The 59418-nt window shown below is 41.3% G+C and overlaps 1 protein-coding gene across 1 annotated transcript; it reads left to right on the top strand.

Moving 5' to 3' along the window:
- Positions 1 to 2898: 2898 nt before the first annotated feature.
- Positions 2899 to 58363, top strand: LOC139480449 (angiopoietin-1 receptor-like). The gene is made up of 17 exons (XM_071263525.1): positions 2899 to 3218; positions 29452 to 29592; positions 34944 to 35081; positions 38143 to 38280; positions 38887 to 39024; positions 41147 to 41281; positions 41543 to 41680; positions 42144 to 42281; positions 43563 to 43726; positions 44764 to 44950; positions 46033 to 46143; positions 48037 to 48221; positions 48878 to 48991; positions 49911 to 49981; positions 52607 to 52744; positions 53543 to 53642; positions 54861 to 58363. Exons 1-17 carry the CDS (start codon positions 3140 to 3142, stop codon positions 54942 to 54944), a joined length of 2199 nt encoding a protein of 732 aa, XP_071119626.1. The 5' UTR covers positions 2899 to 3139; the 3' UTR covers positions 54945 to 58363.
- The last annotated feature ends 1055 nt before the right edge of the window (positions 58364 to 59418 follow it).

The raw sequence follows: 59418 nt of genomic DNA, 5'->3' as shown, positions 1-59418 counted from the left end.
AAAAAGTGAAATATCAAGTGGATAATCGTATACCTCCACAGGCAAGACCTCCATCAATGTAGATTTAATGTCACAACAAAAAATACTGGTACTGGTGATGGTGGTGGTGTCGTTAAAGGGCGACGAGGGGAAACAGAGGGGGTATTTGCGCCCAACACATTGACTTAACGTAATAAGAATCACAAAGTATTATACATTTTTTTTAATCGTTTAGAATATAGAAAAGAGACGTTAGCATAAGGAATGTTCATTTGGATACACGTTTACATTGCACATCAAATTAAAGAAGGGAAATGAAAAGAAAAAAACCGAAAGAAAAACCTCTGCTTCATGCTATGGATTAAAACCTTAGGCAGACACTTTCTTTTCTGAAACATGACATATTCTTTCAATAAGAACGCAGACCAACATGATAGAATGTTAAAATTATTTATCATCATAGAACTAAATTTGTTTAAGCCATTTGAGAGTTTATCTAAATTACATAAAAAGTAACTGCCGCTGTGCAGAGTTGCGTCCCTTGTACTCGTGTCAGGATCTGCTGGTCGTGCGTTCGAACCACAGTTCATGAACCTTGATTGGTCAAAATTGTAAATGTGTATGACTTGTATCACTTGATCTTTCCTCCAACAGTAAGTTGAACTATAACTATTTTGAAAGCAGCGTTCAAATTCATTCAGGTATGTTTTCTTCTTAAAGTTTGGGTGTTGATTCCAAAACACAGTTTTCAATTTGCCTCAGAACCTCGCAATAACTTAATAAATAGTCGTAGTGTCAATATAAGAACTGTCTAGAATCTAAACCACATGGCCGCCTCTGTGGTCTTGAACATAGAGTGTCTGCCCGGAAAGCGGGATGTCGGGGGTTCGATTCCCGGTCGCGTCATACCAGTGGCCCTCTAACCACGCCTCTCTGGCATCCTTTATGTCCTCGTCATCCCGGAAGTGTCTTCCACGTAGGGCAGGTTTCATTTGCCGGAACAGGAAATAGTCACTGGGGGCTAAGTCTGGGCTGTAGGGTGTGTGAATTAACTGTTCGAACCCAGACTTGGCCCCCAGTGACTATTTCCTGTTCCGGCAAATGAAACCTGCCCTACGTGGAAGGCGCTTCCAGGATGACGAGGACATAAAGGCTGCCACAGAGGCGTGGTTAGAGGGCCAATCTGCGGATTTCTATAAAAGTGGTATCAAAAGCTTGAAGGACAAATGGAGGTGAATGGAGATTATATTGAAAAATAAAAGTGCAAAATATATTCTGCGACTTTGTCTTATATTGAAGTAGCAAAACTTATTGAACGCCCCTCGTAAGTGCCATAATCTGGACAGCGACGTGAACACCCATTTCACCTCACCTCACCTAAACCAGACAATACGAGTGCATTGGTGTTAAAGGTGGGATACAGGTGGTGGTAATCAACCTATCGAGCGATGTCTTCAGCTGTCCGTTCAAACAATTCTGTAAATCATTTATTGTTAATACAACAGACCTTGTGTCACGTGGAAACCAGGTCTGACAGGTCCCTCACCTCCTGCGATTGTCAGACTCAGTGACCCGGTTGTCCCCAGACGGCGTGGGGCGTGGGGCGTGAGGCGCGGGGCGCGGGGCGCGGGGCGTAGGGCGTGAGGCGTGAGACGTGGGGCGTGAGGCGCGGGGCGCGGGGCGTAGGGCGTGAGGCGTGGGGCGTGGGGCGTGGGGCGTGGGGCGTTTCTCTTTATATCAGTCTCTGGGTTTGAGTCCCCTACGCCAAACAAATACCATTCTCCCCATTTGTTTTCAAGGGGATGTGTGTTTCTTGAGTTTACAGGCTGCCGCGGCATAGCGGGACTATTGGTGAGTGCGGCGTAAAACAACAAACACAATCTTCAAGATAACAAAGGTAGTCCTTTGACAACGTCTGTAACACTCAATGTACGCTCATGGATGTTAACCACACAAAACCAAACATACGGTACGCTGTATGGACTATTTTCGGTAAGTTAGCCTAGTGGTAAACACACCGCCCGCCTCTGTAAGCGCGGCAATAACTAAATAACTAAAACTTTACATAATGTTGTCCAAAGTGACTGTACGCACAGCGCCTTCTTTAGACATCGTAATATATGCTTGGTTTGTTGGTTTGTTGTTTAACGCCACACTCAGCAATATTCCAGCTATATGACGGCGGTCTATAAATAATCGAGTCTGGACCAGACAATCCAGTGATTCATATCATGAGCATCAATCCACGCAATTGGGATCGATGACATGCATCAACCAAGTCAGCGAGCCTGACCACCCGATCCCGTTAGTCGCCATCTACGACAAGCATAGTCGCCTGTTATGGCAAGCATGGGTTGCTGAAGACCTGTTCAACCCCGGATCTTATGCATCCGACGGGATTTATTTTTTTCCTATTTTGTCTATCTCATTTTATCTTAAGATGAGCTGTCAATGGTATAGTGTTCCGAGTTTGAAGTACTAATTTTTAGTCGTTCCATCTGTCAACAGATTCATCAATCACACGTTCCTGAATTTCAAACTCGGCTAAAATGTGTATTGTGAACTTCACCCATGACCTCACGTATCTAGTATCACCATGATGCCTATCAAGAAAACCGTCAACATCACCAAGCGACTTTATGTCATGATAGAAATAAACACTTGCTTGTTAAACATGCCTCAACAGCTATTACTCTATATCGCAGATCGGTGGAATTTAATCTGTTAAAAAAATGATTTATTCAAGGCGTACATACAGACGACCTTCCATCCCATGTCCTCTATCAACTTAATAATCCCGCTAACCACCACCGCCCGCCCACGTCTCTTAAACACCTCATCTATTTTAATTTAAAAGGGGCAATTTTTCAATACAGTTACATTAACATTTCAGTTAACCTGACGGCGAGGAACGACAGCCACTCAGAGCTCGAGCTGGTCTCATTAAGACAGAGAGCCCGTGTCAATCAAAACTTTCTGTTAATGACCTATTGTGGTTCGCGCCTTTGCTCACTGTCGATATAGGGCATTGACGAAGGAGACTTAGAGAGGAAGTCGGAACCCTAGCATAGGTCTTCAGACTCAGCGAAAATGAAATTGACTTCCTGTCTTTGATATACTGCTGTGGTCGCTCGTGGATATAACGTTATTTCATATCGTCATGGCAAGGAACGCTAGAGGATTTATCGCCGTCAGTGTTTTCTTGTCTTTATTCCTGGCCATTCTTGCAAGACCGAAAGGTATGTAGTTTATTTACCTGTGTGATATGGATTGAATTAGAAAATTTGAAATTATGCTAACTTCGGAGACATACGATAATGTTAATTTGTTGTTTAACGCCGCATTCAGCAATATTCCTGCTGTGTGACAGCGACCTGTGAATAATCAAGTTTTGACCAGAGAATCCAGTGATTGATATTGTGAGCAAGATCCACGTCATCGGGATACGAGGACATGCTCTCGGTCGAATCATCGAGCCTGACCAACCGATCTATTTTGTCATCTTTTACATCCAACATTGGTTGCCGGGGACCAATTCTAACCCGTAGTCCCCATGGTGTGATGATGTTCTTTGTTTGTTTGTTGTTTAACGCCGCACAGAGCAATATTAAAGCTATATGGCGGCGGTCTGTATACAATCGAGTCTGGGCCCTAAGGTAACAGTTAAGCGTATTTCAACAAATACGACTACTTCTATATATTTCGATGAGACCTCTCAATTCAAAACGCATATTTTTAAATGTTTAGAGCATTTAAGGGTCAGACAATGGATGTCTTCCGTTTTCCTTTGAAAACGTTCTCTTATTCTCAAACTGTAAGCGTATCTGTGAGAAAATGTTTCATATATGACGTTGTTTATTTGATCACATTAAACTGAAACACTGGCACAAAAGCAATAACATTACCATTCCTTGTTTAAAGCGTGCATGTGAGAATACGGGGCGTTGAAACTCTGTCTGAGCAAAAGTACAAGGTTTACTTCGGTACAACGTTCGTGTCCTTGCATCAAATTGTCATTATTTCAGCGGGTCGTGATTTTTTAGCTTCAAACTGAGAGGCATGTTTCATAACGTCCTTATCTGATTTCTTTTTACTCAATCTAGCCATCAATTTTAGCCCAAGTGCATTTTCTCATGCATGTAAATAAATTGAAAAAATGCCTCTTTCTTTTCCCGTTCCGTTAACTTTCGGACAAACGGTGACTCAACGAAGAGATCGTGTTTCGTTTCGAAGGAAATCAGTGTATTTCACCACCAGATCCTGGAGTCATTCCACAAACAATTGGAGCTGTGTGTTAACCGCTGATACCAGGAGGTTCGGGTTTCAATATAAACAGATGCACCTTTTGAGAAAAACCGGCAACGTCAATTAATCCACAACGAAGTTGTTGTGCAAGACCCTCCTTCTATATTTAACTTCACAGTCAGTCACTTTCACACATAGACATATGTATTAGTAAAATTATTGCGGTCTCTGATTTATATGTATATATATTTTTTAAAAAAAGGTCCGGTGATTGCGTTTCAGTTAAGGCTGCATCGTAGTCTATAGATTTGGTAGTGGCGTCATCATTGGTGGTCTTTTGTGTATTTAATAGGCGGCGTGAGGTATTTGGAATGTAGTAAGCGATCGCAAAGAACTTAAGTGACAGATAATTAGCGCTCATCCTACAAAAAGACAAAGCCACACTTTCATTTTCTTAATCTCTAGAAAGTGTGTATCGGATCATCTTGGAACGCTGTTCTAAGTCTAGCCGGGAAATATGCACAGATATCTGCCAAAGTAGGTGTATCAAAACTTTTGAATTCATGAGAAGACCAGAGGGGCTATTCGTGCACCAGTAAACGCTTACAGCTCTTAAATATTTTTTTTGGATTTCTTGTCAAGACTTTTTTCGGGATATAATGTAACGCAGCTTCTTTGGCAGAACGCTGACTTACACATAAAACACGCTGCGGTGCGTGCGTGCGTGCGTGCATGTGTGCGTGCGTGCGTGCGTGGAATGGTGTGTGGAATTTAGCTTGCTATATGACGATTGTTGGGAGGGTGGGGATGTTACCAACCCATGTATCGAACATCAAAACTACTGTGCTGCTGAAAAGTGTGACATGTGACTAAAACGCGCCCATAACCAGTCAGAAATCACCGTGCCATTACAAACCTTACCACATTATCTACAAGGCCATTCAACACATTGTCTACAAGGCCATTCAACACATTGTCTACAAGGCCATTCAACACATTGTCTACAAGCCCATTCAACACATTGTCTAAAGGCCATTCAACACATTGTCTCCAAGGCCATTCAACACATTGTCTACAAGGCCATTCAACACATTGTCTACAAGGCTATTCAACATGTTATATACAAGACTATTCAACACATTATCTGCATAGCTATCTAACACATTATATGCATAGCTGTCCAACACTTTATCTGCAAGGTTATTCAACACATTATCTACAAGGCTATTCAACACATCACCTACAAGGGTATATTAAACACATTGTCTACAAGGATATTCAACACATCACCTACATTTATTCATCACATTATCTTCAAGGCTATTCGTCATATTGTCTATAAGGATATTCAACACATTATCTACAAGGCTATTTAACACATCGTCTATAAGGCTATTCAACACATTGTCTTTAAGGCTCTTAACTCATTATTTTCAAGGCTATTCAACAAGTTATATACTCGACTAGTCAACATGTTATCTACAAGGCTATTCAACACATTGTCTTTAAGGCTCTTAACTCATTATTTTCAAGGCTATTTAACAAGTTATATACTCGTCTAGTCAACATGCTATCTACAAGACTATTCAACACAAGAGTCGATTCTGGACGAGACAAACCAATGATTGACACTCTAACAACCATGTCAACCAGCCTGACCCCCCGATTCATTAAGCCGCCCCGACGAGCATCAACGAGCATCAACGAGCATCATAGGTTACTGGGGATTAATTCTAACCCGAATCCAACCGGGGTGGTAATGTTAGTAGACATATAAGGATGAGCGTTATCTAAATCAAACGGACCCTTTACTACGGAAACCTGTAAATAACCCCGTCTTTGACAGACAAACCAGTGGTTGATATTATGAATAACGTCCGCGAATCGGGGTACGATAACGGGTAATCGACCCCATGACCGAGACTAACCACCCGTTTCCACAATCCACAGAGTGACCCCCCCCCCCCCCCCCCCCCCTCTCCCCACCTCCCAATATATTGCCTAAGTAATAGTAAATTCATTGATGCGAACAAATATAGGATCGAAAAACCTGAGATTTTCACACTGCACACTTCCACAACATTGTATTTGACATTTACACCTTCTCTGTGAAACTGCCCAAACAGGAAATGAATATTCACAAACTATTTTTGTTACAAACGGATATGGAACGGAAAAATTATTATTTGCCCGAAAGGATTTTTAGGGGACCGTTTTATTTCGATAAGAAACATTCTGACATCAATGACCACAGTTTGACAATGACCGTGTACTTGACTTGAGTAGGTCATTCCTCCCAGCCAGTCTCTTGTACTGGGCCCAAGGCGCGGCCGTGCTGTAGAGCCTTAAATAAATGTGATCTCAAGTGTCTTGGGCTGTGATTTCCTAACAGTATATATTTATATGATGGAGAAAATATAACGTGTGCTTCATGAGATGCTCGGGTGTAAATTCGACGGATGGTCACAATATATATATATATATATATATATGAAGAATTCCCTAGTCCAAGATGGACCTAAGTTGGAATGGGGGGTGGGGATGTCGAGTGGTGGTGGGGGTGGGGGGTGGGGGGGTGGGGGGGTGGGGTGGGTGGTGGTGTTGAGGGGGATTTTTATTCAGAAAATATTTTGACCTCAAAGCGAACCTTGAAAATTTTAAGTTAAAGGAGGTTGAGATGGGTGTGAGTTACGAGTTGGAGCAACAGCAGCAGCAGCAGCAGCATCAGAATCACTACATGTCAAGGGAGTACAGTAGTATACCCCCAAGGGTACACACGTACTTGTATGACTAAACCTTATCTACCATCCGCAGGATTTTCCTTTTCTATTCAATACATAAGTAGCAACACTATATTCACTGTTTATCATCTTTTCACCGCAACAGTAACCGGCTAGTTCTCACATGCTTTAAGTATATTATCGCTCAATCGAGTCTCCAGGTTTTGACCTACAACGAACTTTGACATGTGAGTGGAAGTGTTTTCTAACTGTGTGCGTGCGTGTGTGCGTGCGCGTATGTATGTGTCGAGTGTGCGTGCATGTGTGGCGGGCGAGTGTGTGTGTGTGTGTGTGTGTGTGTGTGTGTGTGTGTGTGTGTGTGTGTGTGTGTGTGTGTGTGTGTGTGTGTGTGTGTGTGTGTGTGTGTGTGTGTGTCCTTGTTGCAGACAGTCAATCATGATTATCGTCGTACAGTCTCAGAAATCCGAAGCATGTTTTTACTCATGTATGTCAGCTGCCAGGTTGATAAAGTTAACGCGTCATACTTAAGGCTTTAAAGTATGGCACTGGTTAAGGCATACTTTCCAGTGACACAGTGCCAATTATTGACATCCTTATTCGCACGGTCGTTACACAAAACAAATATGGAGAATAATTTTACACGGATGTGATTTAGTGTGAGACCTAAAACATGTTTTAAAAAATCCCGTTGAATAAAGTGGCCTTAGCGTTAGGACTATTGTAATACGCTTCGACATGACTTGGGCTGAATAAATGTGATCGTTGAATAAATGTATAGAAGACAAAAAACACCATAATTCCTGGTATTGGTCTAAGGTACATTGTCATGTTTGAAACATACCATAAAGACGCATTAACTATCAGTTGAGTATTTAGCTATAAACCTCTGGTGTACTATTTTCTAAAGGCCGTTTAACCAGCGGGAAGGTGGTTTAGTACGTGAGTCTGTTCGCAGTTAATCAGACATATGGTGACTTGAAGGTTGTCCTATAAAGTGTTTCCGCTGCGTGATGTTTCATTGTTATCCGTGTCTCAGTATAAATGTTTCCCTGTTATCCATGTCTCAGTATAGATGTTTCCCTGTTATCCATGTCTCAGTATAGATGTTTCCCTGTTATCTATGTCTCAGTATAGATGTTTCCTTGTTATCCATGTCTCAGTATAGATGTTTCCGTGTTAACCACGTCTCAGTATAGATGTTTCTGTGTTAACCATGTCTCAGTATAGATGTTTCCGTGTTATCCGTGTCTCAGTATAGATGTTTCCCTGTTATCCATTTCTCAGCATAGATGTTCCCGTGTTATCCATGTCTCAGTATAGATGTTTCCTTGTTATCCGTGTCCCAGTATAGATGTTTCCTTGTTATCCATGTCTCAGTATAGATGTTTCCTTGTTATCCGTGTCTCAGTATAGATGTTTCCTTGTTATCCGTGTCCCAGTATAGATGCTTCCTTGTTATCCGTGTCCCAGTATAGATGTTTCCGTGTTAACCATGTCTCAGTATAGATGTTTCCTTGTTATCCATGTCTCAGTATAGATGTTTCCTTATTATCCGTTTCTCAGTAAAGGTGTTTCCGTGTTATCCACGTCTCAGTATAGATGTTTCCGTGTTAACCATGTCTCAGTATAGATGTTTCCGTGTTATCCGTGTCTCAGTATAGATGTTTCCGTGTTATCCATTTCTCAGCATAGATGTTCCCGTGTTATCCATGTCTCAGTATAGATGCTTCCTTGTTATCTATGTCCCAGTATAGATGTTTCCTTGTTATCCGTGTCTCAGTATAGATGTTTCCGTGTTATCCATTTCTCAGCATAGATGTTCCCGTGTTATCCACGTCTCAGTATAGATGTTTCCGTGTTAACCATGTCTCAGTATAGATGTTTCCTTGTTATCCGTGTCTCAGTATAGATGTTTCCGTGTTATCCATTTATCAGTATAGATGTTTCCGTGTTATTCACGTCTCAGTATAGATGTTTCCGTGTTATCTATGTCTCAGTGTAGATGTTTCCTTGTTATCCGTGCCTACGTATAGATGTTATCCCTGTTTTACTATAGAGTAAGTGAGTCAGTATAGTTTTACGTCGCTTATAACAATACTCAGCGATATCACGCCGTGGAACACCAGAAATGTGCTTCAAACATCGGATCCATGTGAGCAATCGAACACGGGCCTTCGGCGTGACGAACGAACGCTTTAACCACTTGGCTATCCAGCCGCCTTATAAGTATAGAGTGAGTGAGTGAGTGAGTGAGTGAGTATGTTTTTACGCCGCTTTTAGCAATATTCCAGCACTATCACGGCGGGGGACACCAGAAATGGTCTTCACACATTGTACCCATGTCTGGAATTGAACCCGGGTCTTCGGTGTGACGAACGAACGCTTTAACCACAAGGCTACCCGACCGTCCCTATAAGTATAGAGGTTTCATGTTGTTGAATGTGAGATATTACATGGCTTCTGTTTACTTATATTTATAAGGTACATCACAAGGAGTTCTTGAACACGCGACAAGGAAAGATATATATATGAAGAACCTATTTCATATCTTTGGTGTCACATTTTAAGGGCGAAGGACGGACTACACGTCATCAGAGATCCAAGGTTCTCATGTCCGATCCAAAGCTGTGACATTTAGATGCTTAGCACGCATGCAAAAGAAATAATAATAATTTGTAATTATTATTTCGTCAAAAAAAAACCACTAACAATTAAGAAAATAATATTGCTACTGAGCAACTCGGATAGTGTCAAACATTTTCTCAGTACTTTAAAATGTTACTAGCCTCGGGCTAACAGGAGAGCTAAGATGTCAATCTGAATATCACAGAGTGATGCTCTGTATGCTGTTTAGCTTTTCTTACTTCTTACTTTATATATATATATATATATATATATATGTGTGTGTGTACATACAGATTCAATCAAATTTAGTAGACACGAGGAACCCTTTTGGGTTATGTGTGCGAGGAAACCACGGGCAAAACCATGTTGGTTTTAGAGAATGTTTACAAGAAATGTTATGAGTCAAACATTAGTTACATTTATTTGAAACGTTTGACAGCATGTTTACACGTCTCCCCGTTTCTTTCATTATTCGCGTGAGATATGACTCTTTTTGGAATATTACGATTATCAATTGTTAATTTTTTTCATTAAATCATTTCCATTTCTTGAGTCTGAGGTTCTTGTTTTCCTTAGGCTTTTGTTCACTTTTTAAATTTATTTCGTGAACATTTCATTTACTTCACACTTCTTGTCTATTTTAATAAGAATCCAATCCTACGAACAAGAGGGGAGAAATGGGTTGTTAATGGTTCAGGGCCCAATTCGACAAAGCCATCTTAGCGCTTAGGTGATCGTAACTCCCATACTTTAACACTGGCTTACGATAGTCATAGCGCTAAGATCGCTTTGTGGAACGGTGCCCAGGGTATCTCACTGTACTGTAATTTTATGTCAAGTTATAGTTAATGAACTTCGCTTGACGATGCACATTTGATTCCCTAAACATGTCCAGATCCTAAACCTGTTTAGACCCAAGCGCGTCACAATTATGGGGCAAGGATAGTGTTTAGGTTTCTGTTAAGGACCTACAGTGTCGTGTAGTTTCCTAGCACCGCATGGTTGTTGTAAGGGGCGATTAAATAGTTAAGCGACCCGTTCCACAAAGCGATCTTAGCGCTATGACTATCGTAAGCCAGTGTTAAAGTATGGGAGTTACGATCACCTTAGCGCTAAGATGGCTTTGTGGAACGGGGCCCTGCAGGTGCTCAGGCTCGCTGACTTGGTAGATTGCACATCATCGTACTTCGACGGCGTTGAACGTTGCTTATAACCACCCGCTGTTCTAACTGGCCCAGACTCGATCACGTTGTCTTATCTCCCACACCCCAAAGACATTTAAAAGTCAAGTCAAAAATGATTTGGCAAGTCTAGAGTGCCCAGGCCCTAAGACATTAAGGATGTTTCTAGGCTCCATTGGGATTTTAATTTATTTTATTTTGTAGATATATATTTTAAAATGAGATAACTTTATTTCTGGGACTTAATGTCAGTCTATGTACAGAAGGTTGTGATATAGGTAGGGTATAACTGACTGCAACGTTCAAACAAACGCGTGAATGACTCTTTTAGAGGTATACATCTGATTCCCGTCGACGTTTCTTTATAAACTAACAAATGTCTATTTACCCGTGGGGATTCGGTTTATTATATAGTTACCTAGCAACCCATGCTTGTCTTATTAGGCGATGAAATGGATGGTCAGGCTCCCAGACTTGGTTGACTACATGTCCCCTATCCCAATTCCGTGGATCGATGCTCATGATGTTAATCACTGAATTGTCTGGTCCAGATTCGATTATTTACAGACCGTCGTCATTAGCTGGACTACTGTGAGTGTGGCGTTAAACAACGAGCAAAGTATTAAACTAATATGAAACAAACAAGAAATGGTTATTTGATGATGGTGTGTTTCATACGGGATTCATAGGATTTTCAGTGTTTTCAGCCTATACAGTAACGTTTTGATAACGTTTGTAATTAATTGATCAAATTAAATTTTCGATGTGTGCTTTTCTTGCCCATCAGTTTATCTTTGATACGATTTACTTTTGACCCCCCCCCCCACCCCCCTTGAATAGTATATAGTATGGCACTTGAGAAGCAAACACACACACACACACACACACACACACACACACACACACACACACACACACACACACACACACACACACACACACACACACACATATATATATATATATATATATATATATCTTTATTTATGCGATTTGTGACAAATTAAAATTCATTTATATCTAACAGTAAAGTTCTAACTCTCAGGCACAATACAGTAATAAATAATACAGTATTATTATTATTAATTATTACTATATTGTTTACTGTTAAATATATATGAATTTTATTTTGTCACAAATCGCATAAATAAATCTTATCGTTTGGCAGTCACATATAAATAACACGGTAATTATATATAGTGTGAATACCATTTTTAGTCAAGTTGACAGGCAGACAGTGCAGAACGCCCCGACATAGACGCTCCTTGACCAAAGGTCAGTGGATGTCGTTCAAGAGTCTGTCCAGCTGGATACGTTAAGTTACAGACAAGTACTTTACATGGCATATGCTTGATACTATATGACGAAGCAAAGCGACACTTTCCTGTTGTCTATTGCAGCATGTGATATTGAGGAAGTATTTGAAAACTACGTGATATACATCACGTACATGTAATTAGCACATCATTACAACGTACGATGATGATGATTTTATAATAATAATGAAAGTAAAATTTATAATGAAGGTGACGACGACGACAAATACTACTTCTTCTTCTATTATTACTACTAATCATAATAATAATCATAATCATTATCATCAACTTCATCATCATCAGTAGCAACAATAGTATTATTCATATCATTATACTTATCATGTATTCATTTTTTCAAAGTAACTCACGTACTTGTATGTATATGACATAATGGTTAAATTAAATCTAACGTCAACAACAAGGGTTTTGTTACCTTGAATAGCTGATCAGCGGGCATTAAAACTGCATTCTCCACTGTCATATGAGTTGCAATCGGCGACCTATGGCGATTTTATGCATGCGGTATTTTACGTATTTTCTGGGCGGTCGGGTAGCCTAGTGGTAAAAGCGTTCGCTCGTCACACCGAAGACCCGGGTTCAATTCCAGACATGGGTATAATGTGTGAAGACTATTTCTGGTGTCCCCCGCCGTGATATTGCTGGAATATTGCTAAAAGCGGCGTAAAACCATACTCACTCACGTAAGTATTTTACCTTCGCGGATCCTGGATTCGATTATACTGAATTCTAATATTCGGGTTATGATCCTTGGTTTGTCATCACAATACAAGTGCCCGTTGGTTTCACCAAAGTTGAGTCTGTTTGTTGTTTAATATTCTTGCTTTATGACGGCAACATGTAGATAATCGTATCTGGTCCAAAGAATGCAGTTGTTGATATTGTGAACATTAATCCCTGCCGTCAGTGTGCGATGCCGGCCTATCAACCAAGTTACCGTGAGTGAATGAGCGAGTGAGTGAGTTGGGTTTTACGCCGCTTTTAACAGTATTCCAGTTATATCACGGCGTGTCATCTTAATGTGGGAGGAAAGTCCGAAGTGATGCAGGTATCAGACGTTTACCACTTCGGTGAAACCCACGAGCACGGGTATGGTGCTGACAAACCTAGAAACACAATCTGGGCGAACCGGGATTCGAACCGGGATTCGAACCCACAATCATAGGTTTCTGGCGTGCCCAAGGGACGGAACTCTGCACAGCGATTCGCTGCGCCACAGACGACTGTGCCACCCGTAGCGCTCTCCAAGTTACCGAGCCCGACCAACCGAGCCATTTGGTCGCCTCGTACGACCAGGGAGCCGTTGCACAAAACAACCTTAGCACTACGACCATCGTAAGTCTATGTTTAGGTATGGGAGTTACGATCACCTTAGCGCTAAGATCGCTTGTACAACGGCACCCAGATTGGATGGGAATCCCCACGGGGTTGGGTGTGTGGGTTGGGGGTGGTCCCCTAGGAGTGAATGTCTGGACCTTAGTCTTCTTTGCTGTTCCGCTCCCATTAATTGATATAACTGAACTACGGGTTGAAGTTATTATCAACATTGCTCCATATATACAAGGCAGCGAAAAAACACCATAAAAGACTTCACATATACACCATATAACCCGGCATCAAGCGAACACACTGTCTTAGTTCCGCTATCTTTTTTCGCGGGGTTATTTCAAGAGGAAACACTTAGATGACATAACATGACGAAAACCAAGTTTATTTGTTCAAGAGTGGGTTATGGGCATTTTTCTAGACTTATCTCCGGTTTATAAGGTTAAGTGAGCGAGTTGGGTTTAACGCCGCTTTGAACAGTATTTCAGTTATATCACGGCATGTCAGTAGAATGTGGGAGGAAAGCTCGAAGTGAAGCAGGTCTCAGACGTTTACCACTTTGGTGAAACCTACGAGCACGGGTACAGTGCCGACAAACCTAGAAACAGAATCGGGGCGAACCGGGATTCGAACCCACAATTATTGTTTTTTTCCGTGGCCAAGGAACGCAACTCTGCACAGCGAAATGCGGCATCTTAGACGACAGCGCCACCAGTGGCCCTAAGAGGTTAAAATGAGGATAAAAAACACACCTGATATATCGATGTTAGTGTTTAGTTTGTTTAGTCTGCCGTCTCTCAAGTTTTGGATGTACAAAATGTCACACATGGGCATAATAAATTTCGCTGTTTTTTGTCGCAGTTACACAGTAGGGACATCAAAATCGGTCACAAATTATACCATTTTTATATGGAACCCAGGTCATGTGGAATACGACCGATAGAACCACCGAGAAAATCCCCAGCCCCATACACTAGACACAGCAATACACAGAAATGATTGCCTGTGTCTTTGTACATGAGGAATAGCCTAGTGTCCTCTCGCTTGGGCCTCAAATGAATTTGCAGAATTAAAAATAACGTTTTTGATACCAAAAATAACTGAGCCTTCTAAAAAAGAAATCATATCTGCTGCACTGAAAAGGCTGATAAGGCTTGTAAACAAACCACGACCAGCAACGGTGATATGTACGAGGTGTGACAGCATTTGTAGATTGTTTCAATGTTTCGCCTCATTTAAAATGGTCATGCATTGCTTTAAACACGTACACAACACACGGGATCTACAACGCGGGTGTAAAGTATATCACATAAGTCGCGAGACACCATTAGGCAGCATTAAAGTCCAATGGTACCACCCTCACCGAATTATATAATTGGCATTCGGCTTGAGATTGTTACGATCTCCGATGACAGCAAACTAATTTATGATGTGTAGAGTCACGACATTACCAGATGTCTACAGAGATTTGCAAGGCAAAAAATTGTACGAATCTAAATCTTTAAAATATGGCTATTTTCTTTCTACCCTCTTGAAGTATCCTTCGAGTGTTTGTTTATTTGTGTTGTTGTGCAACGCAGTCGGAAATATTCCAGCTGTACCACGACAGTCTGTACATAATCGACTCCTGCCAGACAAACCAGTGGTTGATATTATGAGCAACGCCAAACGCCGTCGAGGTACGATGGCGCGCAAGTAACCAAGTCTACGAGCCTGCCATTCGATAGAATTTAGTCATCAAGACGACCTTTGGTTACTGGGGACCTATTTCTCACCTCTCTTTTTTTATTTCTTTGTTGTTAAACGCCGCTATCAGCAATGTTCCAGCTATATGACGGTGGTCTGTAAATAATCGAGTCTGGACCAGACAATCTGGTGACTGACATCATGATCAATCCACACAATTGGGATGCGATGACATGCATCAAGAAATTCAGCGAGTCTGACCACCCGATCCTGTTGGTCGCCTCTTGAGACAAGCATAGTCGCATGTTGCGGCAAGCATAGGTTGCTGAAGACCTATTCAATCCCGGATCTTCACGGATCTATTTCTCACCGGATGGGTTCTTCGTGTAAAGACAGTTTCTCAGTTTCTTTGTGTTGCGAAAACTGTTGTCTCGAAGTATCTACATGTATCCCGATTTCTGGATGATCATGTCGAGACAAGAGGAATTTTGATTGAACTTTGTTTGACGCTAACAACATTCAAATCATTGATGTAAAACGGGTTATTGTCGTGGTCGTCACTCAGTAGAGGAGTGTGCATTAACATTGTTACGAAGGCCAGTGCCTGGGTCATGTATAGATATTATGACAGTCGCAGGTCTATACTTTAACACAGACTTGCGACAGCCGCAGAGTTAAGGGTGTTTGTGAAACGAAGCCCTGGCTAGAATATTATATATAAAACAACCAAACGAAATCTGTTTCATGTTTTATCATGAAACGCAGGTAGATCAGTTCAATTTAACATGGACACCCAACTCTGGAAATGACGAAATCGGATGTATCAACAGGTCGTTTTTTCGAACCAAATAAAGGAAACCACGTTTATTACGAACATGCTCATAACAAACTGACGGATATAACAAAATGTTTTTTGGTCCTGTCCCTTTTCTGTAAATATGCTGGATATATGCTTATGACGAACTACGGTTATAACGAACATAAAATAGCGGCCCGTTTGAGTTCTTTATAACCGTAGTTTACTGTACTAATCAGATGTCACTTGCACTTATTGTTAAGCGAGGTTCGGATATAATAAACTCAGCTACAGTTTCGTTAACCGAGAGTTGACAGTGTTAAATGTCAGTCATAGAGTTTTTCATGGTTGGTTACAGTAAAAAACCCCAAACTCGAACTCCTTTGATGTTGAATTGCATGACCTAACAGTGAACATCTTCCCGAGGCAAGGGAGTTAACTGACAGCAAAAGTCCAGTTTCCACCCTTGCCGAATTAGGCTGGAATTTCTGGGCTCCATCGTAGCGCCACCAGTTGCAAATACGAGTTATGTCTCTTCTCCAATCAGATTCCACATTTCATATCACTTGCATTTGATTCAAACAAAATGGCCGCGCCAGGTGGAGACTATCTGATTGATAATCAAAATCTGTACTGTAATAAAACGAGTCTTAATTCGCGAAATGCATCAAATCACGTGACCACCAAGATTAAAAACATGAATAGATCTGGAAAATATATCTGTTGATGTCGAATTGGTGGTACACATGCTTTGCAAATCCTGCAATCGACCGATATCTGCACGACAGTTTACGAACCGGATTTAGATTTCGTAACGCAATTTTGCTTGGACTATGCATGGACTCGTTAGTCCAGCCAAAATATAACTCCATAATACCAGCCTAGTTTGGCAAGGATGGCAACTTACAGTTAACTCCCTTGCCTCGGCAAGATGCCTGTATCCCAGCTTTAACGACATTGTACTCGTATGCACGTCAGCGTTTTGGAGCGATCCTGGAATGATCGATAGTGATATGTTGATAGGAGGACATGATGGCATAGATGGTAATATGTGCCTTGCGACTGCTTCGGTCTAAAAAAAAGTGGTGATGGCGGTTTTAGTTTTGATTAAGTGTTAAATTGTATTGCATCTTCCCGAGGCAAGGGCGTTAACTAACTACAAAAGACAAGTTTCCACCCTTGCCTAACTAGGCTGGAATTTCTTGGATCGGTCGTAGCGCCGCTAGTGGCTATTACGAGTTATGTCCCTTCTACGCCAATCAGATTCAACCTCTCCTTATCACTTACATTTGCTTCTAACAAAATGTCGGCTCCCAGTCAAGACGATCAAGATCTATATTGCAATGAAACGGGTCTTACCTCGCGAAATACATCGAATCATTTGAGCACCGTAATTAAAAACACGAAAAGATTTTACAAATATGTGTGTCGACGCCCAGTTCTGCCAGTTCCCGAAATCTGCACGTTGAAATCCATGTTGTTCACGAACCGGGTGTCTAGTTCGTTAAGCGATTTTTATTGGACAATGCATAGACTCGTTAGTCCAGCCAAAATGTAACTCCGAAATTCCAAGCCAAGTTCGGTAAGGGTGGAAACTTGACCTATATAGTCAATTAACTCCCTTGGCACGGGAAGATGAAAAGTGAAATTCTAACTACGGATAATCACATATCCCCAAAGACTTGAAGCAAACGAGATTTACAAGTACCTTAAGGACGTCATCAAGCGGTCATTCCTAGCACTGCTATATAAAAAAACGAGGCTTACATTATCGAGGTATCAATAGCATCACTGTAATTTTTTCTGTATATATGTCTTCATGTAGTTTCTAAACCGGTGTTGTAAACAGTAAAGCTATTCCATTGTGAGGTATTTTGGTCACGCGGTACTTTAACACTTCAAGCATTTGGGTAACTTTCGATGACTTCCTTTAATGGACGTTTTTTCGATTGGCTTAAAACGCTTCAGCAGTTGGGTAGACATTCTAAAACGCATTTCAGAAAGGGTTTCATATATATAAAATAGAACTGAGAGGTGTTGATTAAGCGATATTGATATATTTAAGCACGAGCAAATGTCAAAATATATTCAACAAGTTATGAAGTCATAAAGCTCGTTGAAAACTCACCAGAGTGGAACATATCTTAAATAAAATTTCGTCCTTACATTGCATAAAAAGACAAGTCAGCAAATGAATATAGAAATATAATTTACGACGATGAAAAAAATGACATTAAAAAATTAACCGAAGCCATATCATCACCATTAGGGAAATTTCAACAGGAAGACACTTGATTTTCAATGGCTGAAGACTCGACGACTCTCGTAACATAAGGAGAACCACGCGGCCGTTGACAAAACGTTTTTTCGACAAATTTAATCTTCTTAACATGTTCTTATTAGCTTTTGGCGCCAATGTTCCTCTGAAAGCAGACGCCTACGTTTCGTGGTCTTGTCTCGTGGTTTAAGTCTCTCGTTTATTTTCAAAGAATAAAGACATGTTGAAATATATTCTGATAAAATTATATCCGATTTACACTCGGCTGCAGGTCTCGGAAAAAACACATGTTGGCATTGATGAATCTACATTACTTTTTGGACAAGGTTCACGTGGATAAAACCACGACAGCTATAATTAGAGATAATGCATATCATTAAGTCGAGATGGGTTTCTTAAAGAGTAAGTTTATCTATGTAAATATCAGTATTTCTAGATGTACTTGAATTTGAAAACACAACTGTTATTCTCTTTATCTAGCATTCATAAAGTTTGGAAAATATATAACGACAAAATGCATTTTATATTATGGTTCAATTTAGATCGGCATTTGTTTACCGTATTAACGCAATAATAATAAAACACAGTTTGAAGTTATAACAAAGGGACCGCCTCCGTGGTCTAGTTGTAGGGCTTTCGTCCGGAGCGCAGAAGGTCGGGGGTTCAATTCCCGGCCTCTTCATACCAAAAGACGTTAAAGGATGGTATTTGTTGTTACCCTGTCTGGCGCTCGGCATTAAGGGGCTAAAACAAGGACTGGTCGGCTCGGAGTCAGTATACTGTGTCTGAGTGGGGTATTCATGTTAAACTGCGGCATGGTATCTCAGTGGGCTGACACTATTAATCGGAATCAGTCCGGACTAGTACAAGAACACACACACACACACACACACACACACACACACACACACACACACACATGCGCGTCGCTTTAGAAGTGCAATAATATTGGACGCGACGCTAAACCCCATTCACCTTACCTATGACAAAGGTGACCACAATAGCATACTTTTGACTATTTAACCATACTTGCCCATACAACCAACTTTCTTGAAATCAGAGAAAAAACAACAACGACAGAACATCAAAGAAAAGATGTTATTTGGTCTTTAAATGTGTTACTGGTGTTTCCATTTCCGTTCACGTGTGTATAGGAAAGATACAACATGCAAAACGCCGAGCTTTCAGAAGCGGGGCTGTTGACTAGAACAGGTTTCAGCTATGTACAATACCTATAACGTCTAACGATGTTCAAATATGCAATATCCACCTTGAGCATCGTACATTTCAACACATCATCATCATAACAACAAAATATCAATAACAATGATTTTGAATTGATTTTTTTTTTTTACGCAGAGACTAAGTGTCAAACTGTCATCAAACACACAATACCAACTGTTCTGGGTCCTAAAGGCGGAACTACTCAACAAAATATATGTACACTGCTGTAAGCGACGGCAGGAAACACAATGCGTTAGGGTGCAGTCCTACATACGAACACAGGCGACCACGTAGAGGAAGAGCAGGGCTTGGCTTTCATGTGTAATACACGTAGACGCTTCAAATGTGACGCATTTCGGCGCCCGGATGTATTAACACGATACTCACTACTCAGTTTGGCTAAACCAATGCATAGGACTTTTATATACTAAATAATACATGCTTTCAAGGAACCAGACAGTATTAATATTAAAAAATCAGATGCAGCTGTATAAATGTATATAGTATTAAAGTAAAACGTTAGTTTTGACCCCCTTTTTCCGGAAACCCGCCCCTGGACAATTACTAGAATGATTAAAGGTAGTCATCGAGCTATCATTCCAAACGCTGCTTTAAACAATGGAACTTTATAGATAAGAATGTTTCAGGGTTACTTTTTGCCCTTCATTAGGTGCCTGTCATAAAGAAGCTGTTATCCATGAACGGTTCACGTCTTCGTGTTCTTCCAACCTCCTGGTACCCATCAAAGCATTTACATAGTTTCTCATCTCATTAAGCTTAAACAGTTGTATGTCTAAATTATCCGCCGAAACAGATTCCATTTGGCGCAAAAGAAAACATAGTGGTGAAAATTATACGAATGGATCATTAAAAATCAGTGATGACACAAGGTGTTCTCGTAGAGTGAGTGAGTTGTGTTTAACGTCGCATTTAACATTATTCCAGTTATATCATGGCGTGTCAGCTAAATGTTGACGTTTACCACTTCGGTGAAACCCACGAGCACGGGTATGGTGCTGACAAACCTAGAAACATAATTGGGGCGAACCGGGATTCGAACCCACAATCATAGGTTTCTGGCGTGCCCAAGGGACGCAACTCTGCACAACGAATCGCGGAGCCTTAGACGGCTGGGCCACCCGTGCCCCCTGTTCTCGTAGAGGGTAAGCATGTCCTGGCCTACCCGTAAAACATGTTCAATATCTTACTGACAGTTAATGAAGGCTCACTTATAACTACAGATCGTCAAGTCTACTGATGTCTCGCTTGTATGTTGATGTACAGGTCGCCAGGGAAAGATTTCATAAACGGGCATTGTTTGTTTACAGCGCATGCGGCGTGTTCATATCATACAACAACCCGACCTCCATTGGGCTGAAACAGGAGAGTTTTTCATACCGAAATTTTTTGTAAACTATTTTCATGATAACACGTGACCTTATCATTCCTCAAATTGACGTGCAAAACATAAAAACCATCTGGAACTGCTTAGGAAGCCCAAACTTGTGTCAAACTTTAAACAGCGCTCGAGTGTAGGCAACGCGCGTTAAGTACATCTGTGTTATCGGGGGCCTGCAGTGTTGAATTTTATATATTCTTTTTGTTTTCTGCGTCATATAATAGCTGCTAAGAAATGCATATTCATATTTTCAAGTACAAAGATGTAATATGTTTATACCCTGTGAAATCTACCATCCCGGCGTACAAACAGCGTCTTGTTCCCCTTGAACAGTGGGAGGGTTTGTGTATATTTCCCCCTAAGATGCTTCTGAACGTAACGATATATTAATGAAAGACTGACAGATATTTCACAAAAACCAAAACTGTTTATATTATTGTTGGACATTTTAAACTAAAGCTGGATATCTTTATTTGTTAGTTCTGAGTGTTGATGTAATGCGTTCAACGTAGGACTGAAGGGACAATACAACGAAGTGAATGAATGCCATGTCTTTGTCAATTATTATGCCTATTAAGAGTAGTTATTTACCTGTGCAATACAACCAAACAAAGAACATCTAAATAAAAACAAAAACAAAACAAAAACACATCCAGTCAACCAAATAATATCTGAATTGCGACCCATCAAAGATACAAGCAGATATATGTAAACAATATGTTTGTTATATCACACTGTGATATTCCATCAACTCGATAGTGTCTATTAAACGAAGTAAGTTTATACTACCGATATTCTGATCTGATATAGAGACTCTTCGCTTGTCTCGAACTTCGGGTAACTCGAAATAGTTTGATGGTATTCGGTGTATTGGTTGCATTGAATTATATTTTTCTTCAAACCAATTGACATTGTCATTTTCAGTGAGAACATTACTTACAAATACTTATAGACAATTGTTAAAAGACAATTGTTGTCATACTCGTTAAAACATTTTTTCTCAATCAGCCTAAAGCATTTAATAAAAAGATGTAAATAGTCACACATGGGTTAAACAGCAAAAACGTATACCCCTAGCTTATTCAAACAACGGTTTAGACACGCCAGGTATTCTTTTAAACAGAGCACAACAAATTGTTTACAGGTTACTTTCTTCCTGTATAGACCGTACGTAGAAGAACCACCCAACAATCGGGGAATTAGGAAAAAACAGTGCGCACCACCCCCCCCCCCCCCCTTTCCTGAAGCTGACCCCGTCTTCGCATCTGAACTTCTCAGTCCAGGTCGTGAGAAGTGGAGCGATTGTTATGTGTTCCATATTTCAAAGCGGTTTTTTCTGTCTGTGCCACGCTTTGACGCAGGGGAAAGAGCTCCTTTACCCTGAGGCGAGGTTCATAACTTCAGATTTAATAATCAACGTAAGTGTTCTGTTAAATTATGCTGAATGAGGTCTAAATTCAAAAGATTCTTACGCAGCTCATTAAAAAATCAATTTCAGAATTTATTTGAGATCCATAGGCGAAATTGTTAAAGGGTTTCCGTGCCTAGTTTTAAGATGAATTGTGTTATATAACACGTTGGCTCATCCAAGGATAAAGTACATTTCGACAGTCAATCTGGTAGTTGATAAAACAGTTAAGATTATGGCATGACTAAATATAATCCCTATAAAGAATTAACAAAGACGGATTCCGTTCATACTGCCAATCCTAATCATGTAAAAAATACCAATGGTCTTTGGTTTGAACGACCAGTCAATTTAAGTAAAACAAATCACCCCACTTCAACAAGACGCCGCTATGCAGCCATATCTTACAGTTTCATCACCAAAGCCTTATGCACTACCATTTCCTCCATCACTAGAACTTTAGATGAAAATATCTGCATATTTGGCCGAGCTTTGATGTTTTACTAAGCTGCTTGCCATGGCCAAACCTCGACAGAAGGTTGCAGGATGTGCGTGTTTTGCCAGTAGCCTAATTAACCGTCCGCGGTAATGTTCTCCAAGTACCCACATCCGACCCAGTTCCTCTCCCAGACAAATTAAGGCTGGTAGGTCGAGCTACAATGGAGAAGGCTCCAGTCGGCGTATCGGATTCGTCAGATGAACACGGATAGAGCAAATTTAAAAAATGTTGGAGACTGTTTTGCATCTTCGGGACTGTTTATTGTCCTAAAGGGGATCTACGCTCTGCCCAATTGGCATGCAAGCGATCTAAGACTCTCAAGACAGGGTTGTTTTGTATGTTAACTGGATAGTTTGTTTTATCATGTATATCAATACCCGATCTAATTAAACTTGACACTTGTTACATTGAGTGAGTGAGTGAGTGAGTGAGTGAGTGAGCGAGTGAGTTGGGTTTAACGCAGCTTTTAATTGTATACCAGTTACATCTCGGCTTGTCAACTTGGCGTGGGAGGAAAGCCGGAAGTGATGCAGGTTTACCACTTTGGTGAGCACGGGTATGGTGCTGACAAACCTAGACACAGAATATACAGACAATACAGTCATAACTTCCATACTTCGTAATGCTAAGATCGCTTTGTTGGACATATATCCCTTCTATAAATGGGTGCTCGGTCTGGTTATAATTACAGTTCCAGCAAGTTGGATTTAGGTCATTCTAAAACAATTTACTTTTTTGTTTATACGTTAATACTCCAGCCTAATTAAACGCTGATATACTATTTAAGATCGCATTGTGAAACAGGGTCCCTTTCCAAAAAGTGATCTTAGCGCTAAGACGATCGTAACTCCCATACTTTAACATAGACCGATATACCAACTGAGATCGCTTTGTGGAGCAGGGCCCTCGACCCACACGTGCAAAACGATTGAAGCGCTACGTACATTTGTACAACCATAAACGTAAGCTTGCCGTGGGAGTCGACTGTGTAAGATGGGTCTTGTGGTTGATGACGTGTCATCAGAACCCGACGGCGTTTAAAGCATTTGTGTTAGACAGACAGAGGTGATGTGAAATGTGGTTTAACGTCGCGTCCAAGATTATTGCACTTATATAGCGACGTGAATGCACATGTGTGTGTGTGTTTGCGTGCGTGCGTGCGTGCGTGCGTGCGTGCGTGCGTGCGTGCGTGTGTGTTTGGCTGCTTGTACTAGTCAGGACTGTTGTCGATTTATAGTGATGGCCCACTAAGTTACAATGCCGCATTTCTAACATGAATAGTGAGTGAGTGAGTTGGGTTTAACGCCGCTTTTAACAGTATTCCAGTTATATCACGGCGTGTCAGCTTAATGTGGGAGGAAAGCCCGAAGTGATGCAGGTCTCACACGTTTACCACTTCGGTGAAACCCACGAGCACGGGTATGGTGCTGACAAACCTAGAAACATAATTGGGGCGAACCGGGATTCGAACCCACAATCATAGGTTTCTGGCGTGCCCAAGGGACGCAACTCTGCACAGCGAATCGCGGCGCCTTAGACGACTGGGCCACCCGTGCCCCCTCTAACATGAATACCCCACTCAGACACAGTATACTGACTCCGAGACGACCAGTCCTTGTTTTAGCCCCTTAATGCCGAGCGCCAGACAGGGTAACAACAAGTACCATCATTTAACGTTTTTTGGTATGGGATCGAACCCTGGACCTTCCGCGCCCCGGTCGGACGCTCTACCTCTAGACCACGGAGGCGGTCCTTAGACGGATAGAGGTAATATATCACGAGTCGGTAAATGAAGTTTGGACGATTCGATTTTGCAAGGACTGCACATGTGACCGAACTGATGCTCCAGGTCCATAAGAAGGCCCATATAGAACTTCACTATATATTCCGTGTAAATCTTATACACCGTACCGTTCACAGCTACGTTAAGAATGATGTAAAAAAAAACACCAAGTATATGCGGGAGATTTGGAATTTTGTCTGGCTGGGTTAATTTTTCCAGATGTTTTTATTTTTAGTTTCAGATTGACAGCTGTGACTTTGTGATAAGATATGTTGGGTATCCAGTTTTTAAATTGAATGAGGCAGGTCATGAAATGTGCTTTTTTTTGTGTATATTATTTTTCTCGTACATTTTGTTTGAGATTATAATCTAAACGTTTGATAACTCGCTACTGAGACATTATTTTCATTTAGCTGATCACGTGATAACGCAAATGCCTTGTTTTCTCATTGGGGCACATGACAAACCAGTGATTGGGGTTATATATGAAACGCTCCAGTGTGGCTCTTCAAGGCGAAGTTCCAAGTCAATTATTAAGTTATAAGTAATGTTAATGAAATGATGCATTCCTTTACAGAAAATCTTAAATCCGGGAAGAACATGTTTATCAAATTGTTAGAAGGTTTACAACTACCAGAGCAAGAGATACAGGTTTTTGGGGTGATCTAGTGGTGGAGCGTCCGCCCGGAGAGAGAGAGAGGAAGGTCCGGGGTTCGATCCCCGGGCACGTCATACTAAAAGGTGTTAAAAGATGGTACTTTTTCTCTACCCTGTCTGACGCTCGGCATTAAGCCGTCGTTCAGCATACGGTGTCTGAGTGGGGCATTCATGTTAAACTGCGGCATGGTATTTCAGTGGGCTAGCACTTTAAGTGCATTAGCATTAGTCCGGACTATAGTACAAACAGCCAAACACACACACACACGTGCATGCATTTCGCTACAGGGTCGGTCGGGTAGACTAGTGGTTAAAGCGTTCGCTCGGCCCGAAGACCGGGGATCGATTCCCGACATGGGTACAATGTGTGAAGCCCATTTCTGGTGTCCCCCGTCGTGATGTTGCTGGAATATTGCTAAAAGCGGTGTAAAACCATACTCACTCACTCACTTCGCTACATGAGCGCAACAATCTTGGACGCGGCGTTAAACCTTATTTCACCCCACCCCATGGCCAGCAACACAGAGTCACGTGAGGGTCAGTTGCAGTCAGGAGAGTTAGAGAATGGAAAGTTGGTCACAGAATCTTGTGGATGAGGTGTGCGATACAACAGGCTGACCATGCAAGTATCGTAACAGGGTTCGTGGAGGTGGTTTTACTGCTAGTTAAAGTTAGAATACTTTGTACGAGTCGAGACTTGACCATCGCCTGGACATTGCTGTACCGCCCTCCTGTAGTATTTGTGTTAACTCCACGCAATTAAAGTGTTGTCGAACCATAGATGGACTTATGTATTAAATTTTAAAGACGCATTGACGAGTATTGTCCTTTTTCGCGGTGGTGTCATCACTGATTTTTAGTCTGGAGTGTTGGAATGGGGAAGGATGGCAGTATTAGTGTATGAGTATTGACGTTTGTTACTTGTTTTTTAAGCTCATACTTTTTTATTATGATTTTTAAAAAAGTTAGTGTCTCATAGGTCATGTTGGTCAGACATTGTACCCAAACCCACCCGCTTTAGTTAATTATATAATTCTTTTTCTCTGAAAACGTTAGTGTTTTTGACTGTTTATCACAATATTATGCCTTCGATACGACCCATATAAGTGAACAAATCTCCAGACACACGATACTGAAACACCATCACCTTTCATGAAAGCAGTGAGTCGCAAAGACAAAATAACTCCACAGCTATGTCTAATCTGTTTATTCAGTACATGATAAAGTACATTCAGCTATGATAAACAGTGTTCAGGAGAAAACGTTGCTCCTTGAACACTACCAATTCCCATACATTGTCGAATAGATTACATCCCGTTGATTCCATGGTTAAAATAAAGAGAATTCACAAAGTGAGTGAGTGAGTGAGTTTGGTTTAACGCCGCTTTTAACATTATTCCAGTTATATCACGGTGTGTCAGCTTAATGTGGGAGGAAAGCCCGAAGTGAGACAGGTCTCAGACGTTTACCACTTCGGTGAAACCCACGAGCACGGGTATGGTGCTGACAAACCTAGAAACATAATTGGGGTGAACCGGGATTCGAACCCACAATCATAGGTTTCTGGCGTGTCCAGGGGACGCAACTCTGCATAGCGAATCGCGGTGCTTTAGACGACTGGGCCACCCGTGCCCCCTTCACAAAGAATTATGTCAGTGAAACTATTTCAATTTCGGAATAAGGTCTCATTATGATTCGAGACAGTGACCCTTGAATGTTTTGAAATTATGTTCATTTTAATTTTCAACATAAAGTTCCCATTTTATGTTTATTGCCAATATACATTGCTTCCTCACATCGGGACATTTAACAAGTATATTAATGATATAAATGATGTTATTTCACCTCTAATCACCATGGCGACGTCTGGTTAATTCATTTCCACTGATATTCCAAGAGGCTTCTCAAATAACTCTCTTCAAATGCGTCTTAGATCGTATTTCCAACATTCCATATATAGTCACGTGCCTGTCGAGAACATGTGGATCCGTGACCACTCGTTTCATTCCGGGACCAGCCGAATGGCACGTTACGAAGAAGGGCGAGTGGCGACGAATATTTATGTGTGAGAAGCTGAAGTGGGTTGGAGCCCAGGAAATACGTAAATATCATGTCTAAATTCGTTTGAAATTTCCCTTTATAGAAACGTTATGTTTGACATCCCGTGGGATAAATTATGTAACTTCGAAGACACTATATCTCATGTCAAATACACTGTAACCTAACCAATCACTATCATTAAAGCGTAACAGTATTTTTGAACGATGTGCTCAGATTACAAAAAAAGTATTTGTTTAGTCTTGTTGGTTAACGGGTATATTGAGTGTAACTGATGAGATAATGTTTGTTTATTTTGTCTTTATTTATTTCATTCCGTTTCTCTCGTCGTGAGATACGTCAAGGTACATCTCGATGCTATACCGTTTATTTCTAAGAAAAGACGTGCTCATCGGTTTTCTGTTTAATGGCGCGTGTCACTGAAGGAGACAAACTCTCTGGCAACTGATAACACATAATATTAATAATAATAATAATAATAATAACACGTTGCTGCTGCAGCGATGATGATGATGATGATGATGATGATGATGATGATGATGATGATGATGATGACATTTAAGATGTTTGGGTTTAGGTTTATAATTTAAACACATTTTAACTGTGCATTAAGCTAAATCTAATTTTAAGCATTCCTTCGGTGGACTTTCTTCTTGGCATTTAACTCACTTGGAACATACGGCATGTGTCGATAAATGTCTTAATAATTCCCTGAAGAATTGAAACAAATGTTCCTACTTTATATCATGACACCCGGTGACTTTCGCCAGGTCAAAAAATAACCAAATGGAGATATAGCTAAAAAAGTAACTTATGTGTCGCGACAGTTACATTCTGAAGAATTGTGTTATCGGAGTCCCATACTTTTTCAATGCCTATTTTTACAATCAGTATTCCTTAAACTTCAATGCTAGCCATACACATGTCAAGGCAATTGTCCCCAAGTGTATATATGAGGTGTATCACTTTTGAAATCGCAACTCGCGTCGTGATATCGTGACATTACACAGAATGTGAGGAGGTGGTCACATTCTGCCAGACAAATAAAAGTTTTCACGGCTGTTAAGTTTTATGTGGAGTTTTCTATAAAAAAAACATTTACGTAATCATTTTCAGTTTTTGGCAAGTGATAAGGGTACGCGTACTTTTGAAAATATTCTCAAAAATTAAAACAAAGTTTATTCCCGGCCATTCCAACATGAGCTATCATATTTTGTAAATACTATTATTTCTGTAGAAAATAAACCAAACTAGTTTTTCTCCACTTGTATCGCTACGCAAGATTATTTGTCATTCAGGCGAGTACGGATAGCCCACTGGTTAAAGCGTTCGTTTGTCAGGACGAAAGAAATTCTTCTATTCTCTTAGAGAGCATCTATTTGACTTGTATGGTGGGGGAAGAAGGGTTAGAACAATATATTTGTCCCAGCTGTATTAAACAAACTATTTATTTACTGAGTACCACCAAACAATCTATTCATTTTCGCTATTTATGACGTTTCCGTACTTTCTAGAAAACAAACTTTTATCTTTTTCACCATGGCCAACACGACCCCTCCCCCACTTCCTTGGTTTGTAGAAATGGTCCATTGTTTATGTCGTTTGGGAATGTTGCCAAAGACGGCGTAAAACCGCATTCACTCACCTACTCAAATGAACAGAATTAAATGACGTGTTGCATCTGGAGATGAGACAACATGAACAGGGGATACGTTCAGCTTCCAACTGAATAAACTGCCGAGTAAAAGAGGTATACACCCATGTTTGATGGTGGCTTAAAATGAACCAAACATGAAAAAGTTCTTTGGTTGTTTGTTGTTTTACGCCGCACTCAGCAATATTCCAGCTATATGACGGCGGTCTGTAAATAATCGAGTCTGGACCAGACAATCCAGTAATTGATATCATGAGCAATGATCTACGCAATTGGTATACAATGATATGCATCACCCAAGTCGGCGAGCCTGACCACCCGATCCCGTTAGTGGCCTCTTGCGACAAGCATGGGTTGCTGAAGACCAATTCTAACCCGGAATCTTCACGTGACTTCGATCTTTATGTATATGTGTATCATAGTTGTATTTCAGAACTTAAGTCTGCAGTGTTTTGGTGACTGTTTTCAGGCTTGTAACGTTTTGACCTAGTAACACCAAACCCTACTTGGCAATGACTTTAGCGGTAGATCAATTGGTCGAAAAGAGCTAAAAACAGTGTGTGTTTTTTAACTTTTAGATGGAGCGTGTCCTGATGGTCAGTATGGCGTCTCCTGCGAGAAGAACTGCGGCATGGGCTGTCGCAACAACTGCAACAAAACTTCGGGGGCGTGTATAGGAGGGTGTCTGTCAGGATGGAGCGGCGAGTACTGTGACGTCAGTGAGTATACCGACACACGTGGTTGAAGGGCGGCTAAAGGCAGTGGGGTGAGGGTGTCTGTCAGGATGGAGCGGCGAGATCTGTGAGGTCAGTGAGTATACCGACACCGGTGGTTGAAGGGCGGCTAGAGGCGGTGGGGTGAGGGTGTCTGTCAGGATAGAGCGGCGACTACTGTGACGTCAGTGAGTATACCGACACACGTGGTTGAAGGGCGGCTAGAGGCAGTGGGGTGAGGGTGTCTGTCAGGATGGAGCGGCGATCCACGCAATTGGGACCGATGACATGCGTCAACCAGGTCAGCGAGCCTGACACGGTACATGTATTACCATCATTGCTAATATGTGTGTGTGTGTGTGTGTGTGTGTGTGTGTGTGTGTGTGTGTGTGTGTGTGTGTGTGTGTGTGTGTGTGTGTGGTTTTAATTCCATAACGACAATGCGTATAAAACAGACAGTCAAACATATGCACGGTGAAATCCTATTGACATGCGCAATGATATCGCAATGCCACTGTATGTAGTATCATTGTAGTTTACGTTATTGTTCTATATTGCAAGCCGAGTAATTATTCAACATCAGACAGTTATCCTTCTGCCTTTTATCGGACCTCTTCGCCTCTGGCATAGTTGTAATCCACCAATGAGGGACTAAGTTATATATGGGTGTGCCAGTTTGATGTTCGAGATAAGTCCAAATTGAACTGGTCGTAGAGCTTTACAACTTTGGTAAAATCCGCGAGCACGGGTTTGTTGACCAACCGTCCTATAGTTAAACAATATGCAAATGGTACTACACAAATACGTTCTTGATACTAAGATGATTGATATCCGAATAGTTTCTATTCACCAGACTTTAGCAAAATAACGCAACGACTTAACTGTGTGATGAAAAAAATATAAATCATTACAAAAAGGTCGTTTCGGTTAAACAATCAAATATTTGTGTGCTTGTTGTTTAACGCCACGCTCAGCAATATTCTAACATATTTGAACACGGTCTGTAAATAATCGAATCTGTACCAGACACGCCAGTGATTGATATCATGAGTATCGATCAACACTGTTAGGATACGATGACATGCATCAACCAAGTCAACGAGCCTGACCGCCTGATCCTTCAGTCGCCTCGTATGACAAGCATGGTCTGACGAAGACGAGGGCCCCATTGTACAAAGCTACCTTAGCGCTAAGATGATCGTGACTCCCATACTTTAACATAGGCTTATGATAGTCGTAGCGCTAAGATCGCTTTGTGCAACGGGACTCAGTTCTAATTCAGATGGGGAAAATAATGCAGTAAACGTATACATAAAAGCATCGTTTATCCAAAGTCCTAAAATATTACTTACCTTTCTTTTGCCATGGTGATGACTTTTGCAGAAGTGTTCTGTACTTTTTTTCTGAATTCAAAATAATCCGACAAATTGGTAGTCGTGATATCTAAAAGTAATCAGAGTAAATGTTCTCTTAAATAAATGGAAGTGTAGGTCGCGGGCGTTGTTGTGTTATCATTTTATAGGATCATTGTGAAAATTGCCCGTAGCGTGAATGAAATCATGCAGAATGAAAATGGCCCCATAAAATGTACAATCATTCCACAGCATCTGTTCGCATTACACCTTCGATTATCCTGAGTATCATATATCAATATTATTGTGATAACACCGTGTATCCGTACGCTATTCCGTGCACACGTTCGTTTAAGAGGTGGCGTCGTTATATCTATTTCTCGTCGTAAATTCGCACTATAGTTTCAGTCTGTTAGTTAAAACCACACTAAGCAATATTCCAACTACATGACGGCGAACTTGGAGTGAGTATGGTTTTACGCCGCTTTTAGCTGTATTCCAGAAATATCACGGCGGGGGACACCATAAATGGACTTCACACATTGTACCCATTTGGGGAATCGAACCTGGGTCTTTGGCGTGATGAGCGAACGCTTTAACCACAAGGCTACTCCGCCGCCAGGACCTTCAAGTCACATGGGCATCGTTGTACAAAACAACGTTAGAGCTATGACTGCCGCAAGACTATGTTATGGTACAGGAGTTACGATCACCTGAGCGCTAAGATCGGTTTGTACAACGGCACCCTGGAGTAACGTACGTATTGCTATTGTGAGCAACGATCCGCACAGTTGGGTTACGATGGCAGGTGATCAACCAAGTCACCAGATCTATTTGGTCACCTCCTACAAAATAGATCCACGGTTGCTGGTTGCTGGGCATCCATTTGTACCCAGGATCCCACGGGGAAGATGCATTCTTTGGTACACGTTTGTTGTTTGAAGGTCTAATGTATTTCTTAAAAAAAAAGATAGGTATATTATACACTGGATCATCGAGAATACTCTTTATAATAAGATCCAGACTCCGTTTCAAGTTACACGTAGATAGACATATACACATGGGCAAAAGAAAGTATACACTTTTAAATTGATTTTTTCCCCAAAACTACCAAAGTGACTAAAATGGTAAAGGCTTAAAACAGTTGCCCAAGAACTGCAAAAACAATCTCCTAAACGCAACCCGTTGGCCACAAAGGTGCACGTGCAGTGGCCAAAAGTCACCCAACAGCTTTACCAGGTATTCGTAAAATTGCCCGTGCTGAATTTGTATAAAAAGGCGACGAACCGTTGCTAAGACATCACGAGTAATAAAAAAAACCCACCAAAGATATGCCACGGATAACTGCGGAACAAAGAGAGAGAGCCACAGGTATGGAGCAGATGGGAGCCAACCCCACCCAGATTACAAGAAACCTAAACTGTACACGGGCAACGGTCGTCAGACTGTTTCAACGCTTCAGACAGACTGGCAGGACACAAGACAGGCCAAGATCGGGCAGACCACGATGACTATACTCAACAGGAAGATCGGCACTTGCGCACGTACCATCTGCGTAACAGGTTCGTCACGGCGACGGAAATAACAGCAACGGCGTTAGGACACCGTATCAGTCGACACACGGTGCTACGACGTCTACGTATTAGAGCTAACCGTCCCTTCCGTGGAATGGCATTGGCCCGGGAAGATCGACTTCGAAGACTGCAATGGGCCGGGACAGTGGGACCTTGGCATGTCCGTGATTGGCAGAGAGTGCTTTTCTCTGACGAAAGCAGGTTTCAGCTGTTTCTCAATGATGGTCGAGTTCGAGTATACCATCGTAGGGGGGGAACGTTTGGTGCCAGGCTGCATTCAAGAAGTCCATCCCTATGGTGGAGGTGGTGTAATGGTTTGGGGTGGATTTTGTGGCAACCAACGGACAAGACTTGTCGTCATCAACGGCCAGCGATACAGAGATGATGTTCCCCAACCCGTGGTGTTTCCATTCCTTCGCCAATAGCAACAGGGAACACTCCTGCAGCATGACAACGCTGGACTACACACTGCAAGGCTCGTCCAGGACTTCTTGAATACGAACAACGTCAACGTTCTTTCGTGGCCAGCACTCTCACCTGACTTGGACACAATTGAATACTTGTGGCATCATCTGAAGCATCAGATCCGAAGACGTCCACACCCACCAGCAAACCAGCAACAGATTGCGACGCTTTAAGAATTGAATGGAATCGTATTCCTGATTACGTCATAAGGCGGCTGACAACAGCAATGAGGCGGCGAGTCTGGGTGTGTATTGATGCTCACGGTGGTCATACTCGTTACTGAGCGTACCAGGTATCCGTTAAAGACCACAAACTTATCAAGACAGTCCCTGGTTGACTTTAATCATTCCTGTGAACTGTGATCTGCCTACTCCCATGTAAACGTCATGTACACGTTACCTGTTTAAGGTGTGCATGGACTATCGCATGTGACCCTATAAGCCAAATCACCATCATTGAATGACATACTCTTGTTTGTTTTCATTTTATTGACCATCAAACTTTGGTGTATACTTTCTTTTGCCCACAAGTTTACTACATCATGTATGAGACATTCCGCAATTAAAGAATTAACCTGAATCTAATTCGATACCGTGATCTTTTTTCTTTTTTTTAAAAAACGTGAAGATCCGGGGTAGAATAGGTCTTCAGCAACCCATGCTTGCCGTAAAAGGCGACTATGCTTGTCGTAAGAGGCGACCTATAACGGGATCGTGTTGTCATGCTGGCTGACTTGTTTGATACATGTCATCGTTTCTCAATTGTGTAGATCGATGCTCATGATGTCAATCACTGGATTGTCTGGTCCAGTCTCGATTATTTACAGACCGCCGTCAGCTGGAATATTGCTGAGTGCGGCGTCAAACAACAAACAAACTAAAAAAAATTAAAAATACACATGCTTGCTCAAGTGCTGCCAATATTGAAAGTTCAGTCTGCTTGGCTCCATCAGACTTATATAGCACAATACGGCCACAAAAACATAGATTAACTCGTTTACCGTTATACACAGAATCGTATACACACAATTGGCCATAGCTTACGCTGCGATAATTAGAAAAAGTCTTTAGGGTCGTAGAGTACCAATACGCCTCTACTACCAGAAACAGTGTTAAGGAGTACGTGGATCGTTAATTTTTCGAGTGACACTGCCGTTTGCTGTCACTTGTTGCACTGAAAGACATCGTGGAACACTCCCTCTTCCTTAGTGAAGTGCAGTCTGTGTGATACATCAGCCGGGCCTTGTTCATGACGTGGAACTTGGTGTGAATATTCCCATACATTTTGGTTCTGTGTCGTATAATAGTATGTTTGTGTCGTCTAATCTCTTGTGCCGTTCACCCTGTTCCTTAATGGTCTTACAAAATGATATTTTGATAAAAATGTCGAATATTTAAGTGAAATAAGGGTGCACTTATATAATCTCCACATCCATCTTATGGCAGAAAAATTAAAGTTAAGTACGTAGTTAATAATTGAAAGGGGTTATTTAAGTTAACGTAAACTGATAAACTTTTGTTTTGATTGAGATGTTAATGTGCACTGCGGCCGTCGATTTTTGCGTCAGTCGGTGCGTTCCCCCCTCCTCCCCCCTTATTCAAAACAGAGAGGGTGCGGGGAGGAGGATCACACACATAAACACCTCGCTTAGTAGTATCTTACCCACGTGGTACCCACGTTTGAGTTTTTTCAGAAAGTTGTTATGTCTTAAAACTTAAATACATACTTAACGTGGGTAATTAAATAAAATACCACACTCATTCTCATTACGAATCTCATGAACTTTCTATAGTATATGAGTGAAGTATTTTCTATGTATCTGTATCACTATGCAAACAACACTAATAATACCCGTTTTGCAATATTTAACATGATTTTGTTTATATCAAGCTATAACGCACGAGTGCGAGTGACTGCGTTTAACATTTAATATTTGACAGAGAAGCCGTTGACATTATTATTCCAGGGTGCAAGAAGTACTACTATGGCCCGAACTGCTTGAGAAGCTGTGGTCATTGTCAACGCGACATCACCTGCGACCCGACGTCAGGGGTATGCCACAACGGATGCGTCCCCGGCTTCAGGGGGAAAGAGTGTGATCAGCGTATGTATATTGGGATGTATTCTGCTTTTTCAAAGACCGACGAAAAAATCGTAACACCCGCCTACCAGAATATCGTAACCCCCACCTACCATTATTGACAACCTATGTCCTCAGAGTCAGCCATCCCGCATTCGTCCTGTCTGACAGAGCCTAAGCTTGTGGTGAGCACGTTAGTGTTAACTTACCTGGCCATTGATCGGCATATGAGGTATGGTGGCACGGTACATCAGCACTGTCCTTACTTAGTCTTTAGCAGTCATACTCTACACTGTCTTAGGTCACCCATGAGAATTTCGATAATGCCCCTGAATCATATGAGTAGTAATACTGACATCTTTCAAAGTAGACTGTCTTAAGTCCCTGAATCATTATTTCCACGTCCACTGCTCTTACTATACTGTTATAGCAAATGGAGCGAGTATCGGTTTCCTATAGGTTCATTCACTAGAGCTCCTTTTCAATTTAAATGTAGCTTCTTGTTTCCATCCAAATTATGTATTTTCAAGCGTTAGTCTTACGTCAGCGCCATTGAAATACGAACGATATCAGCAGCAAACGTACACGTACGTTCATCAAACCTTGTGAAAATAGCACGTAATCAGTAAATACATCACGAAATAGTATCTGGCCCTGTAAACGGAAATGCCACAAGAAAAAAACATCTACTTACTGTTGTCGAGTATGGATCATTTTCAATCCAGATACGTATCCAACAAACCACATTCTAATGTTCCTGATACAAATACCTCAAGAATCAGATACTGCTGCACGTATATCACGAAACAGACACCAGCTGTGACGCACCTGGCTCTGTACAGATATTTCACGTTGAAACTGTTAGCTGTCACTCGGAGACATCGATGTATATACTCTAGAGGTGTCTAGAAATCAAATCTGCCTGTCAACTATTATGGCGGTTAGCCGTGCGTGCGTAAAATTATGAAATATCGAGTAACCTGAGTCAACCGAGGTTGTTACATTTCTGGCAACAAGGGTTGACAACATTCAACCTGGTTTATACAGTGTTAACCAAGCACAGCTACTTAACTCAATACCCGAAATAGAACGCTTAAAATGCAACCTTAGACATAATACAAAATGGCCGCCAGGAGAAGGAGAACCACAACAGCCGTGTGCATTTTTATATTAGGAGGGATGAACAAGTGTTTCATTGCTTGACAAACTGCTATTGCACCTTTACAACTGAAATATGCTACCCGAAAAAGGTACAATGACAGCTTTGTCAAGCAATGGTACACTTGGTAACCTCTCATAGTTTTGTATTATTTTGTATTATATTTAAGATTGTATTCATCTTCGGGTACTGCCTAGTCTGTCATACAGATCCTGAAAGAAATACAGTAAACTACGTTTATAACGAACACGCTTATAACGAACTGACGGATATAGCGAACTTACTTTTTTGTCCCGACTATTTGCTGTAGTTATGTTGTATATATGCTTATAACGAACTACGGTTATAACGAACTAAAATTAGGGGTCCCTTTGAGTTCGTTATATCCGTAGTTTACTGTATATCCATTACAGCCCATGCAAGTCTATAATATTTGGCAAGTTTAGATTATTGCAGTATCAGGCTCCTTTTAATTATTATATTATTACTATGATTTAACAACTGTTTTTGTCTGTAGCTTTATTTCAGAGACAAGATGTTAGTCTAGGTACCCCCTAAGTTATCGTTGTTAATAATCGAACGCATAAACTTTTGACTCCTGTAAGTGCGCGTTGTGAAACGGGGTCAAGAAGCTGGCTGCAAGATTTGTGAAAATAATAAGCAATCGAAAGTATGCTGTATATATCTTTTGAATCGAGACTGTAAATGCTACCTTTTGATACTTGTTACTGGAGTGTGTTTATCACAGTAGGAACAATCTTAGATGGAAATGAGGATTTTAATTAATTAATAGTTGAAAATGTAACATATCTTAGAATTAAAATGTGGTTCAGATTACACAATGTGAAAATATTTTTACATAAAGATGTCCTTTCAAAGATAGAATATTTTGTCATGTTTAAATGTTAGTGTCGATGCTTGTGCTGAAGATTTTTTTATGGGCTACGTTTGCATGCAGTGTAAACGTAATAAAGTCGGCCTTCTGTAAGTCGATATATCACCAAAGATACAGGAATGTCATGGCCTCGTTCGAATCTTGTTGTTTACATAAATATTCAACATGTTTCAAGTTAAATACCAGTAAGTTTGTAGCAAACTAGACCAATCTGAAATAAATCGGTGTGTCTCATTCCATGGTATTGTGGTTTTTGAGACCAAGATCGGTGATAAACTACATAATGCATAGGACATTTGGCTTAACTTGTCAAAGTAACATGTATTATATGATCTTTAGGGCGTTGCCATGGCGTCACGTGCACAGCACACAGGCCACAGAGCAGATGAAGTTAAGCAACTTTGGCCGAGGAGAGTACAAATAATTATGTCGTTGAGTGTGGATGTGTTCAAAAAGCTTGAGAATGTCTAGGACTTCGGCCCTGCTCCGCATTGAAACACATGTTTATGAAATATGCGTCCGGTAGGATGAAATGCAGAAAAGTCTCCGAGGCTATGATTATTTATTTAAATTATATATTCTAAGTTGACGGTGAATAGGAAAATTGAAACTTGTGACAACGCCCCTTTTTAAACTTACCTATAATGAATTTCAAGGGGGTATACGGGTCTTTTCCAACATTTAGACCCTAACAGGTTTTGCTGTTTAACACAATCCTAAACACGTTTAGGCACTAACCGCGTCACACTTTTGGGACACGGAACGTGTTTAGGTTTGTTTTTAGGTTCTAAACACATTTTTCCAGCACAGGGAGCTGAGAATAAAATTCGACTGCCCACTGATCCATTGATAGGGGGAAAGGGCTCTCGGCAGGCTTTTGAGCGTGGATTTGGAGCATCAAGAATATACACTAATAATATTCTGTTGCAATTATTATCATTAGTGTAAGGTAACAAAGGTGTAAATGGTTATGATCAGTGTAAAATGATGCCAGTATCAGCTGTGTTTGATATATTTGTTGTACATTTCAGCATGCGAGCCGTACACATTTGGCCGAGAGTGTAAGGGAAAGTGTGGTTACTGTCGGCGTCGTCAGACGTGTAACGCCGTCACGGGTGTGTGTAGTGGAGGGTGCGAACCTGGATGGGAGGGACAAAGATGTGAGCAGAGTGAGTATACAACAACAACTACTACTACTACTACTACTACTACTACTACTACTACTACTACTACTACTACTACTACTACTACTACTACAATACAAATATATGAAGTTTAGTTTGAACGTATACCTTAGATTCTATCTCAGGCCAATCAAGAACACCAGAGTTCAAGCACTAAAGTTTTTTTACATCTTTCTGTCCCCTCCCTCCATCTCTACTCTCGTGAGAACCCTGGATAGAGTTTCTCCTAAAGTGGGATGGGGAGGCCTAGCGGTTGAAGCCTTCACTTTTTATTCAAAAAAACCGGGTTCGATTCCCCACATGGGTACAACGTGTGTCTATTTCTGGTGTCCCCTCCTTGATATTGCTGGAATATTACCAAATGCGTCGTAAAACTATAGCCACTCACTCCTTTGAATGTTCTTGAGAGCTGAACAGCCAACCAAAACGAATCTTGCAAAATTAAATTCCTCGTTGATTGTTGTTCATGCTATTAACCAGAAGTGTGGGTGGCCAGGCAATATGATTTACAGGCCTCACTCACTCACTCTCTCACTCACTCACTCACTCACTCACACCATACACTGTTTTTTCTCCCCCCCCCCCCAACAGAGTGCCCGCCAGGGACGTACGGTATAGACTGCACACTGCTTTGCGGGGGCTGTATCGGCCAGACTTCCTGTGACCACGAGACTGGGCAGTGTCTTCAAGGGTGCGAGCCGGGGAGATTAGGGTTCAAATGTCTGCAAAGTAAGTGGAATAGAGGGAGATTATGGTCGTGTACGATTTGAACATGTTCATAAATTATAGGATTCCAGTAGCAGTGTTAGACTAACATTTACTCTCTGAAATTCAATGATATTTAAACATGAATTTTGTTAAATTGCCTTTTAATGCTTATCAAAAAGGACCCTAAAGACTCTCCTAACTTTTGTATTGTGTGAATAGCTCTCTCACTAGTTAAACGTCTCTGTCACTAGTTAGACGGGCTGTTAACTGCAGGTCTGTCAACAGTCAAACGCGGTGTTCACTGCAAGTCTGTCGCCAATTAGACGGGGTATTCACTGCAGGTCTGTCACCAGTTAGACAGGGTGTTCTCTGCAGGTCTGTCACCAGTCAGACGGCGGGTTCACTGCAGGTCTGTCACCAGTCAGACGGGGTGTTCTCTGCAGGTCTGTCACCAGTTGGACGGGGTGTTCTCTGCAGGTCTGTCACCAGTCAGACAGGGTGTTTACTGCAGGTCTGTCACCAGTTAGACGGGGTGTTCTCTGCAGGTCTGTCACCAGTCAGACGGCGGGTTCACTGCAGGTCTGTCACCAGTCAGACGGTGTGTTCTCTGCAGGTCTGTCACCAGTTGGACGGGATGTTCTCTGCAGGTCTGTCACCAGTCAGACAGGGTGTTTACTGCAGGTCTGTCACCAGTTAGACAGGGTGTTCTCTGCAGGTCTGTCACCAGTCAGACGGCGGGTTCACTGCAGGTCTGTCACCAGTTAGACGGGGTGTTCTCTGCAGGTCTGTCACCAGTTGGACGGGGTGTTCTCTGCAGGTCTGTCACCAGTCAGACAGGGTGTTCACTGCAGGTCTGTCACCAGTTAGACAGGGTGTTCACTGCAGGTCTGTCACCAGTCAGACGGGGTGTTCTCTGCAGGTCTGTCACCAGTTAGACGGGGTGTTCACTGCAGGTCTGTCACCAGTTAGACGGGGTGTTCACTGCAGGTCTGTCACCAGTCAGACGGGATGTTCTCTGCAGGTCTGTCACCAGTCAGACGGGGTGTTCACTGTAGGTCTTCCACCAGTTAGACGGGGTGTTCTCTGCAGGTCTGTCACCAGTTAGACGGGGTGTTCACTGCAGGTCTGTCACCAGTTAGACGGTGTGTTCACTGCAGGTACGAGGCCTGGTCAAAAAGTTCTAAGCCTGACCTACTTTCAACTATTGGCCATAACAAAGTGAACTAGCCAAAGTGGTACATTGTTTGTGTTGCAAGTGTACATTGCAAGTGTATTTGGTCTGTTGGGGCCGTTTGTATATCAGAGACAGCTAGTTGAACGTGATTGGGGACCAAATGGACACAGAAATGGAAAAGGACGAGTACCCAGCAGTCATCAAGTTTTGGCTTAAGAGAAAAGTGCTCCCCAAGAAATTCATGACCGTGTGTCACAAGTGTGCTCGTTGGGTGCCAAAGGTTCTAATTTCTGATCTTAAGGAAAAAAAGACCTGACATTATTGAGAAGGATTTTGTCAAATTCAAAAAGAGTCTAGTAACGGATGATGAAACATGGGTCTACCATTATGTTCTCATGTTGGCACCATTCCACCAATGAAATTCAAGTCTTCAAGATCAGTGAAGAAAGTTATGGCCACTGTACTCTGGGATGCAAAGGGTGTGATCCTTGTTGATTACTTAGAAAGTCAGAAGACGATTACCGGTGCCTACTATGCTGATTTGCTTCATCGTCTGAGAGATTCTATCAAAGAAAAGCGACGTGGAATGCTAAGTGCTGAGTTTTACTTTTTCATGACAATGCCTCTTATCACACCTCTCGACTTGCACAGGCTGGTGTGCGACAATGTGGGTTCGAAGAGCGTCCACACCCTTCATAATCGTCAGACCTGACACTAGGTGATTTCCACCCGTTTCCTAAACTGACAGAACACCTTCGTAGAAAGCGCTATGACGATAACGATGACCTCAAAGCTGTCGTGAATGGGTTTTCTGGCTGGAATTGAAAAGCTTCACTATCCACTATTGAAAAGCAGGGATATAATGTTAAAAAATTAAAATTAAAAACACTTAGAACTTTTTGACCAGCCCTCGTATCTGGCTAGTTAGACTGCAGGGCTGTCCCCAGTTACACGATGTGTTCATTGCAGGTTGTCAACATGGAAGATATGGAGAAAGCTGCCGTGGTGTTTGTGGGCGATGTCTGAAAGGAACATGCGACCACGTGACCGGGGAATGCGCAGACGGATGCGCTAGAGGATGGAGTGGAGAACGCTGCCAACATGGTACAAATGCTTTCTTATATCCTTAAAAGTCTCTTAGAAAAAGAACTTTTTTTTTAATTTATCAATTTTTGTAGGCATTTGGGGGACCAAACGAAAATCACACGTTAATCACATCTTTGCTCCCCTTCTGTACATCGATTATAGGAATTATTATCCCTCCGCCCCTTCTCACAGATTCTTTTGTTGGCCCGATATGGGAATCCGTCCTGTTGCGTCAGGTACAACCATTGTCTAGTGATGATTTTTATTGATTCTTTTCAGAATGCGTACAGGGTCAGTATGGCACCAACTGTACCCTGAAATGCGGCCACTGTCAGAACAGCTCCCTGTGTGACCCCATCAATGGCATCTGTTCCCGGGGGTGCGCGCCCGGCTGGAAGGGTGTCTTCTGCCAAGATGGTCAGTAATGGCCAACAAATATGTACTTTCAGAGGCTCTCATAACTGGGACTGTGTGTTAAACTCCATAACTAAGTGTATATTGACGAACAAATGTTGGGTCAAGAAATGAGATAAACATGTTATTCCACAAGAAACGACAAAGCCTATGTATTTTTGTATTGATTATGATCATACTGATCTGAACGATTTTACTCTAAAAGACCACAGTCCCGACGTCGTGGAGCATTGCTCATAATATCAATCACTGCTTTTTCTGGTCCATGTTCGATTATTTACACACCGCCGTGGTATAGTTGGAATAGTACTCAGTGCGGGCTTAAGCAAGCAAAAACAAACAATACAATGACAAAACACCCTGTCTATGTGTGTAAAGAAGGGGTTTTCAATCGAGGTGTATTATTAAATGTATTTCTCAGGTATATTTTTATATGATTAACACATGGTTGTCCTCATGTCCTCAGAGTGTGACCCCGGGTTCTATGGCGAGGACTGCAAGTTCCGGTGCGGGAAGTGTGCAGGGGGACCAGACTGTGACAAGGACACGGGGTCATGTCCTCATGGTTGTGAGCTGGGATGGACGGGACGGAGATGCGCTCAAGGTTTGAGTATATTAAACTTATCAAACTAGCTATGACGTCGCGGGATGTTGCTCATAATCTCAACCACTAGTTTGTCTGGTGAAGATTTAATCATTTATCGTTTAACATTAAATAACTGCGAACTTACGAAGAAAGATAGTGACTTCCCTTCCAAACAAAGCTGAAGGAGTAGCCAATACGTACAGTGTAAATACCACATTGGAAATATGGATGATAGATCTTCAATACCTAATATGATGAGGGTTGGGTGGGGGTGGGAGTAGGGGTGGGGTGGACTTTGGTTACAGTAATTCATTTTTTGTTTAGGAGTTCAATTATGTTTTCTCCATCTTATACAAAGGTCAGTAATACCTATAACACAATTTTAAAAAATAACTAACTGTATTCTTTTGACACTTAAATATAGTCTGTAAAAAAAGGGCACATACATTTTTTCCCAGGTATATGTAAAAAAACCAATCTCAGAATAGGGGCTTGATTATTTCTTTAAGGAAAAATCCCGCCCCCGCTCCCTCCTCTGAAAATTTAACGGTTGCTCCCTAATAATCTGGGCCCACATGCACAAAGCGATCTTAGCCCTATGACATAGCCATGGCCAAGACTCGATTACAAGTATACAGACCGCCGTGATATAGGTGTAAACTCTCTCACACGATGTGAGTGAGTTAACCTTTAACGTCGCGTCGGCGATATCTCAGTCCTATAGCGACGACACACGTTGTGGCATTCATTAGTTGTAGCAGCATCACACGGGGTACATGGGATTTTATTCGTCCCCATTAGGTTTTTATAACACCTAACGAGGGACGCATAAAACCTTATGTACCCCGAGTGATCCTGCTACAGCGAATTTATCTTACCGACATGTTTTAATGTGACACTGAAAGAGAATTAACACAAATTCAAAATTGATAGAAAACAGCTGTTCGAATGAGTTGAGATCAACTTGTGCTATGTCACGTGACTTCCATTTTCTCGAAAAAAAGCGTGCGGCTTTTTGCTTTAAAGCGAGGTATAAGGGATATATTCTGTTTCTCAGAATCCACGTGAAGCCTGTTTTGCTCGTGGCGGGGTATAAGATATTTATTCCCCCGCTGAGAAATGTAATCCAATTCCATGGCGGGATATCAAGATCTCGTAGACCAATCAGATCTCATCATTCTGACATGGAGGTATGATAAAACACGTTATAAATAATGTGGTCATATCAAAGTTACAATAATCTTATTGAAAGTATCATCGTGCCACCCTCACCAATACTCAATCAAAACCTTGTTTCAGTGATGCTGCAGAAGGCGTTGCCGAGCACGCTGAAGCCCGTGCTGCCGGTGCTGATCGTGTCCCTGGTGGTGATCGTGCTGGTGCTGTCGTCCACCATCCTCTACTTCATGGTCATCCGACCCAGAAGGCTGGGGCTGCCTAGCAGACTGTACAGACTTACACACGTGAGACAATGGCAGCCCATGTGTAAAACAATTCCCCCTCCACTCCCCATAAAAAGGGAAAACCTCAAATATAAACAAACAAGCTCAGACTTGAATTTGGGACTCCTGGACAGAATATATCCTTTAAAGTAGGGTATGGACGAGTCCAAATTTACTACCCGGGTACCGACCCTACCCGGGTACCCACTGCAAATATAAAGAGTTTGGAACAAAATGTCTGATTGGTAATTGTTTTACCGCAGCTCTGGCTAAAACTATTAAGATACATGTATCAAACAATCAGATCATGCGTTCACTGAAGTTGACTGAAGCTTTATCTTTACTTAAACATATACAAGTCGAAAGGAATGTGTGCATCGTCAGAAAGAATTGCGAACATTAGCGACTTGTAGCGAAGCCACTGAGCTATAGTGAGCTTTTGTCATTGAACAATATATCACGTGACTAACCATGGGTTCGGGTAGTCCTGTGCGTACACAGGTCCTACTCAGGACCCACCCGACCCAAGTACCCGAGTTACCCGCCCCAGCCCTACTTTAAAGCCCTGGGGGCACGGGTGGCCCAGTCGTCTAAGGCGCCGCGATTCGCTGTGCAGAGTTGCGTCCCTTGGGCACGCCAGAAACCAATGATTGTGGGTTCGAATCCCGGTTCGCCCGGATTATGTTTCTAGGTTTGTCAGCACCATACCCGTGCTCGTGGGTTTCACCGAAGTGGTAAACGTCTGAGACCTGCATCACTTCGGGCTTTCCTCCCACATTAAGCTGACACGCCGTGATATAACGTGAATACTGTTAAAAGCGGCGTTAAACCCAACTCACTCACTCACTTTAAAGCCCTGCTGACTATGAGACCTTACTAAACAGTGGCTACATAACGTGCTCTGGCTGATTTTGTGTCGAGCACGACGTCGTGGATCTCTGCGAATGCTGCAGCGACTTGTTCGCCTGGTCCAGGCTTGATTTCCTGAAGGCCGAGGACTTTCCTCCAAAAGTCAGTTGAAACGTCTCTATGACGTTGACGTTTAAATCTATTTCCAGGGAGCAGGTTCCGAGCAGTCCTCGAATACATACGAGATCATTCAGGGGAGTCCCTTAGAGATCCAGCGCTCCAATCTAATACTGACCAATGACCAGCTAGGCAACGGCCAATTCGGACAGGTCAAGAAGGGTTTCGTCAAGAAGGAAAGAGGAGTCAAGGTCCCTGTAGCGGTCAAGTCCCTTAAAGGTGGGTGGGATGAGCGAGACCGTAGTTTGTCTGTTTATTGATGTAATAAAGAATAGTTTTTGAGTCTCCAAGGGGGGATAAAGGGTTTAGTTCCTGCTGCCTAAGGGGCCTGCCATTTAGGGGTGGGGCGGGAGATGTCATAAAAAATAATCTATTTGGGGTAATGATAACATTGAAATTTTATAATAAAATATTAAGTGTTTTTGCGTTTAGTCTTTTCAGGGAGGGTCATGAAAAAAATGTACAAGGGCATGAGGTGGGTCATCCAAAATTGTGACAAGATTTAGGGAAAAGGTGTTTATTTCAGTACGGATGTCAGAATCATATTGTGTGAGTGGGTGAGTTGGGTTTCTTCGCTTTGAAAAGTCGTTCAGTTACACCACAGCCTATCAAGAACTGACTCAGATCGTAGACGTTTACAACTTTGGGAAACCAAGAGCTCGGATATTTTGCTGACTAAACAATGATCAGAACGAGTGACGGCTGTCGAATCTGAATTTGAAAACCTTGACCATCGGATCCCGGTCAGACTAAGAGCCACAACTCCGTTCCCTATCCTAACGCTTAGTCTGTGAGAACATCTTTTTAAATTAATTGAATTTTTCAGTAGATCCTTTCCTCAGCTGTAGTCTAGACTTGCTTTAGTTTGATCTAGATTTGCCGTGGCTTTGAAACAAAGATAATTAAAAAATACAAATTCCATTCATGGCGCGGGACTGCCAGTGTCCTGTTTGATCAGAATGTTTACAACTAGACTTATAGGCACAGACAACGGACTCCAGCACCCAACAACATAGTGACCAGAAGAGGGGGTTATCTGTCATTGTTTTTTATGTGAGTATCGAGACTGACAACAGGGTCGCTGGATATACACTAAACGAAACACGGTTCCCCAAAACAGTCTCCCTCTCTCTCCAGAACCCGGATCTTGATGACCTGAACGACGTAAACGCCACGATGTCTACACATAAACGAATACCGAGTTACTTATCTTTATTTGATTGTGTGACGTGTGTATCCTACAGACGTCAAATGTGTCTTGTGTTAAATCTGTTTATTTCATGTATTTTGCTCTACGACAGACAACGCCTCAGACAAAGATAAGCGAGACTTCCTGAATGAACTGGCGATACTGAAGGCGGTGGGAAAACATGAAAATGTCGTCTGCCTCGTCGGGGCATGCCATATCAGAGGTGAGGCATGGCGTCCAGCTCGTCCATCCTTTGTGAAGGGGGCTGATCAATTGTTTTCTCTTACTTTTCTTGAGTATTTATTTTCTTTACTTGGGAGGGGTGGGTGTACGTGCCTGGAATATGTTTGTGTCTCTTTAAAGGTCGGTTTCGAAACAGCTCAAAGAACAATAAAGACCGAAATTGGTCTCCTACAAATCACCCAATCTTCTGAGCCCAGGTATCCCTATCACTCGTCTGCCCTCACCTATACTCTTATAAACTGACTTGTAATCTCTGACGAGCAGAGAGAAATGTTCCGTCTCCTACCTAGTTGAGACGTACAAGAACCGTCGGGTTATCTAGTTCGTCGTGAAACACCATCCGTGTGGGTCATAAGGAACGTTGGAAATATCTCAGATGTGGGACTAGCCAGATGTGCTAGTTGCCCTTCAATCGTGTAATCTCGTAGCATTCATCACTAGTCAGACACGTAATGTATCACAACAATCACAGAAGCATACATGAACATGTTGAATTGAGTGAGTGAGTGAGTATGGTTTTACGCCGCTTTTAGCAATATTCCAGCAATATCACGGCGGGGGACACCAGAAATGGGCTTCACACATTGTACCCATGTCGGGAATCGAACCCGGGTCTTCGGCGTGACGAGCGAACGCTTTAACCACAAGGCTACCAAACCGCCCAATGTTGAATTGAAACTACATTCACACATTGTTTCATTAATCGTGTTGAATAATTTGGTGGTATGACATACGGTAAGCCAACCTTGGATAGTTGTTAGTTATTCTGGATTGTATCTCCATTCTATCATGATATACCCAGGATACATTCGGTACCATAGCTTCGTATCCCAAGTGACATTACTTTCAATCTTGGGGTCGTACTCTGACGGCGTGGATTGTTGCTCGCAACGTCAATCAATGGATTGGCTGGATCAAACGCGATTATTTACAGTCCGCCGTCACATCGTTAAACAACAAACGCACAAGCAATAATATTTATACGTAACCTAGTTCTACTTTGAAAATAAAGTATTGCATCTCCTAATTTATTTCGTCCTGTTGAATGGCACGGGTTTTTTTCAATGTTTTTTGGTTTAGAAAAAATAGATACTTGTCAAGAAAAGAATTCATACGCAGTGCAAAGTCCGATTTCCGGGATCCATTCAAATTTAACAGTCAGATTTCAGAGCATACACTCTTACTGATTTTACATTTCGAACTGGTATGTTGTATTTTCATTTCACAAACATTATAGGTAGTTTTCTTTGTCAAGTTGTATGGTAAGAAATGTATTTTTTTATCAAGCATTCCACAAGGCATTCATTTTTTGGTTTAGGTGTGACTTTGGGATTCAAGTGTACCATCACGGTGATAGAAACTACTTTGATCCATCTTTGAATTCGGTTAATGTCATTTCATCATGAGCTAGATAATAAATTTAGATGTGTTGGACATTTATCACCCGTACATAAACTGCCGGGGTAAAGTAGGCAAACACCCGTGTTTGATGGTGGCTAGGAATAAAACAAACAAGAAATGGTTATTACATGGTGATATCACATTCATCATATCAATGAGCAACAAACAACAGATGACGTTCACGTGACTCGACCCCTGAAGATCCGGGCTAGAATTGGTCTCCGCAAGCAATGTTTGTCCTTTAAAAGGTGACTGATGGGATCGGGTGGTCAAACTCGCGGACCTTGTTCATGCATGTCGTGTCCCAATTGCGTAGATCGATGTTGATGACGTCAATCACTGGATTGTGTGGTCCGGAGAATAATAGTCGGAAACACCAAAATAATGATAATAATAATAACAACAACAACAACAACAACAAAAACAACAACAACAATAATAATACATTAATTCATGCATTAATTAATTGCAGGGGTTATGTACGTAGCGATGGAGTACTGCAAACACGGTGACATGCGGACCTTCCTCCGCCGGAGTCGCAAGATGAAGAACCACACCTACTCCAACACTGACCACTGCAGCACCCTCCGGCTGACCACACTCATCAAGTTCGCCCTGGACACAGCAGAGGGGCTGTGTCACCTGGCTGAGAAACAGGTCGGTGGTACTGTCATAAGTAATGTACAGTAAACTACGGTTATAACGAACTCAAAGGGAACACTAAGTTTAGTTCGTAATAGCCGCAGTTCGTTATAAGCATATATATGCCATATATACAGAAAATGGCCGTGACCAAAAAAAACAATTTATTATATCCGTCAGTTCGTTATAAACATAGTTTTTCTTTATCATAATAGAAGCGGGAAATAGTACCGTGGATGGTCAAATAACTATGAATGGATAATCGAGGGTGTAGGCATTGATGTCTGCTGAAATCTTTCTTTAACCATCAGTATGTTTTGTGTCAAATGATTAAACGTGATGTACTCTACAATAGTTGGTTACAAACAGTTTAAAAAAGAAATCGTTCTCATTTCCAATTATGTTCCCTGTCAAATGTATTTCAATATTGTTCAATGGCAAACGTATTTCAAGAATGTTCCATGGCAAATGTATTTCATAATGTTCCATGTCAAATGTATCATTTTTCAATAATGTTCCATTTCAAATGTATTTATCATGTAGATGTAGCTACCGTATCGTAATGTAGGTCATGGTGTTGTGGGATTGGTGCGTGTCACTGCTACTGCTGTCGTTATTGTTGTTGTTGTTTGTTTTTGTTGTCGTTGAGTAACATTGCTTCATTGTTTCAGATCATACACCGTGACGTTGCTGCTCGTAATGTGTTGCTTGGCGACCATCTGGTGGCCAAAATAGCAGATTTTGGACTTTCCAAGAATGATGAAACTTACGTCAAAACATCTAGTGTACGTATTGATCAATAACTAATAACCATATATTTTAATTAATACTAATAATACAAATAAATGCTCACATATCGTTATCGTAAACATGTAGATAATGATAGTTGGTGCTTAAGAGATTTTTCATATTAGAACTAATGACTGTGGTAAATCTATGACTGTGTAGGTGAGATAAATAAACACAGCCCAAAGTGACGTAGATTCTTGTCTCGTTACCACTTTGAGGAACCCCACAAATACGTGTTTGGCGCTGACAGACCATAGTCACAAAACTGAAAGAGTGTTAGATTCGACCCCGCGAACAGCGGATCCTGGTGCAGCTAAGGTAACAGCGGTATATTGCTGTGCTTTCTGTTCCAAATTCAGGCGGGGACGGTCGGGTAGCCTAGTGGTTAAAGCGTTCGCTCATCACGCCGAAGACCCGGGTTCGATTCCCGACATGGGTAAAATGTGTGAAGCCCATTTCTTGGGTGCCCCGACGTGAGATTGCTAGAATATTGCTAAAAGCGGCGTTAAACCATACTCACTTACTCACTCAATTAAGTGCCGTCAAATCTGCATGAAATAGCTCCACTTTGAAACTGTAGTACTAATACTACTCAAAACAAGTTAAAAGACAGCCACCATTTGAATACAATGTGTTGCAGTATCCACCCACCACGACAGATTAACTGCGAACACCAAAAACCTTAGAATCCCGGTTCACCGTGATTATGTTTCTAGGTTTGTCAGCACCATACCCATGCTCGTGGGTTTCACCGAAGTGGTAAACGTCTGAGACCTGCATCACTTCTGTCTTTCCTTCTACATTAAGCTGATTTGCCGTGATAGGGACCAAATTACTGTTCAAAGCAGCGTTAAACTCACTCACTCACTCACTCACTCACTCACTCACTCACTGTGACTGTGTATCTTGTTGTAGACCCGTGTTCCAATCAGGTGGATGGCAGTGGAATCTTTGTTCAGCAACACTTATACCACACAGAGCGATGTGTAAGTACAGATTATGTTGACAGATGCACACTCTACCCCCAAGGGAGCCTACAATACAATAGGGCAGTTAGGGTAACTGTTGGACTCATGACACAGTTGGCAAGATTTCGTTTATCCGGAAACCCCTCCCTCCGGACTGATACTGATGGGGACGTCTTAATACAAAAAAAGGGCATTACTACGTATTTATTGATGCAGACATTTCTTAATCAGGACAATTTTAACGGCAACGGTACCGTTCGTATTAACGGGATGTTGTTGTACATCATTCACAATGAAGCAGACAAAGCGCAGTTTCACTTACGTGAATAATATCTGCCTGGACTGGACTGCCAACTGCTCTTAGTCTAGTTCTCCTTTAAAGATACAGGGATTTATCTGGATGGGCGCAGATGCCGATATTCTGCCCCAAGTCTGCAACAAATGTCCGGAAAGAATCCGGATTTAAAAGAAAAATGTTCTTATTACAAAGAAACTTGCGAAAATAAGAATTGTAAAAAAATCAAATTTTAAACAATATCACAATGTTTCCCCAATTTGTGTGCCAAGTCCGTTCAGTTCGGAATCCTACATAAATCTGGCGTGTCTCTTAAATTAGCACTCGACGAGATGCGTGTCTTGAAGGAAATAAACATTAAATAGTTGTAATTAACAAAGAGACCGTTAGGATCCAGATTTGAATAAATCATAAGTACTCACAAGTATTTTAATGCCGTAAATAGCGATTAAACTGGATGGGGTAGTCAGACTTGCAATTGGTTTGATTGCCTATATGTGTCATCCTACCCCATCGCGTGTGTTCATAATATCAACCACTTGTGTGTCTGACTCAGTTGTTATTCATATATTTGAAATGTTGCTAGTTGCGGCACAATACAACATTCACTCATACATAAACGAAAGCAGGGAATTCTTATTCTTATGATAAAACCCCTTACAAGGACTCCTTGGTAAGATTAACTTCAATTTCGTTCTTCCTAAAAATATAGCTGTCTTAGCTTTGAACATTTGCCAAATAAAAACCTGTATGTGGGAACAATTCCATCCTTCAAACGATACACCATGCGGCAACGTATTAGGGTCACAGTTGGTGGCCCATTATCAACACCACCGTGTCGGTTTACAACAGATCACGTTGTGTGTTCTGGCATCAGGAACCCGGGGAATGTCGCTCACTGAGTCCCAGTTCTTACAATACATGAATGTGTCGGCTTCCTGACACCGTGAGGTATAATTTACACACTGCCTTTTTACAGTTTCACAACTGTGGGCTGTGTAGATACAACATCTTGTTGTGAGTGGGAGGTACATGTTGACAAAGTCGTTAAATAATGACAAGTTATGTTCTTGCTTCTGAATAATGGAATATACAGATACATTATATTCAGTGGACTGCTTCAGGCTGTGGACTGTTTCCTGTAGTCCCCACAAGGGTATAATTTAGTTAAACAGTTGGCATTTCCATTTAATATTTCGTTCATTGAATATCTGAGTGTTTTTTCTCGTTGTCTTTTGAAAAAAGACACATACCTACGTGTGTATGTATACATTATCACTTTTTGTGGCAGATTTTTTTGACATTCTGCAGGGTTGGCGAAAGAGTGGGAAAGTCCAATGTTATATATTTCGTTCATTTAATGTTTATTATATCCATAAGTCGTGTCACCTTTCGTCTGTTAACATTGAATTTGGATACAGAGTTATGTCGATATACTTCCAAAAACTGCTTTGATATTTCAATGGAAAACTTTCGAGAATTATTTTCATGAAGTGACGTTTCTTTTGCGGTTCTGTATGAAACAGGTAACATGCTAAAACTTCAAAAACCAAAGGGCTACTATAACGACTATGACTTCGTCATAAATAACTCATCGCCAAGTAATCTGCTTTAACACGTACCAACTCAACGCAGCTTAGCAAACGTCCATAGTACAAAGTCCGGAATGCTTTCCATAAAAATCAAATTTCACTTGCGTAAATTCAAAATTCACTTGTGGCTTTTACTGATGAACGTCACCCAAATAGGTAGATCCACCATTCTTGCATCGATACTGTTTCGTCTCATAACGGACTCAGGGAATGATTTTAATGCGCGAACATATATTTAAACTGTTTTGTATAAGGTGCGCAATTAGGGCTGAACATCGATATCTGTCAACGATATATCGGAGCAAGGGGACACTTTTGCCACGATACGCGCTTTGGCGACCAATTATGTCCATATTTATGTCACTTTTTGGCCGTTAACAATACATTTGGGTACAGACTAGTAACAAAATTGAGATACCTCCCAAAAATGTAAACTTTCATGATGTATTTTCATGAAGTGACGTTTCTTTTGCGCTTCAGTGTACATGTAGGGTTATTACGTAACACGTCATTTAGTGTCACTGACTGACTAACTTTACTCTGTAATACTTTTGATTTAATCATACGCCCAATTTACATCAATATTCAGTGTTGTATAGTAGATACATATTAATGATGGTGATGATGAAAAGGATGATGACGATAATGTTGATGATAATTGTGATGATGATGATGATTATGATGATGATGAAAGACGATGCACGATGATGATGATGATGATGATGATGATGATGATGATGATGATGTGTGTTTCAGATGGTCATTCGGCATCCTGCTGTGGGAGATCTTCACCCTCGGGGGCACACCCTACTCCAGCATCGACACACAACAGCTTTTTACGCTGTTGAAAGAGGGCTACAGACTCAAGAGGCCGAAGCTCTGCGATGACAACATGTGAGTCACGTCGCACTGATTACAGGCCTACCAATGAAAAAACAAACATTCTTTTGACGTTTTCCGAGCGGTTTGTCGTCTCCTAACGGACACAGGAAATAAATGTATATTGAAACTCTATGGTCTTTGGTGCACAATAAGGGCTGAACATCGATAACTTACAACGATATATCGGAGCAAAGTGACACTTTTGCTGCGATACGCGTATCAAAGTAAGGTCTGTTATACCATGTGTTCTTTAACATATTTGAGTAGTATATATTGAGGGACATATATGGTTCTAAAATGAATGGTAATTTTTATTTACTGACGATGTTTACAAGCCATTGTTCCTTCACCATAAGGCGTGTCGAGGTTCCGTGTATCGTGTCGCGACCGTACTGGAGTTGTCTCCCTTGATAGTTGATAGAACAGTCCCCCCCCGCAATCTGTGCTTGTTGTCAGGCTCAGAGATCGGTCGATTGCGTGTCATCGTACCTCGAGGGATTTAGGTGTTGCTCATGATATCAATCACTGGTTTATCTGGTGCTGGAATATTGCTGAGTGTGGCTTAAACAACTAACAAACAAACAAAAACTGTACGTAACAGCCCAAATACAAATGTTAATCTGGGTTCCTGTAAGGAACCAATTGCTTCGTTAACCCCAAGGGAAGGGTAGTGATCAACGTTATTGCCTCGTCTTACTGTTTTGATTATGAGGTTCCCTTGGCGTTATAGCGCGAGTCCAAATGTAGACGCAAGTATGGTCTGTATGTTACTAAGCATACAGCTAAGGCTGAACTGCCTTCTGTTGTCAGGTACGCCATGATGCTTCAATGTTGGAATGAGAGGCCGGAGAGGAGACCCACGTTTCATGAAATCATCGGAAGGCTCCATAGAATATTAGAAGACTCACAGGTCAGTTAACAGCATATAGGATCGCTTATTATCGAGGTACATACGGGCCCTATAAGGCCACGTTTCGGGGTACAACCAGCCCTAGACTGTCTCACAGTCCCTGAAACATATGTATTATATACCCTTCCGCCCAGCCCTTACTGTAAAGCTATATTCCTAAATAATGCAAGCCTATATTTTCGACATTTTCAGAATCTCCAGTCTCACTGGTGCACCTTTTCATTTCAAGTGTACTTGCATGTTCCAATAAAAAAAAAAATAGTTTCAGAGACTAACCGTTAGTCTGAGCCAGCCCCTAAAAACTGCATTACAAAAATGATATTCCCATACTGATTCTTTTATCAAACGAGACCTACTTCGCAGTGATTTATTAAGCTGTTGGTGCGGCATAGCTTTCGAATGTCGGGTTGACAGCTTTTTAACTCAACTCGTTTCTATGCCTGGGAGGCTGCATATTTGTAAAGATAAGATGATTAGAGCTGTTATTTATTGAAATGTAAACACCCTGAGTTGAATTTGTCGGATTGAAAACATGCAGATATGTTGACCTCCAACCACCAAGACTCAAGGAAGTTAGATTTTTAACCGACATCAAACTTTATAAAGTTCTTAAAGGAAGCCAATGACCGATACTACAAGACTGGAAGATCGCAAGTATCACCTGACCTAGATACGTCACAACGGAATTTCCATTTGTTGCACCCAACACCAATGTTATTACAACATCGTGGTGAATCTCGCATGTCAAAGATGTATGGGTAGACAACGCCCTGACGCTAAAAATAACACCATTATGTGAGCCTCGTTTTCATATTGAGTACCATTTTGAATGAGGATTCAGTGGGTTTGGTTTAACGCCGCTTTGAACTGTAGTCCAGTTATATTACGGCGTGCCAGCTTAATGTGGGAGGAAAGTTCGAAGTGATGCAGGTCTTAGACTGTTACCACTTAGACTGAAACCCATGAGAACGGGTATGGTGTTGACAAACCTTGAAACATAATCGGGGTGGACCTGGATTCGAACCACGTTCATATGTTTCTGGCTTGTCAAGGGACGCAACTCTGCACAGCGAATTGCGGCGCCTTAGACGACTGGGTCACCCATGCCACCACGTGTTATGAAGATTTAGTTAATATGTGGTGCAGTATTAGATAAAACATACATGTATTTATACATATGGCTGTAGAATCACATACTAGTACCTGTGTATTTTAAAGGTGTACATGAACCTGACTGCTGATGACGAATCCCTGTATGCAGAGATAGAACACGTAAAAGATGCCGAGCGATCGCTGGACTAGACGCTAATACAGTAGACGGCGTCTAGTGAGGTCTGAAAGGATGATAGAGAGCCATTCTCTAGACAACACAAGACACATCGCCATGTAAACCGAGAGGTATAAGAAAGTGTACAGAGTTTGTTTTTCGTGTAATTAAAACATAAAAGAACTGTTGTTTAATTTGATTATGTCGATTTAAGCATCACTCATTCCTGCAAAAGTTTATAAAAAGAAACCTGTGCGTTGGTAATTTCAAGTAAAAATATATTGGTTCGATGAAGACTACGGTAAGAAATGAATTTGCAACCACAAGACCACTACCATGTTTTAAATGTAAATTTCTGCGGATTTTTATTATTATTGATTTTCAAAGATAAGATGTCTGAGATTTGTCTCCAATTTTTTTTTTTTTTTTAAAGTTTTAAATCAGACTATATTTTCAAAAATAAATCCATCTAGAAGTATTCTTTGAGTGCTGACTAAGCGCCATTACAGTTCATCTTTTTTTTATAATATCGCTAGCTTAAGATATTTTCACTTGAAAAATTAAACAAATGATAACATCAACTGAGAGGCAAGTTTCTTCTCCCCCCCCCCCCCCCCCCCCCTGTTTATTTGTGTGAGCACAAGAGCATCACCAGTACCAATTGTGTTCATTCTGTCACCAGTGTTGATGCTATTTCAGGAGATCATAATCTCATAGTCCGACGTTTGTGTAAAGTGTGTCGGGCAATTAATTTAATAGTCATATCAGCATGTGCCATTCGTGTGATCCTTGTACATGTGATCGAACTGTTTGGGATACAAACACCTATTTTTGTGCAAATTGTGTGTGTGGTGGTGCTATCGGTATTGCAGGACATGCTTGCCCTTTTCGCGAACACCTGGTGTCATCACTGATTTTCAGTGTTCCATTCATATTGTTTTCACCTCTACTTTGCCTTTACGCCCAATGTAATCTGTTTCGGAGGCTAATCGAAGCGGGTTATCCTTTGGCATTTACGTTTTATGTTTTGTTAATGCGTTTAATGTAAGTAGACAACATTGCTCAAACGACAGAAGACGCTCTACTGAACTCATAGTTTTTTGGATGTAGACCCCAAAGAGATTTTGAATTCATGAAATTTTAGACATGTAAAGTATAATTATTGGCAAGTGAAAGGTCCTTTTACACTTGACTGAGGCCAATGCAACTGTTTAAGAATATGTAAAGCCTTTGTCTTATATGTCAACTGTTATACGAGCAATATCAATGCACAAGATGCCTTATTTGTTAAGGCCTGTAAATGTATGAGATCATCATACACCAACATACCTTAATCAACGAACTTTTTTTCACATAGTCCTAGAAGTATAGGGACCTCACCTCGCCAGAACCAATGATACCTTTGTCACCCTCGCTTCAGCATCTAGGCTTAGGAGTATCAAAGCCTCCGTCACCTCATCAGAGCTTATAGTCTGTTAATCATCACCATCGCAGCATTTAGTCTCAGGAGTATCAGAGACCCCGTCACCTCATCAGAGCTTATAGTCTGTTAAGCATCACCATAGAAGCATCTAGTCTTTGGAGTATGAGAGACCCGTCACCTCATCAGAGCTTATAGTCTGTTAACCATCACCATAGCATCGTCTAGTCTTTGGAGTATCAGAGACCCCGTCACCTCATCAGAGCTTATAGTCTGTTAACCATCACCATAGAAGCATCTAGTCTTAGGAGCCTAGTCTTAGGAGTATGAAAAATCGCAACATCTCATCACCACTCCAGCGTTTAAACTTGGATCCCGTCCCCTCTTAACAGCACGTGTTGCCTTAAAGGGAGACTCGGACTATTTAGCAGTCCTAGCCTACTCGGATTTCGTTGTCTGCTACCTCAATCTTGATATGTATGTCAATTTAGCAGTAACCATTTAAACCTTATAACACAAAACAATGTCTAAGTTTCACACATGGTATTAAGTACAACGTCGAGCACAAGAAAACGGACACAGACTCTATATTCCCCTTTACTAATCTTCATTGCATCGTACAAAGAAGCATCTGTTGGGGCACTATCAGTAAAAAAAAAAGCATATCATGACTAACCAACGTTTGTCTTTCACTTAAAACCCCACAACTTGCAAAAGGATAATACCGCACATTATGCCCTGTGGCAGACGTGGCCAGGCCTCGCAACCACACAGTAAGCACGCTATGATACACAGAGCAGCCTTAGTAACTATGGTGTTAGCCTACAATCGCTTTGTGCAAGTGGATAGCGATCGCAGCCGAAAATAATAAATTGTCCCCGAAAGTCCTTAAACATTTTTTTATGCTTTTCAGACTGTTGAAAAAAAGGAAATTGCCTAATACAAAAATTACATTGTTACAAGGTGTTATTCTTAAACAAAATTCAAGATTGAATAAAAAATATATGGTTTTTGTAGCTGTAGCGGGAAACAATATCTAATCTCAAAACAAAATCCCATGTGACATACATCGTCTTGCACAAGCACAGAGTTTTGTAAATTTATAAGTTTTGTACATATTTCGGTGTACATTTTTATTTTCATCGCATACACAATTCTTGTCAGGTAATATGTAACATCCCTTCTTTTGAGCGATGTGCATGGTTCATATTCAAGTGGAAATCTAAGAATCGTGTCCATATTTATTTTATTGTTCCAATTGTTAATATTTCAGGAACGTCATTTTATCTTCATTGTATATTTTTCTTTTGTTATACGAGTAGGCATTGTTATCGTTGCTTAGAGTCGGTATGTATTTCCTACGATAGTGTCTACGCACAAACACATACTTCACAAAACACAACATTATGTATACTGTTGTCATAAAGAAAATGGCTGACAGCCAGCCAAGCACTGTACATGTAAGAATGAAAATGATATGCGAAATAATATGAATTTCTTTCTTTACTCGTCGCTTATGCTAGTTTATTTGAGGTTTTATAAAAAGAAAATTAATCAATTTTTAGTGCGAGGATCAAAACAATTATGGGAATAATATGATTTTGACAGGTTCATTCATTTTCATTCAAAAGTATATGCTTATTTTTGCACATCAATATCGTCGTCATGACAATACTTTAAAAATACATCTATTTTCCACGAATGCTTGTGTCAAATAACTTTCAAAATCGGTTTATTTTATTGTAAAAGTTGTTTATTGATAACCTTGTTTATTTTTTGTTTGGAATTCGCACTGGCACAAATCCAATTAGACTTTGTCACATGCTAAAGCTCATGCTATTTGTATAAGGTGTATATATATATGTAAATGTTTACAAATCACTGACAGTGTCAAGTGTTCATGTGGATGAAACACTTACAGACGGAACCCTGTCTGATTTACAACCGTTTGAATGTATGTCAACAGTGCAAGTATGTTGTATTGTAGTAATGTGGCTCACGTGTAACTAGCTTTCTGCCTGCCATTGATGTAAAGGAAATAAATATTGTCAAACAAACATAAGCCATCAGTCTTATTTCTCCCTCCTATTGACAAGGGGTGGGCGTGTCTGTGACAGAATGGGAGGGCATTGAGGTGGGACTGTATCTTGTACTTATTCATTACGGTTCTGGCTGTCCTATCTCAGTTAAGATTCAGTTCGCAGATATTATGTTCCTCGTGTTTAAGATTCTTCTGTGTGTGTGTGTGTGTGTGTGTGTGTGTGTGTGTGTGTGTGTGTGTGTGTTCCGAGCCGACCAATCCTTGTTTTAGCCCTTTACTGCCAACCGCCAGACAGGGTAACAACACTTAAGTACCTTCTTTTAACGTCTTTTGGTATGATGCGACCACGGGATACAACCACCGTGACCGACCTTTCGCTCTTGGGCAGACACTCTATCCACTAGACCACGGAGACGGTCTTTTATACGACAGTTAAGTATGTAATCTTTGCATCTAGATAGTTTCTTACATATGTTTTTATTCATTAAATTTGAAAGGCAGATGGACATCATCGAGGTCTTTAATCTGCGACCTTACACAGGTTTTGTCACCAAGCTCCTCACCGCGATAGCCCGTTCACTGAACTAGCTGTTCTATCGCTGAAACCAGTCACAGATCCCTACTGTGAAAAGGTGCCACAACCATGCTTGCAGTTGAACTCACAACCGACAGAACGTTGTTTACAAACAAGCGATGACTGTCGTGACACCGAATACTCTATCAACACCTAAATTATTATCTTTAGTCAATTTGAATTTCTATTTCATTTAAATTATCATGTAATTCATACAGTAAGAATGTAAGGGGAAGGTTGGTTGATTTTCCGTTCGTCTGCAATCTCGAACCAATCTCATCAAATAAAAAGGCAACTTTCATCTGGGAAATAGTAAGTCGCACCTTTAAAATTACACTATGATAGCATTCCCAAAGAGACACGCAAAAATATAAATGTCATTACATTTATGGTTAGAGGCAAATTTCAAGATTCTTGTAATAGCCGCTTCCACACTGATGGCATCGATGTTACCGGGTGTGTGACGAAGGTTTG

Source organism: Haliotis cracherodii, unplaced genomic scaffold, assembly GCF_022045235.1.
Source record: "Haliotis cracherodii isolate W230 unplaced genomic scaffold, xgHalCrac1.p SCAF_4, whole genome shotgun sequence".
Classification (NCBI taxonomy): Eukaryota; Metazoa; Mollusca; class Gastropoda; order Lepetellida; family Haliotidae; genus Haliotis; species Haliotis cracherodii.
This window is presented reverse-complemented; position numbering and strand designations above follow the sequence as displayed.

What these genes read in the sequence shown, in the direction of transcription:
- LOC139480449 (XM_071263525.1), top strand. Translation starts at nt 3,140, where the DNA reads ATGGCAAGGAACGCTAGAGGATTTATCGCCGTCAGTGTTTTCTTGTCT. An exon ending in TGGAGAACGCTGCCAACATG is followed by an intron (nt 41,282 to 41,542) that starts GTACAAATGCTT and finishes GATTCTTTTCAG; the next exon opens with AATGCGTACAGGGTCAGTAT. An exon ending in CTTACGTCAAAACATCTAGT is followed by an intron (nt 48,992 to 49,910) that starts GTACGTATTGAT and finishes ATCTTGTTGTAG; the next exon opens with ACCCGTGTTCCAATCAGGTG.